This window comes from Gracilinanus agilis, chromosome 4, assembly GCF_016433145.1.
Source record: "Gracilinanus agilis isolate LMUSP501 chromosome 4, AgileGrace, whole genome shotgun sequence".
Lineage (NCBI taxonomy): Eukaryota > Metazoa > Chordata > Mammalia > Didelphimorphia > Didelphidae > Gracilinanus > Gracilinanus agilis.
The window spans coordinates 473,038,109-473,110,197 of NC_058133.1; the positions used below are offsets into that span (position 1 = coordinate 473,038,109).

At 41.8% G+C, this 72,089-nt stretch overlaps 1 protein-coding gene across 2 annotated transcripts; it reads left to right on the forward strand.

The window, feature by feature from the left end:
- Positions 1–5,048: 5,048 nt before the first annotated feature.
- On the forward strand, positions 5,049–60,019 carry CHD1L (chromodomain helicase DNA binding protein 1 like). 2 transcript variants are annotated; one of them, XM_044676056.1, is made up of 22 exons: positions 5,049–5,087; positions 7,665–7,771; positions 8,647–8,761; positions 10,296–10,327; positions 17,698–17,779; positions 22,159–22,321; positions 25,481–25,636; positions 26,807–26,899; positions 28,673–28,769; positions 34,565–34,638; positions 36,676–36,786; positions 39,718–39,832; positions 40,497–40,650; positions 44,093–44,258; positions 48,252–48,397; positions 49,784–49,947; positions 50,720–50,925; positions 52,122–52,220; positions 54,810–54,880; positions 55,941–56,055; positions 57,053–57,161; positions 59,690–60,019. In XM_044676056.1, exons 1-22 carry the CDS (start codon positions 5,064–5,066, stop codon positions 59,766–59,768), a joined length of 2,478 nt encoding a protein of 825 aa, XP_044531991.1. In that variant the 5' UTR covers positions 5,049–5,063; the 3' UTR covers positions 59,769–60,019. The 2 variants fall into 2 exon arrangements, with proteins under 2 accessions (XP_044531991.1, XP_044531992.1); XM_044676057.1 differs by lacking the exon at positions 7,665–7,771 and having other exon boundaries at positions 5,059–5,087.
- The last annotated feature ends 12,070 nt before the right edge of the window (positions 60,020–72,089 follow it).

Genomic DNA, 72,089 nt, shown 5'->3' on the forward strand with positions numbered 1-72,089 from the left:
TTTACAGATGAGGAAATGAGATAGAGTGAAGTGACTTGCCCAGGGTCACACAACTAGTAAGTGTCTGAGGTTGGATTTGAATTCCTGACTCCAGGCTAGATGCTCTATAGATTCTACGACCTAGCTGCCCAAAGCATTAGCTAGCTTCTAGCCAAGCAGCCCTTGCCACATACCAGGGAGGGATACAGGTGGGGATAAAGGTGAGCTCTGCTGCTCTTCAGCCAAGTGACAAGTTTGCGGACTGAGCCCTAATGACCTTTCTTCCTCACTGTCTTAAACTATCTCGTATTTATTCTGCATATATATATATATGTATATATGTTGACTTCTTCAATAGAATATAAACTGAGAGCAGAAACTGTGTTTGTTTTTGTGACCTCAGGTTTAGTCTAAAACCTGTAACCTAATAGACCCTTAATCAAACACTTGTTCTTTTGATTTTTTAAAAAAGTTGATAATGTCTCATCTATCTCATAGTTGTTAATCAAAGCGACCATTAAAAATGTTGTTGATGCATTTTATTTTAATAGATTTTTGTTGATATCTTTTTATATCACCTAGATTTCCCCTGTTCTCACCCTTTCTTCTAACCCAATCCCTTCTAGAGATCCATTCTTACAAGAGAAGTTTTATTTATTTTTAAAGACAAGAGAAAAAACCCCAGCAAATCAGCATGTCCTTCTGTCTGTCTGTCTACCTATGCAAGGAAACAGGTTCTCATTCTCTTTGGACCCAAGCTTATTCTTTGTAACTTTGACAAGTTAATTCCTAATTGTTTTGTTTTCAGTTACTATCATTGTGTATCTTGTCTTCCTTTCCCAGCTTACTTCACTTTCAATGCATGTAAATTCATGCTTCCCTGGATTCATTGTGATCATTGTTTCTTCCTTGCTAATATTCCATTACATTCATGAACCACAGTTTGTTTAGCTAATCTCAGGTTGAGAACATATCTTTGTTTCCAATTCTTTACTACCACCAAAGAATTCTGCTAAAAATATTTTGGGGTAGATAGGGTGTTTTTTTGATTGTTGTTGTTGGTGATCTCTTCTGGATACATATGCCTAGCATTGGCATCTCTATGTCAAAGTATGTGGACATTTAACCATTTCATTTGCATAATTAAAAAATGCTTCCAAAATGGTTGTTCAAATTCATAGCTCTTTCAACAACAGCAGTTTGCCTGTTTTTAGGCAACCTTTCTGACATAGTCTCTGAGCCCCCTTTTTGTCACCTTTGCCAATTTCTTGGGTTTGGGGTGTAAAATTTGTTTTGATTTATATTTCTCTTATTAACGGTTTGGAGTTTTTATATTTTTATTTTTTTTTACCAATTATATATAATAACAAATTTTCACACAAGTTTTCCTAAGTTATGATCAAACTTATTTCCTTCCCCTCCCTCCCTTTCTTTTCCATCCCCCTTTTTGATGCTGACAGACTATTTGATCTGGATTAATCATGTATTATCATGCAAAACATACTTCCATATTGTTCATTTTTATGAAGTGAGTAATCTTATAAAACCTAAACCCCAAAACATAAATCGATTTGAAGTTTAAAAAACAAAAACAAAAACCCTTACCATACATATTAGAACTGTGTATTGGTTCCAAGGCAGAAGAGCAGTCAGAGCTAGGCAATGGGGGTTAAATGACTTGTTCAGAGTCACACAGCTAAGAAGTATCTGAGGTTAGATTTGAACCTGGGACATCCCATCTCCAGGCTTTACTCTTTAGTCATCTTGCTGCCCTCAGATTTGGAGTATCCTTTCATATGGTTGCTAATAGCTTTCATTTCTTTTGAAAGTTGTTTGTTTATATCCTTTGACCAATTATCTATTAGGAAATGGCTTTTGATTATATATTTCTGTTGCCTATATATCTTGGATACAATCTCTTGTCAGAGTTTGATTCAGAGATCCTCCCCCGCCCCCTACTTAACCACTTCCTTTCTTATCTTAGATATATTAATATGATTTGTGCCAAAAACCTTCTAATTTCCTATAATTAAAATGATCTTAAATAGATGATTAATTGCATTGGAGGTGTATAACAAGATATATAAAGCATTACAATGCTTTATCCCCAGTTGTTCCATATTGGTCTGAAACTATAGAAAAAAAACTGAGTCTGCAGTGTTCACAAGGATGATAATACCTGTCTCTCCTACCTCACAGGGTTGCTATTCAGGCTCAGATATGACAATTCCCATAAAATATAAAATCATTATACAAATGTAAGAGTTTAAAAACCAACAAATACAATTCTTATTTTCTTCTAAAAGTAAATCCATCTTAAAAGATCTAGAGAACAAATAAAAAGAAATTCAAGTTTAAATCTACAGGCATCTGTGTGTATATTGTATCCATAGCTAAATCTCTTATTGCTTACACAATGCAAATGTATGTTGTTGATTCAACTATATGTGTCTATATATAAGTACCTGTGGGAAGATGTAGTATCTGAAGCCTGAATAGAATAGGCGCTTAAGTGTTTGTTGATTTAATGTCAGTCAGTAAGCATTTATTAAATGCCTTCTCTGTGCACTAAACACGGAGGGTATAAAAAGATGAAAGTCACTTAAGAAACTCACCAAATAGGGGAGACATTGAGCAAATAGATATGTGCAGACAAGCTGTACATGAGATAAAGAAGAAATAATCAACAGAGGGAAGGTAGTAGAGTTAAGAGGGACTGGGAAAGGCTTTCTGTAGAAGGTGAAAATTTAAATGTAATTTGTTGGTTGTATCTGTTCTGTACCTGTGTTTTAACTTGGAGTTAGGAAACTTGGGTTTGAGTCTTGACTTTACAGGCTTTGTGACATTGGGGAAGGCACAAGAACATATCTGTCTTCTCCTATAATAGGAATAATGATACTCCTCTCTATTCCCCCCACTCAATGTATTTCTTCACAGGCTTGCTTTGAAGATTAATTGAGATACTGGCTGTGAAAATACTTTGTAAACTATATAAAACCACACAAATGTACACTTGTGTGAGGATAGTTACATATGATGGTAATTCTATATACTTCAGTAGATATATTATCTCATTGAAGTAGGGATTCTCTTCACTGATAATTATCATAACACGTCCCTGCATCTGATTCTGTAAGATTCTGTTTTCTACTCTCTTTGTTGGAGATCTTCTCCTAGACCAGTGATGGGCAAACTAGGGCCCGCAGGCCAGATGGGGCCCCCTGAAATGTTCTATTGGGCCCACGACATTATTCCTAATCTGACAATACGACGAGTAGGATACAATGCAATGAAACTTCGACAGAGTTGCCTTAGAAACAGACTGACAGATGAGCATTTCCTTTCCTTTGGCCCCCTCTTTAAAAAGTTTGCCCATCACTAGACTACCTTAAAAACAAAAAAACATTTCATGGGCACCAGGGCAGTCTTTGGGCCATTTACTTCTTTTCCTTTGTTCTTGGGGCATCACCATATATATTAAGATATCATTAGAGTCAGTTACCAAGTTCCCATGTTGGGCAGTGTCACAATGAGGGCATATGAAAAGCCACTAAGGCTTAGTAGTAACCCAAAGAGGTATGGTAAGGTTACAGAGTCAACCTGGGATTCATAGAAGATGAAAAAGCCCCTTGCTTTGGTCTCCTGGAATCTGTCCCTGCTTATTCCTCTATAGCCTGGCTTCACTGCTCCATAGCATTTGCTCTAGTTGAGGGGTGGGGATGGGAGAGAAAGAAAAAGAGAAATTTCAAAACAGCAAATTGGGTTTTCTTTTCTTTTCTTTTTTTTTTTTTTTTTTGCAAGTTACTCCAATAGAAGATATTTTTTATTTTGCTTTTTTTTTTTTTTTAATCAAAAGGAGAATATTGTAAGAACTGCTTCAAATTAGGTTTGGGAAATTGTGGTAGTGCTGGGAATTTGTGGTTTACTTATTTATGTTTTCCCTCTTCCCCATTACCACTGAGAATTGAGTGCAGCCTATACTGTAATTTTTATTTTCATTAAAAACAAATTTTCTAGGAAGATTTTTTTTTTTTGAGAGTTGGCATAGGGTTTTGTTTTGTTTTGTTTTTTTCTCAAGTCAATGGACCAGCTTTCATTAGATGGCTGCTTTATCATGGCCATTGTATTTATGAATTTGTGTTTCTATACCACTTTCTCTCCTAGGAGATTTTGTGAAGGCAAGGATGGAATCTTTTTCTCCCTTTCAAAAACTCTCATTTTTAATATCTTTTCTTTTTATATCATTTTATTTCTGAATGTATCCCTCCCCCATCAGCCACCTAGTGAGTCAACTTTAGAACAAAGACTTGAAAAGAAAGAAAATTCAGCAAAACTAACCAATATTTTAGCTGTATCTGATTGTGTATGCAACTTTGTAATTTTATGGTTCTCTACTTCTGCAGAAAGGAGGAGGTGCATTTCCTTGGTTCTTTTCTAGAAGAAAGTTTGCTTATTATGATCCATAGTATTCAGTTTATTTTATTTATTTTTCCCTTAACATTTTTTTGTGTGAATATTGCTTTAGGGATTATTTTATTTATCTTCCTGGCTCTGAGCTTTGTGAATAGTTGATGTTTAATATGTGGTGGAATGGATCAGTAGGAGTTTGAGAAACAACCTGGGTTCCTTCTTGCCTGTAAATGAGTAATGAAGTACTGACTTACCTTTATTAAGGCTTAGATGGAATGATGAATAAAGTGTTCTTTTAATATCCCAGGATTTAGGGCTAGATGGGACCTTAAAGGTCTTAATTTTAATTACTTTTTAAATTTTTTAATTAATTTAATTAAGAACCTCCTAATTTTATAGATGAGAAAAACTGAGGCACTTTGAAAATTAAAGGCTTGAATAATCATCATTTCCCAGCAAATGATAGAACCCCTTTTTCTGTGGATTGGGAAGCTGGAATTTTTGTCTGGTTTCTGCAATTTTCTTCTGTCACATCATAGGAATATTCAAGAAAACTAGTTGTTCATCTTGTACTTTTATTTATAGGGATTCATTTGCGCTCCTATCAGCTGGCTGGAGTCAACTGGCTGGTGCAACGTTTCCAGCTTCAACATGGCTGCATTCTTGGTGATGAAATGGGCCTGGGTAAGACATGCCAGGTAAGCCTCTGTGGATAAATCACGAGATAGTTCTGTTTTTAAAACTTGAGAATCCAGACTTACAAAGTGACATCAAATCATATGGGTTCTATACTAGCATTAACAACTAATCACATACTAGAGCAGTGGGTGGTAAAAGCCTAGAGTTTTAGAGCTGGAAAGGACCTTTTGGAGTTAGAGGACTGGAGCCAATTAAGTGGTTCAGTGGATAGAGCCAGGAAGTCAGGAAGATTCAAGTTCAAATTCAGCTTCAAACATTTACTAGCTGTGTGATACAATGCAGGTCACTTAACTTCTGTTTGCCTTAGTCCCCTGAGAAGGAAATGGCAAACCATTCCAGTATCTTTGCCAAGAAAACCCCATGGACAATATTGGTGTGCTGTGGTCTGTGGGGTTAGGAAGAGTCAGGCACGACTGAATGATAACAATAACAACAACTGTCTCTGTTACTTAGTGGCCTTGGAAAAGTCATTTAATCTCAATCTCATTCTATCATCTGCACAGTTAAGGAGTTGGAATTGGTGCCTCTGTATATTTGGTTTAAATCTTATGCCTTTGAAAATCTTTACACCTCTAAGGCTCCTTCTTCAACAATTCTATATACAAAGATTTGAGACTAAGGATGCTCTGCCAATTTCCTAGTCACAAGGATGAGTTTCTACTAAGCCATCTCCACTGTCTTATGGCCAGTGGCTCATGGTGTGATTGTGAGCCAGCCTTAGGGTTTCAGCCTGAAGCCCAGGACAGATTTTCTTTATTTTATGAATGAGAAAAACTGAGGTTCTGGCACTTTGAAAATTAAATTCTTAAAATAATAATAATTCCCCAACAAATGATAAAGCTACTTGTTCCTTGGATTGGGAAGCTGGGATTTTTGGCTGGGTTCCGTAATTTTCTGCTGCATTGCCACAGGAATAGTCAGTAAAACGAATTCATCTGCTTGATTATAAATCCTGTCTACAAGGTATCCCTGATCATCTAACCTTCTTAAACACTGTGTTCTAACTGGTGGGCTGGGATAGACCAATAGCTAATTAACAACAAATTGAATTACCAGATCTTTTCCTGAGGATTTCCTGCAAATAGAAGGGGCCATTTCAGAACCCATCTCTGCCTTATTCCCAGAACCTTCTTTCTTTATTTACAAAGTCTTGCTTTCCTTCTGTTCGCCTAACTTCTCAGTCTCAGGGTTTTAAAAGCCTTTCCCTATTGATCTCTCTCTAATGTTGGATGCTGTATTATCTTTCCTTCCATCTACCTTAGTAGTTCTTAACCTAGAATCCCTGTTGTTGCTTTTTAAATTAATTTGATAGTTAAAGTGTTTCAATAGAATGGATTTCCTTTGCGATCCTATGTATTTTATTTTTAGCAATTAACAACATTATTCTGAGGAGATCCATAGACTTCACCAGACTGCCAAAGGCATCTGTTGCGCAGAAAAAAAATTAGGACACTCTAGTGTGTTCTGTTATTTCTCTGTGAATGGAAGGAATTGACCTTTTATAGCTCAGCAGCATCAACGAATCATTTTCTATTTCCTTATATTATCATTATTAATTATATTCCCTCAGAAAATGTCTTTATGCAACAAAGTTTTTTTGAGGGGAGAATCTATATTCCCAAATATGCTCCTTATGAGCTTTTGCTTTGGCAGCTCTTCCCAAAATACAGGGTATCCCCAGAATCTCATTGCAGCTTATAGAAAGAACACTGCAGATGCCTGGTTTAGGGACCCCAAGACTTTGGGAATACTCCATTTACTGTTTTTTTTTTCTTGGCTTTCCTTTGTGTTTGGACTCTAAACCAGGCATCAGCATCATTTTCACATAACTTTATCATGCTAGGAGACAGAGGAAAAGGATGATATCATGCATTTCCCATAATGCCCCTGCCATTTGAATAGAGGTGGAAGCAGCTACATTGGAGCCTAAAATAACTGGAACAAGCTGAACTTGTCACTTTTGAGTGTCAACGATTGTCTGTTGTTGGATGAGGACCTGGGCAGGTCTTTGCCCTCTGTCAGGCCCTGGGGTGGCTACCCCGATTCTAAAAGCTTCCTGGCTTCTTCAGACAAGGAACATACATTTGTCTTTTTTTTTTTTAATTAAATTTTTTTTTTTTTTTGGAAAAAATTTTCATGGTTACATAATTCATGTTTTTACTTTACTCTACACCCCCCTCAAGCCCCCGCTCCCCCCAATAGCTAACTCGCATTTCCACTGGTTTTAACATGTGTGGTCAGTAAAGACTTATTTCCATATTATTGATAGTTGCATTGGTGTGGTAGTTTCGTGACATCCTCAATCATGTCCTCATCAACCCAAGTGTTCAAGCAGTTGTTTTTCTTCTGTTTCCTCTCCTGTGGTTCTTCCTCTGAATGTGGGTAGCGTTCTTTTCCATAAATCCCCGTACATTTGTCTTTTGACTATACCCAGGGATTTGCTCAGGAAGCTTGATGTGTGGCATTTCTATGAGAGAACATAATCAGGTATTGGTCATGGGAGCCTGGTAGATATTCTGCTTGGAGTGGGAGAGACAGGATAGAGCTGTTTCTTTTTTCTTCCCTCCCCATTCTAGACCATTGCTCTTCTGATTTACTTGACTGGAAGTTTAAAAAAAAAAGGACCATTTCTGATTCTTTGTCCACTCTCTGTCCTGAGCAACTGGAAAGAAGAGATGGAGAGGTAAGTGCTATGGTTTTGCTATGTTGATATTTGACTCAGTTGCAAAAGGAACAGTGACCTTCTGTTGTTTTAAATGTGTTCCCTTAAGACTTTTTCCTGGGTGATAGGAACACACCAAAAATCTGCAGCCAGCAAAAATTATGGTTTAGTGTATAATGATTTTGTGATAGGATGCCAAGGGCTGGGATGGCAATGCAGAGAGAGAAGAGGGGAAAGGAAGAATGGGTGGAGTGTTTTTGGTTTAGGATTAAGAAATGGACATTAGTTTTTTCATTTGACTAATCTGGTCGTTTTGCTGAAACCAAAGAATAGCCAGTGGGATGGGAATGGGGGTGGGGGTCACTGGCAAAGGGAGGGAGCTGTCAGTGTCTGGCCTCTGAACCTCCTAGATATGTGATTCAGCCTCTTAGGTATTCACGGACTTGCCCTGATGGTAAACTATATTCTTAATCTCAGTTTCTTTTCTTTAAAATGGCAGCAACTGGGACTCAGTGGATTGAAAGCCAGGCCTAGAGAAGGGAGGTCCTAGGTTTAAATCTGGCTTCAGAAATTTCCTAGCTGTGTGACCCTGGACAAGTCACTTAACCTCCATTGCCTAGCTCTTACCACTCTTCTTACTTGGAATAGTATCAATTTTAAGACAGAAGGTAAGGGCCTTAAAAAAAAAAAAAAAAGATGGCAGTAACCATGCCCCATATCTGTATTATCTTAAAAGAGCCAGAGCAGCCTGAAGCCCTTCTGTTATCTTAGGGCTTGAACACCAAGAAGTACCACTGGCTTTGGATGCCTCTGAGCAGGGATGCTCTCTCCTCCAGCACAGCCCTCCTGTGGCACCTAAATCTTGGACTCTTGCTTTGTCCCTTTCTTGGATTTAGATTTGCTCCGGGCCTTTCCTGCAAAGTATACACAGGCGACAAGGAGGAGAGAGCTCACCTCCAGCAAGATCTGAAAATGGATGCTTCTTTTCATGTGCTCCTGAGCACCTATGAGGTACCATCTGTTCTCTGCACTAAGCTGACCTTCCTTCTCCCCAGGGGACACAGGGATCCAGTGAGGAGGGACAGGCTCTTAGGCTAGCCAGTCTCCTCTGGACTGGTCCTTTCTAATTAGCGGAGAACCTTTCCAGCATCCCTTCCTCAGACATGGCGTTCTCCCCAAAGCCAGAATGAAAGGAATGGCCCGTGAGGCTGAAAGGAGGAGAGAACCCGAGATCTCCCAGTGTTCTTTGTGTCTCACCATGATGCTATTTCCCCCCTTCACACCCAGGGGTAACTGGTTGGTGACCTCAGTAGCTGCAGGGTGGCCTCAGTGTGTCCCACGTGGGCACAGATTTAGAGCTGGGAGCTCCCAGTGTCATCCAGTCCAATCCCCTCTCATTTCATAGCTGAGCAAACATTGGCTCACAAGGGGAGAGTGCCTGGGGCCGGATTAGAACCTGGGTTTTCTGACTGTCTCCCTACCCTACCATGCTTTATAATAATTGGAGCAGAAGAAGAGACAGCTCTTATCAAGCTTTCTCACAGACCAGGCAGAAGCAAGCTGGCAGTACTATGATAGGATTATCACAATTCCGAAAGTACATGCAGTAAATGACTCACACCGTGTAGTTCAGCCTTGTGGCAAAGGAGTGGAAGGAGCCTTTGGTGTATTGTGTGCAGGCAAAATAAATGCCTTAGGAGCATTGGTGGTGAGGTCTGGCTTGGATGACAAGGTTGTCCCTCTCTTCACTGGGCTGTCACACTAGCAGGATCACAGAAACCAGTCATCCTGGGAGCTGGGTTAGTCCTTGGTTGTCTCCATGGGGTGCTAAAGATTATACTGATTGAGGGGAGCAGCTGGGTGGTTCAGTGTATCAAGAGCCAGGCCTGGAATTAGGAGGTCTTGGGTTCAAATTTTACCTCAGATGCTTCCTAGCTATGTGACCCTGGACAAATCACTTAACCCACATAGCTTAGCCCTTACCTTTCTTTTGTCTTGGAACCACTTCATAGTATTGATTCTAAGATGGAAGAAAAAAGGAAAAAAAAGATTATGCTGATTGATTTAGTGGAAGTAGACATTAAATCTTGCCCTCATTTGCCAGGTAACTTTGTGTAGGTCTCTGCCCTGATGTTGCTCAGTTTTAAAGTGATCCTCATTAAAGGTCTCTGGTTGGAAATCTTTATTACTATCTCCCTGGCCAGAACTTTTCTGTAACCACTCAATGAATTAATCAGTACATTATTCAGGGTGTCAAACAGAAACAAACTACATTTATACTTAGAAAACCACAAATTAACATTATCTTTGTTATGTTGTATGTTTCATTTTGTTAATTATTTCCCAATTATATTTTAAACTGGTTTCCTCTGGGGCGTTTTGCAGAGCAGGGCTCCAAGTTTGACCCCTCTGCTATACTTTATTAGAAAAGTTTCCTGAAACCCTGAGGTAAAGACAAGTATAGAGGAAGAGACCATCATGGTCTCATTCCCAAGAACCCTTTCTGTATGGACTTTAAATAACAATCTTTTATTTAATTTTTCAGATTTTCCTGAAAGATGCAGCATTTCTAAAAACGTGAGTAAATGGCAATACTTCCAAAGTCTACATTAGATGATAGATTAGCGATATGTCCTTTAATACCACTCCTCCATTTTTTAAAGCATTTTGCCCCATATAATTGTAGTTGGCATCCTTTTTCCCAGAAACAGGTCTTGACCTTAGATAATAAAAATCTCTTGGAATGGATACTTTTCCAGGCTGAGTACCTGAGGAACAATAAGGAAAATCCGTTACAAGGATTCAAAAAGAATTTGGAACTAGTTCATGAATTGTACCCTCACTACCAGAATTTTGATCTCTTTTTAGAAGATAAGGACTAAGTTAAAATAACTTACATTCAGGCCTATCAGCCTCAAGTGCAGTGAAAAGAGGGTTAAATGACTTCCTATGTTCTATCCAATAAGCCACATTATTCTTGAAAGGCAGTGTTGCATATTGGTTAGAACACGGGAAATCATTTCACCTCTCTGAGCCTCAGGTTCATAATGTGTCAAATGGGGATAACTGCATGATCTATTTCTTTGGTTATTATCGTTACAAACCTTAAGACACTGTGTAAGTGTGACTTGTTATTTTAGTTTTTGACATATCGTTAATGTTTGCTGATCATAACTTGCCAAACTTCAATCCTGAATTACTCCCATCACCTTCTTATCGACTTGATGTAGAAAATCAGGAAACCATGCTGACCGAGTATGCCGCATAATAGTAATATTAATAAAACTCCTTGAGAGAGCCAAATAAGAGCAAAAACAACAACCGTAATCATAGCTAGCATTTAAAGAGTGCTTTAAGGTTTGTAAAACCCTTTACAGATAGATATCATTTTGTCCTCATGGCAACCTTGGAGTTAAGTACAATTGTTATCTCCATTTTGCAGATGAGAAAACGTGAGGCAGACAAATGAATTGCTCAGGGCTAATAATTATCTGTGGCTAGTTTTGAACTCAGAACTTATTGATTCCGGGACCAGCCCTCTCACCTTCTGTGTCACCTCGCTGCTTCCACTTCCTCTCCTTTTATACCCTCCGCAGTCTTGGCTTCTGACCTTTGAAACTGCTCTGTCCAACCAGCTGTCAGATCTAATAGCCTTTTCTCTATCCTTCACCTTCTTGACCTTCTCCAGCCTTGGATATTGAATATTTCCTTTTTACCTCTCCATGACATTGTTCTCTCCTGGTTTTCCTTCTACCTTCTCCTGGATGTCCCATTGCGATCTCAAACTCAGCGTGTCCAAAATAGAACTCATTCTTATTCTCCACAAATTCTGCTCTACTCGGAACTTCATTCCTTTGGTGTTCATGGCTTGTAGCCTTGGAACCATCAACAGTTCTTCATTCATACTCCACATTCCAAATCTGGCCAAATCTTGCTCTTTCTGCCTCGTGACATCGCTTCCCCTCCACTCACATAGCCAGCACCTTGTTCCAGGCGCTTATCTCCACTTGCCTGGACTATTGCGATCTCTCTCTAATTGGGCTCTTTGCCTCAATTCTAATCCGACCTCCAAAGGCATTTTCCCAAACTACATGACTCGGCATGTTATAGTATATTCCCCTACTGGCTCCCTATTACTCCAGAATCAAGTGTAAAGCCCTTCACAACATAGCCTAATCTCTTTCCAGCCTTTTTACCTTTCATTGCTCCCTTTTTTTTTAAACCCTTACCTTCTCTCTTAGAATTGATACCAAGGCAAAACAGTGGTAAGGGCTGGGCAGTGGGAGGTCAAGTGACTTGATCAGGGTCACCCAGCTAGGAAGTGTCTAAGGCCAGATTTGAACCCAGGACCTCCTGTCTCTAGACCTGGCTTTCTGTTCACCTAAACTGCTAGCCCTTCATTGCCTTCTATGTACTTTTCAATCCAGCTTTAGTGTCTTAACTTGCTGCCTCTCATATCTGACACCCCATCAAAGGCCTTTTCTGGCTTCCCTTTCCCCCATCCCTCCCTGCTTTCGTCTTATCTTTATATATCTTTAATGTGTGGGTTGTTTATGTGGTGCCTCCCCCAGTAGAACAGGAGCTCCCCGAAGGCAGAGACCACACTTGTCTCTTTATATCCTGCTTGCCTTTCCAGTATCCACTGGCCTGGAGCACAGTAACACTTAATAAATGCTCGTTGGTTGATTGACATGATTGCCTTGTCTTGTTCTCATGTATGTTGTCAGGCCTTACTACTGGTAACGGCGTCTGTCTTGGGTCTTCCTTTAGGGAGCCAGGACAAAGAGATCTGTTGCCGTCGTTTCCTTTGCTGCCATGTCTTGATTGTTCATACAAGAGAAGTTTTCATTTGGGAAGCCCTTTTCAGGATATTATCCCCTCACAGAAATCTGGCCTTTTCCAGAAATCACCTCATCATTGGCCCCCTTCTCCGACATTTTCTTTGCTAGCTAGGACCCTTCTGGACCCCACTCCTACCTGTGGCCCTCGGCGTCCTCTCCTCCTTTGACGTCCACACTGTCCACCTGTGACATTTGGTTTGAATCTTCTTCCCAAGGAACTGTTGGCCTCTGGAGGATTCTCCCTTCTTTCATCAGGTGTCCAGGGCACAGCTTTCTTCAACCCTGTCTCTGTGATCAGGAATTTAGGTGTTCACATGAGTGCCCCCCAGACACGTTGGAACCTTTCTACTTCCATCACTCACCAACTCCCAGGACTTTTGACTTCACCTTTACTCCGGCTGCTGCCAGGGATGGCTGTTCCTTAGCTCTCACCATCATCTCTAACTCTGCTTCTCCTATGATTCTGACTTTCCCTTCTGAGCAGTCTCTTGTTCTCCCTAACCCCCAGCCTCATGCCCCCCCCTCCAAACTATTCTCAATTCTCTGTAGTTTCTGGTCCCTCCCGTTTGCCCCTGTTCTCCCATTCATCACCCTTATGGCCTCATTTTCATCTTTTCAGTCTTGATGCCACAGTTCATGATTTTTGCTTTTGCTTTCATGTCCTAGTGCCAGCCCACTAGGTTGAGGGTTGTCAAAGGGCCATAGACCCATCAGTGAGTTCGTGGTGTGCCCCAAACATGTGACGACTTCCCTGTTGGAATGGACAGGTGAGAATGGTTGGTTCCAGTGGCCAGGAAGGCAGCTGAAGCAAATCATCATCCTGAAGCGTCACCAGTTCTGACTTTTGTTTTGTCACTGGATTTTGATGACCCTGGAAGAGTGAGGCTGATGACTCTTTGCAGTCCTGCCTCATTTCATTCCCCCTGCCCAGTTCATGCATAAGTCAAGATATCACCCTGTGATGTCATCGGTCCTCTTTGAAAATGAAGGACAAATGACAGTAGTCATGCCCTAACAAAACCGGACCCTTTTCTTCCTTTTGACTCTGCTGAACAAAGACATGAGACTGTGGCTACTACAGCTCTACATGATGCCAGTTACTGTGGCCTGGCAGGACTTTTGTTCTTCTATAATTCTTTCATAATAAAAAAATTTTAAAGCCCATCCCACTTCCATTAGTAGCTGTTCCAGACCTTTTCTTTGCTCCTCAAACCTCCAGTGCTTTCTCCATCATGCTCCCCCTTAGTATATACTCTCCCTTATTGGGAAAATTAAGACCATCTGCTCCACGATCCCTTTTCTTGACATCTCACCTCATCATCATCCATGGCCTACTGCTCTCCTCTGAGTCTGAGGAAGAGGAAGTTCCTTTGACTTGCATCTTGAATTTCATCCTCTTCTGTCACTTCAGTCATTTCCTCTTTCTCAACTTCAGTCTCTCATTATGTAGTGGTTTTTCCTCTGCTCCTACAAACATGCTTTGGACTATTCTTTCCTTTAAAAAAAAAGACAAAAAAACTTCACTAGATGCTTTCATTGCCTCAAGCTACCATCCAATATTGCTCTCTTTTCTTTCATGGCCTAATTCCTAGAAAAAATTGTGAATTTGCTCCCACTGCTTCTTTGCCCCCTCACTCACTTCTTAATCTCTTGCATTTGAGTTTCTGTGCCAGTCTCTCAGCTTGAGTTGTTCATTCTGATACTACAAGTAATCTCTCCTGATTGCTAGATCCAGTGGGCTTTTCTCTATGTTCATCCATTTGATCTCTCTAACTTTTAATATTATTGACCAGACTCTCCATCTAGGGCCCTGTCCTGTCCCATTTTCTCTCTCTTTAGACCCAGTCTTTTGGATAATTCACCAGCTCCCAACAGACTTCCAAATTATATACTATCCCTAATCTGTCTTCTGATTTCCAGTCATGTACTATCATCTCCTCCTGGGTGCATCATCTTCTCTCAAACTCATTATGTCCATTATTCTCCCCCTTTTAGTTCACTCCTCCTCCAAAGTTTATTTTTGTTGAAGATGCTGCTTCTGGTCACTCATGCTCATGACCTTGGAATTATCCCTGTCCCTTATTGCCTGGATTGCTGCATTAGATACCCATTTGATCTTTTTGCATCAATAAGTCTCTCCTACATACAAACACACACATATATACTTTGTGTGTGTATGTATACATATTTATATACATACAATATGTATATATTTATATGCACACACTGTATGCATACATATGTGCAAACACAAAACTATGCATTCAGAAACATGTACACACGTATGTATATGACCAAGGCACTCCCCAATTCCCATTTTATTGTCACACTCTGTGGACCAGCCAGACTGCCTTTCTTGCCATCACTTACATGCAGTGCCTTATCTCCCACCTTGTCCGTCGGGTGGGCCTGGAAGGCTCTCCCTCCCTCCTCTCCTTCACTCCTCAGAATCCCCTAGCAGAGCTCAGTGTGAGGCCTTTTCCTGATCACACTGGCTACATCTAGGATCCCCCAATTACCTTGTATTTATTTTGTACATACTTAAATGTACGCAATAGAATATAAGCCCTTTGAAGCCAGGGTTTCTTACGTTTTTGCCATTGTATCCTCAGCATTTTGTGCCGGAAAGTCAGTTCTAGTTGGTTAGTTGATTGATATCCAGTCACTTACCAAGTCTTGATTATACTTCTGACATCACTTGTATCTTCCCTCATTTTTCCAACCACATATTGGCTAGCCTGTGTTGGGCCTTTGGGACCTCTTGTCTGGATGATTGCAGTGGCCTCCTAATTCATCGCTCTGCTTCCAGTCTTTCCCTTCTCTAATCCAACCTCTTCCCAGCTGTCAAAATAAACTTGCTAAAGGACAGGTCCGAGCATGACTCCCTTGTTCAATATCTCCACTGGCTGTTCAGGACCTTCCAAGATAAACTATAAAATCATTAGTTCAGTATTTAAGGGCGCCCTTAATCTGCCTCCCAGCCACCTGTACAATTGTATTTCACTCTTCATTTGGCTAAATCTACATTCTAGACACTGTGGATTACTGCCTGTTCCCCAAAGCTGACTGTCTCTCACTTCTGTGTTTGTACCCAGCATTCTCCATGCTTGAAGTGACAGCTTCTCATTCTCACCTCCCAGAATTCTTGCTTCATCTTTAAGGCTCTACTCATGTGTTTTGGAATTTCTTTGTAAAACCTTCTCTGACTCTTCTTCCCTCCCCCCAGTCCTCAGTCATACACACACACACACACACACACACACACACACACACACACACACACGTGTTTCCTTTACATCTTTGATTTTCCCTGTCTGCTACTATGCTTCTTTATATATGTTGTATCCTCCTAGAAAAAGTTGAGCTCCTTGAGGGCAGGCTCATATCCCTAAGCCCACCTCCTACCATGCACATAATTGTTGAATGGACTTTACCTGGTCCCAGCCCTGACTTATTACCATCATAGATTCTTCCTGGCATATCTTTGTAATGCAATGAATGCTGCTCTTCCTGACTATCAGATTGTATCGTCCTTCCTCTTCTTCCTACTGAGCCATTGATTCCTCTTTGGCTCTCTGTCCCTTTCTCATAGAGCAAGCAGGTCTTGGATCCGCTTGGCCTTAAGCTATAATGTACATCCAGCTCTTCTACCTTCCCTGTCATCTTGCTTCTCTGTGTTTTCTGCTTATCAGTGACTCCCTATGCTGCTCTCCTGCCTCATTCCCCCATCTCTGTCGGGTCCAGTGCCTATCCCAGCACTCCCCAACGAAGTGCTTCCTAGACCCTGAAGTAGACTATATATTGATCTGTTGATTGCCGGGGCCAGTTTTATGAATCTGGTGTGTTAAGTGTGGTCAAGTGATAATGAGCATCCCTACATTTTGTCCTCCTGAGAGTGATGAGTCAGGTTTTTAGTCCTGGATGAGACCTGTGAGGTCCCAGGGAGTGTCATAATGTCTTATAAAGACCAATAAAAGTTTTTGAGGAAAATATTTAATATAACAAATAATTTATCCAAAAGATTTTTGGATAGAACTTTTAAAAATGTATATTCTATCCTAGGAAGCATTTCATAAATCTCTTGTGGCCCTTTCTAATAATCTGTGAATCGACCAGGGTCTAGGACATTCTTAACAATAAGAAGACCTAGGTTCAAGTTGTGGTTGCCACATGTATTTTACTCTGTAATTACCTTGATGACCCTCTCTATTCCCCCTGCTATAAAATGAGGTTGCTTTGAAAAACTTAAAGCACTTTACACATGTGAGTAATTATGATGATGATTTGTTAGAGAAAGTCTAAAAAGTAAGTATATTCCCTCTCATCTTCCCCCATTGCTTGAAGAAGGATGAAAGCCTCAAAACCTGGTCCTCCACAAATTTGTCCTATCTGTCCAATTTCAGCTTAGCTGTCAAGGCTGCTCTTCAGTTCTTCTGTTTGGATCATGTTGATTCATTAGTATATTTCCAGCAGTGGGGAGTCCTACTAGACTTCTCTTTCCTTAAACCCTCTTTCTTCCATCACTCAACTATCACTCTCAGCTGATGACTTCAGCTTCCACTTAATTAGGAGAAGAGAACTCCCTTTTATTCTCTTCTTTTTTGGTCCTAGACACAACTTACCTTTGTCTTAAAGGAAAAGACTTCTCATAGGACTGTTTTTGATAACAGATTGTTGAATTAACCATAAAATCTTAAGTCATTGTGGCAACTCCTCAGTCTGTTTTCCTAAAATGGTGTTGAAAACACCCCATTTTAGGCTTAAACACATACTGTTCTGCTTTGTTCCTTTACCAGTTCGTGTGTCTGCCTTATTTCCTCTACTAGAATGTAAGTTTTTGGAAGGCAAGGATGACTTCTTACCCATCTTCTCTTTGAGGTCTCCTACTTTCCAACAAATGGAGGCACCAAGAAGTCCTTGTTGAATGAAGGAATGAATGAATGAAGTCATCGATCTGCTTTTGGTCCATTTATGTTAGAACTGGCCCATTGTTAGTCCTTCAGCTGCATTTCTGTGGCTGAGATATAAGTTAATTAGCACAAACACACCAGATGGTGATCTGTATTTGGATTAAACAGAGATGTAACATTAATTTTCCTCTCACAGTTTCTCTTGGAGCGTTCTGGTTGTGGATGAAGCCCACAGATTGAAAAACCAGAGCTCACTGCTGCACAAAACACTCTCAGAGGTAAACACAGGATGGTCTTTCTTAGTTCTTCCAGCTTTTGCTTCCTTCCATTTTAGTTTACGTTCACATGGGTGGGGTATGTCAAAAAAGGGACCAGATCATTTGGTTTATCTAATTTCTACAGGAGCAAATCAATAATTGTCCAGTGACAGGATAAGTCTTTATGTATGATATGGCTTATCTTTGCTCCTTGGAAGAAAAAACAAAGTTTAGTGAACTTAGTGTGCTTAGAGTGCTTAGTCTTTCAAGTGGCTGAGGACCTCAAGTCTGCCCCAAAGGAAATGGACTAGACTCCCAATCGGGAATAAGATGGAGGATTGATTTCCCAAAGGCTCCAAAGCTGCATGATTTATATAAAGAAATTCTAGAGTTGAGCCTCAGGAGCTACTGATGTTTGAAACTTTGGCTATATCTTTCTCCCAAGAGGAGTATGTTTTGGTGCCTAGTTCAGAAGTCCCTTGACCAGAAAAATTTCATTGAAGTGGTTTTGCTGGGTGGGAATTCATTTCTCCTGAGTTTTTGGATCTCTAACCTAGGTCAGATTTCATGATGGGGAGGGAGATTCCCCATTTCCCAGTGACACCCCCCACTCCCTTTTTGCTCCATTACCATCGTGGTAATGATGATTGTCCTTCCTCATACCCTTGCTGGTTCATACCTAGAGTTATCTCCAAATGGAATTGAATTCCTTGGGAAATGGTGGGTTCAGTGGATTCTCCCTCACTGGAGACCTTCAAACAGAGCCTGGATGTGCTGTAGGAGGCTCACTTCTTCAGACATGGGTTTGATTAGCTGGCCTCAGCGGTCTCTTCCAATTTGGAGAGTCTTTGCTTTGATGTCATTTAACATAATTTAAAATTCTGTTATATAACCTATCAGCCATTTTGCTCCTGCACTACAAATTTATATTTTTGCAAATACTCTGTATATAACTTGCTTTCTAGGAAGGGTGTCGTTTTCTCTGGTCTGGGGCAAGTGAAACATTAAGTATTAAAATCAGGCAGTAATTTTATTGACTCCCTGCAGACCTTCCAAGGCATGATCAGTGCTTCCAGATAATGTAGTTCATGTAGTCTTCTGTTGGGTCTCAGGAGCTTTATTTGGGGGCAGATAGAGTACCCCCTGAATGTTCCCTTCCAGGTCCACATGGCCTCTCATTCCTACCCATCAGGGGCAGCACCCACCTACCACTTCATGCCAGCCATGCTGTGTATTCTGTGGCTTTATTCCAGTCTGCCCTTTCCTGTTTTTGTTTGTTTTTGCCGATTTCACAGCTTATGTGAAAGAAGAGATTTTTATGGCTTATATTGTTCTGCATAACTTGTGTTCTGTTTCTCATAACTTTACCATATTCATTATCTCTTTTCTCTCCTTGGATATCCTACAACTTCTCTGGACATGGTCAGATTTCCTCCTGCCCCAGACCCACCTTGTAATGACCCTGGATGAATCCTCACCTCCTAGGCACCCTATGGTGGAGCTGATTTGGGGACACTGACTTTATTCTCATAATCCATCACTATCACTGTCAGTGCTATGGTGTCAGGGTATCCAACCGAGTGCCTACTTTATGCAGCTACATTCAGTTGTTTTTCAGTCATGTCTGATGCTTTGTGACCCCCATTTAGAGTTTTCTTAGCAAAGGTACCAAAGTGGTTTGCCATTTTCTTCTCCAGTTTATTTTAAAAATGAGGAACTGAGGCAAATGGGGTAAAGTGACTTGCCCAGGGTCACACAGCTAGTAAGTGTCTGAGACTGGATTTGAGCTGAAGATAAGCCTTCCTAATTCCAAGCCCAATGTCTATCCACTGTGCTGCCTGTAGCATCCAGTGCTTTCTGATCTTTGCCCTGGAGAATTTATGAGGATTACCTGAAGCACCAAGTCTGGATTAATGAAAAGTGATTGACCGGTGATAACTGAAGAACTAATGCTTGTTTTTTAATTATGTGATCATCTGAACTGCTAACCGTGTCTTAACTTGAGATCCTCCTGAGCTGACTTTAAGGAACAGGATAAGACTTTGTAATTAACTTTAAGGATAAGACTTTGTAATTAACAGCCCGCAGTTTCTTGCAAACAACTTAAATGCCAGTCATTAAAGGCAGTGTGTCGTTTAGCAGGTTAAACATAGCCTCTATAATTTTGTTCACTCAGTTGTAATATAGCATGACTAAATGGCTTTTTGTTTAGCCTAGCCTTGTGGGCACCTTATTATGATCATCTCTGCTCCAGAGTCTGCTCCTTAGCTTTCAGGTCTAAAAGTTCAATGTGGTTATTTCAACCAAGGGTGATAAATGATGTCAGTAAATTGAGATATACCAAGTAGACAAACAAGAAACCAATTTGTGAACTCTAGTACCTATTTATTGATTTATAGTAAGAGAGATTTAGGGACTGTCCTTCTGCATAAGGATACTCCTTGACCTTCCCACTGAGTAGATCTGTGCAAAAGACCAAATTATAGAACAGAAATTTCTTTGGTAAATGTCGAGTCAGAATAAAATGAGTTAATGTCCTCGAAAGCTTTTTTTCCCCCAAGTTATGTTAGTCTAATGAATTGTCCTTCTTTACTTCAGGGATATTACTGTCTGAATAACTAGGAACGATTGTTAAGAAGTAGAATACATTCTTTTCCTGACAGTATTCCACAGCTACTGGCAAACTCTACTTACCAGCTTTATTTCTAGACTCTGGAAAGATCACCTCCTTTCTGTTGGAGTTAGAGTTTTGACTCAAGGAAAATCACTTGATTTCTATGTGCTTCAGCTTTTTAGAGGTGAAGGGGATGGTGGGGGGACATTGGGAAAGAATAAAACCCTGGGGTTTTTTGTTGTTTTTTTTAATTAAGAAAATTTTTTTCTTTAAACCCTAACCCTCTGTCTTTTAATCAATACTGAACATTGGTTCCAAGGCAGAAGAGTGGTAAGAGCTAGACAATTGGGGTTAAGTGACTTGCCCACAGTAATATAGTTAGGAAGTGTCTGAGGGCACATTTGAACCTAGGATTTCCCATCTCTATGTCTTGCTCACAGTCCACTGAGCCATCCATCTGACCTTGTTGTATCACCTCCCCACCCTTTCCCCAGCCCCATCCCACCCTTGCCTCTTCAGTAAATTCTAGCGGCTTCCTATTATCTCTAGGATCAAATATAAAATTCTTTTTGGCGTTTATAACCCTTTGCAGCCTGGCCCATTCTTGTCTTTCCAGCCTTTTAATATTTAGCCCATCTCCACAAACTCCAGCCCTGAATTCCTTATTGAGGACTCTCCATCTCTGATTTCTCTGTCTTTGAACTTGGCTGTTTTCTATGCCTGAGACACCTCCTCCCCTCTGCCTTGTGGCTTCAATAGCTTCCCTCAAGACTCAGCTCAGATCCCATGTTCTTTAGGAGGCCTTTCCTGGAACCCCAGTTGCTGATTCCTTTTCTCTGAGATTACCGCCTGTCTGCTCTGTGTCTGTCTTGTATTACTGGTTCTTTGTCTCTTACTATTTATTTCTTCCATTAGAATGGGAACTCCTTGAAGGCAGGGACTATCCTAGTCTTTCCTTGTGTCTCCATTGTTTAGCACAGTGCTTGGTACATAGTAATTACCTAGTGTATGACTTGGGGAAAGTCATTTAACTTCAGTGTTCTCATCTGTCAAATGGGGATGATAATACTCAGCCATAACAGTTTGATAGAAGGAAAAAATTTTATAAAACCTTAGAATACCCTGGAAGTGCGAGTTGTTATTCCATCAGTAGTCATCATAATATTCCCCCATTTTTGGTATACTTTCTTTATGTGGTGTGATTTTAAAGTTTACCACTTACTTTGTTGTTTAGTTATTTTTTAGTGGTGTCTGACCCTTTGTGACCCTTTTTGCAGTTTTCTTGCAAAGATACTGAAGTGGTTTGCCATTTCTTTATTAGCTCATTTTACAGATGAAGAAACTGAGACAAACTGGGTTAAGTGGTTTGTCCAGGGCCACACAGCTAGGAAGTGTCTAAGGCCAGATTTGAACTCAGATTGTCTTGTCTTCAGGTCTCATATCCTATCCACTGTGCCATCAGATGGATGACTCTTGGGTTACAGCAGTGAATACCCCTTAATCTCATCAGAATTGCTGCCAAATCATCCTAAACATAGCAGGCTGTCTTGTCTCGGAGAGAGTTTTGAAGACAGAATTTGATTATCTATGTAGTGTAGATTATTGTGAGCACCAATCACAAACGGTGCCACTTAGCCCGCCATTTCTCCTAGCTCTTGCCTCTGCCGTCACATCATGGAGCTTCCATTTTTAAACTCTGCTTTGCTTGAAGCCTGCTCATGCTATCTGGCGTAGGCAGCTTAATTTCAGACTTTGTTGGATAATTTTTTTTCTTCTCCTTGCTTAGATCTCTGTCAACTTCAGCCTCTTGTTGACTGGCACCCCTATTCAAAACAGCCTCCAGGAGCTCTACTCCCTCCTGAGTTTTGTGGAATCGAGTCTCTTCCCAAAGGACCAGCTAGAAGATTTCATTCAGTGCTTCCAGGATGTTGAGAAAGAAACTGATTCAGGCAAGTTTCCTCTCTTTATCCCCTCTGAAACCACCTCCAAAAGGCATGAAGTGCCTTAGCAATTTAGGTATTCTTTACTAATCATCACCTGGGGTGTGTGAACTTATTTTGTGTGTGTTTATTTTGATAACTGTATTTCACTAGAATTGGTTTCCTTGGCAATCCTATATATTTTTTATTTTCTACATATAACAATATGATTCTGAGAAGGTATCCCTAACCTTTACCAGATTGCCAAAGGGGTCCATGACTCAAAAAAAGGTTAGGAACTCTGACTTCAAGAGTTCAGAGCAGTAGCTACAGGCAAGCCAAACTACCCTTGCCACCTTTGGGGCAGAGGGAATGCAAGTGGCAAGAATGGTGAGCCCTGCTGCTCATTAATCTCCTAGAGACACTCTTTTCTCCCTCATCTTGTATTCATTCTCTTGTCACTTCCGTGTGTTCACATTGTCTTCCCTGCTAGGACTGGAGCTCCTTGAGGGCAGCAGTTGTTTCATTCCTGTCTCTGGGCCCCCAGTGCCTTGCACAGAGCCTGGCTCTTAGTAGGCACTAAATAATTGATGGTTAATTGATTGATTGGAGGAGAAGAGAATTGTTAACCAAGAGAAACTTTCTCCAGGGTGATCTGGAGAGCCTAAGTGTCATAACAACATCTGCCTTGCCTATCACAGCACTATTCTGAAGGCAAAATGAAAATACTAACAAATATAATTTTTTTTACCTCCATAAAGTCTTTATAAGATGATCAGTGTATTATCAAGGGCATTTTTGATGAAAATATGAGACGGGAACAGGCAGACTTTCACAAGGAATTTTCTGCAATAGAATACATCTTTGCAGATCCACAATTGACTGCTATTTAGAAGTCTGAAGGGTCCTGCAGAAATAAGTATATGACTCTGGACTAGTTACTTAACTATCTCACTTTGCTCATGTAAAATGAGGATAGTAATCACATCTCTTCCCAGAACTGGAAAAGAGAACCTGAGATACCATCTAGTCTGACCCCTTCAACTTATAGATGAGGAAACTGAGGCCCATAGAGGGGAAGACTAAAATGAAATAATATATATATAAAGTGCTTCATCAACCTTTGAACTCATAGGAAAGCTGCCCTGTAAAAGTGAGGTCAACCCTACCCACTTGACCCTGGAGGGAACAATTAGAGTTGGTTGGTGGATATCATCAGGGCACAGTTTTTAGTTCAATATTAGGAAGAACTTCTTAATGATTCACAGAATCTCAGAGTTGGAAGGGACCACAGGGGGCCGGCCATCTAGTCCAGCCCATACCCGAATAAGAATTCATGCTTCAATGTAGTGAACAAGTCACTTGCATAATAATTCTGGATGGATAAAATGTCAATCAAAGATAAAAATACACACAGGGATAGGAGAAGTTGAGATTGAAACAGGCCTGTGGCACTTCTTTTGGTCTCAGACAGTCTATTTTTCATCTGGAGAGGTCCCTCCAATTCAGAGAACCTGGGGAATAAAAACAGCAGTGGACTGAGATGGGCAGACGTGGGCAGTGGGACAGGCAGAGTGATGAGACAGAGAGATGGACAGAGACAGCCAGAGGGACAGACACAAAGGGCAGTGGGGCAGAAGTGATTGCTGAACACAAGCAGTAGAATAGTGCTAAATCAGAGATCCTTAATCATCTTTGTGATCCTCGTAAGCATTCTGGTGACTCCCCTGGATCCCCTTCTCTGAATGGTGTTTTTAAATGCATAAAATAAAATACATGGGATTGAAGGGAAACCAGTTATAGTGAAACAGTCATCAGATTAAAAATTTTTAAGCCCCAGGAAGAAGCCCAGGCCATTGATCCTGTCAGAGCAGCATTTCCAGCTCAGATGTAACATTTTAGAGCATCTTTCTGCCTGTTTTTCATGTATTGAGCACCAGAGGGCGTGCCTAGCATTGTACACGAGAGACCTGGCATTAGCTACTCTTCCTGTGAGTTGGAAAGAGAACAGTTGATGAGTGCCTGATGGCATCACCACTCAGGGCTTTGAGTCTCATAGCCTGGCTCTCTTCCCCTTGATTCTATTGCTGTTTCTCTGTGACCCTGGACAAATGACTCCTTGTCCCCATTTGTTTGCTCAGCAGTCTAATAATTAGGCAGCCCAGGGGCAGCTAAGGGGCTCAGTAGATGGAGAGCCAGGAGGTCCTGGGTTCCAATCTGGCCTTAGACATTGTCTTAGCTGGGTTATGGTGACCCTGGACAAGTCACTTAGCCCCCATTGCCTAGCCCTTACCACTCTTCTGCCTTGGAATCAATACACAGCTTTAATTATAAGATAGAAGGTAAGAGTTTAAAAAATAAAAAGTTAGGCAGCCTCCTTAGGAAATACCAGGACATCCTGGTCTATCAATTAAGGATGGATCAAATGTAAATTAAAGCCAAAACTCCCTTTGGGTGATGGGGTAGATTGAGATCCAGGCAGGCCTGGGGCACTTATTCTGATCTCTGGGAGTTGATTTTTTATCTGGATTGGCCCCTAAAATTCAGAGAACTTGGGGAATAACTATCCCACTCTGGGTGGTGGGGATAAGCATTTTACAACAAAGTGCCAGGCAAATGTAAAAGGGTTTTGTTATTTCTGATAATAGGCTTATTTGTCATGCCTTCAGAGGTGCCCAGTGGTCAGCTAATGATTTTTCTCTGTAAAATCCAAACTTAGCCTGAGGGATTTTAAAAGGAATTACCACCTCAGACTGTCAGTTATTCTCTAAGTATCAGTCAGCCTTTGGTAACAAAAATAGCTAGTCTATATAAATTTTTTTCCCTGCCTGGGATCCCCCAAGGAGAAAGGCTGGGAGAGGAATGTAGGAAGTTGGCCAGCCTTTCTCATTGTCTGGGATGAATTCTTACTTGGCCAGGGCTGGCCTTAGATAATAACAGGGGTCCTTCACAGAAGTCTGAGTGGGGGGCATTACCAGGAGGGCTATAGAAAGGTCTCTAAGAAGTTGAGAGGAGGAGCTCAAAGGAGGGGGAGACCCACCAGACTGGCAAATGGTGGTCATCAGATGGTGGCTGGCAGCCCTGAGTGTCTGGAGGAGTGGGCACAGAGCTTGCCTAGTAAATGGCTCTGTTGGCATTGCACTTTTCAGCAGACTCATGGGGTGCCATGTTTGAACTTTCCTCCCGCAGCAGCGGAACTGCATAAACTCCTGAAGCCCTTTCTGCTCAGGCGGGTTAAGGCTGAAGTGGCCACAGAGCTCCCCAAGAAGTCAGAGGTGGTCCTCTACCATGGCATGTCGGCTCTGCAGAAGAAGTACTACAAGGCCATTCTGATGAAGGACCTAGGTAACCAGAGGATATAGCTTTGCCTGGAAGAGAAGCTAGAATCTAGGTTTGGGGGAAGAAATTATATTGCGTTGACACTATTAATCGTAACTGCTATCATTTATAAAATAATTTAAAACTGCTTAACAAATGTTATCTCATTTTGTCCCCACAACCACCACCAACACAACAGTAATGATATGTTCACATATTATATGATAATTATAATACATATCATTATCATCTAACATATAATTAATAATAATAATGCTAGCTAACAGCTAGCACTTACATAGCACCTACTATGCATGTGAGGTGCAGGTCAAGTGCTTTTACATGTTTGTTAAATGCTTTAAAAATATATCTCATTTTATTCTCATGACAACCTTAGGAGGTAAATGCTATTGTTATCCTCATTTTTAGATTATTTATTTGAGGATTATCATCTTTAGTTGAGGAAAGTGAGGTAAGCAAAAATTAAGTGACTTGTCCAGGGTCACACAACTAAGTATCTGAAGTTGGATTTCAGCTCTGGTCATTCTAACCCTAGGCCAAGCACTCTTATCTACTATGTCTCTGCAGTGCCTTTAAGAAGAACAGGCATGAAATGAAGTGCTTAGAATTCAGATTAACTTTCAAGTACTACATTTGGTGTAGTTGAGGTTTTCTTCACTACCATCATTGTCATTATCATCATCATTCTTGGTGGAGTTTTTCTTTCACCTAATTTTATCATCTCCTTCTGGCCCCATAATGGTAATACTAGGATGGAAGTCACAACTTTTAATATGCTCTCTTTTATCTAAACTTTTTGACCTGTTGTGGCCTATCAGAAGTTTTACAGACTACAAGAATTCTTGTCTCATTGGGTTCACTATTTAGTAGACTAATTAGAGTGGGGGCTTTTTCTCAACTTAATTATTCAGCTTACATTCATTTGACTCATTGTTCTACCATCGTTTGACAGGAGTTTACCGATTTTGATTGAATTTGGAACAGTGTAAGAGGGTGTCAAAAGACAACTTAAGATCAAGTGAAGGTTTAGTCTGCCATCTTGAAACTAAATGGTTGAAAACAAAACTTGCCAAATGGGCAATTTTTCCTGTAGTTCATTTAACATAGAGACATTCTATATAGATGTATGATACTATAATAAACAAGGCCTCCAGCTCACTAGTCTCTTTATTTCAGATGCATTTGAAAATGAAACAGCCAAGAAAGTGAAGCTTCAGAATATCTTATCACAGCTCAGGAAGTGTGTGGGCCACCCTTATCTGTTTGATGGTAAGAGAATGCCTCTGTTTCTCTTAAAATTTTTACCGGTCAACAGTTAGCAGGTTTGTGTTGAGAGGGGTCCTACCAACTTATGTGGACCTCCTCTTTGACTCCTCAGAACCACAGATCCAACCTTGATTCCAGAGTTGAGAGGGGTTATTTCTTTGTCCAACTTATTTGCAAAGTTGTGGTTAGAATCAAGATGAGCTACCCTTGTAACTTGGCAGCCAAAAGAGCTGATATAATTTTAAGTTTCCTTAAAAGCAGTGTAAAGAGTGAGACCACATGTGAGTGGATTGTGTTCAGTTCTGGGCACTAGAGTTTAGGAAGGTCTCTTGGCATGGAGCATGGGGCTGGAGCTTCATTTTCTTAAGTCCTATTTTCTGAGGAAACATCTGGTAGGAGAATAAGAGTCAAGATCAGTCCTTATTAGGACTTAACATTTTCTTTGTTTCCTTACCACACTCTTGCATCTACAGTCTTCCTAACTTTTGTCTTGCCATTGGACTTAGATGACTGGAAGAGTGAGTGAGGCTGATGACTCTGTACAACTGCGTCACTTAAATCCAATTCATGTTTGAGTCAAGACATCACCCATGATGTCATTGTTCCTATTTGAACAACACTTTCATACTACCCTTTTGGCCACCTAATCCCTCCCTCCACCTCCTCATGATGTCCTGTCATAGTCATCCATGTTCTATAATTATCTTCACGTACTCAAGCTAATAATATATATTTTGGATGCAAGAAAGCCTCTATTTCAAACCAAGAAAAGAATACAAAAAATTTAAAGACTTTATAGTTGCCTGTTAACAATCAGAAAACTACTTCCCTCTCTGGAGTTCTTCAGATCCACATTCCCTTCAGAGACTTCAGTAGTCTTCTAGAGTTTTATGGCCAACCTGGGCTTTGGATTCCCTCTTTTTATCTCAGGAGCTCCAATAGAATGTAAGCGTATTCTTTTTATATTTATATCCTCTGTGCCCAGCACACTGCATTGTACATTGTTGGCCCCAAATAAATGCTTGTTAATTACTTCCCTGTCCACATCCTGTGGTTCCTTCAGCAAATCTGGACCACCAAGAAGAAAAGAATTCTGAATTAATTCACATTGAAGTGTGTATGACTGATGAGATCCTTTTAATCCTTAGAGAGATATTTGCTTATTAAAAGAGACCGCTTGGTAATCCAGATAAATCCCCAAATGAAAGGCTGTTTGTCAATGGGATGTTTGTGAGTGGTATTTTGAGAGGAGAGGTTTAGCCATCTGGGTTCCTATAGAGCCAGAGATTATTAATTTTTTGTTGGATATGCGATACCTATGGGCCCCCTCTCAGAATGATGCTTGTGTTTACATTTAGAGGTGGAGGAAATGCTAAATTTCAGTTAAAAATGAGCAAAAATCAAGATTTTTTTTCCATTGAAGTTCACAAATTCCATAAAAATACTTAGATTCATTCAAGGAGACCCGGGCCCCAGGTGAAGAACCCTGCAGTGTGGGTTATGGTAATCTAAGAATACTCAAACACAGAAAACTTTGCATACTATCCTATAGGGTCCTTACGTAGAATCTAACCTCCATCTTTGCCAGGAAAGACTTCATTTCTCTCTTTAGAAGTGTAGCTGGTAACAGCACAAAGAGTTCATTCAGACTGGCACTAGTTTGGCACTCAGGACGATCTTTAGTTCACCTCATGGAAAGGATGCAGGACCACAACCAGGACGACGTATACCCACTTTGGGGTCACGACTTCCATCTCAGCTACTTTTCTGTTCCAGGTGTTGAGCCAGAGCCTTTTGAGATTGGAGACCACCTGATTGAAGCCAGTGGGAAACTTCACCTGCTGGATAAACTGTTGTCATTCTTGTATACCAGGTATCCATCCTCTGCCATGAAACCTTTCCTAGCCCAGCCATCCTTCAGTGGTCTTTCCCTTCCCTAATACACTGTTTGCCTTTGGACCCTGGGGTCCTCTGATCTCTGATGGAGACACCCCATGGTGCCTAGATGCCCTGGGCTTGGGAAATCTCTCCCTTGCACCCCTCTCTTTTCTGATACTGTTTCACTTTTTAAAAAAAACATTTCTTTCTGTCTTAGGATTCATACTAAGTATCATTTCTAAGGCAGAAGTGCAGTAGGGGGGTAGGCACTTGGGATTAAGTGACTTGCCCAGGGACATCCAGCTAGGAAGTGTCTAAGGCCCAGGACCTTCAGGTCTGATACTGTTTCCCTTTCATACCAGTCATCTTTTTCCTAGCTCATTGAGCTCTGCCACTTATTCCCCAAGGTTTATGGCATTCCCAGACCTCCAGGCTTCAGTTGTCTTCTGAAGTTGGAGAAGGCAGCTAAGGATGCCTAATGGATAGTGTACTTGGGCTTGAAGTCAGGAAGATCTGAATTCAAATTTGACCTCAGACACTTGCTTTGTGACTCTGGGAAAATCACTTAACCTCTGTCTGCCTCAGGTTCCTCATTAGTAAAATGGAGATAATGGTAGCAACTACCGTGCAGGGTGAGGATCAAATGAGATAACAATTGTAAAGTACTTAGAGCAGTCCCTGGCACATAGTAGGCTCTATGTAAATGTTAGCCATTATTATTATTCTATAACCCTGCTCCCCAGTAATAGCAAACTAACATTTTAGGCATATACATTTTCAAAGTACTGGTTTCTATCTCTCTCCCCTTTCCAAAGTCTCCTTCCTGCATGGGGAATTTAACCCTTTGTCATTGTCTTTGTTTTGCTTTATTGAGACCTTTTGGGTTTTTATGTCATCCCCGATATCCTCCTGCTTCAGATCCTTCCTTTTAATAATTAAAAGCAGCTAAGCAAAACCAAACAACAAAGCAACTTTTTGAAAGTACATACAAGGTTCTCATCCCCCTACCTGCCCCAAGGGGAAGGAAATGGACTTTATAGTCTGTTTTCCAAGGCCTTTAGTGTAATCATTTTATATATTAGTTTCCTGTTTCTATTTTCTTTCCTCTTCATCAATTCACATATCTAATTATGTTTTGCCAAATTCTTACTTTTCATTTTTTACATAATAATAGCCTATAGGGCTATGAGGTAGCACAATGGATGGAGTGCTGGGCCTGCAGTCAAAACTGAGTTCCAATCTGGCTCAGACACTTACTAGCTGTGTGACCCTACTGTTTGCCTTCGTTTCTTCATCTGTAAAATGAACTAAAGAAGGAAATGGTAAACCACTCCAGTATCTTTGCCACAAAAACCCCAAATGGGACCATGAAAAGTCAGATACGACTGAAAATGACTGAACCGCAACAATATTCTTTTACATTTGAATACCATCATTTGTGCAGTTATTTTATAGTTGATGGATTTCTACTTCATTCTAGTTTTTTTTTTTTACTACCATAAAAACCATTGTTAGGAATATTTTGATAGACTTAGGGCCTTTCTCTCCATCTTTGACCTTTTATGATGCTTTTGAAAGAAGATTTATTGCAGCACTCCCTTAGGGGAACATCCAGTTGGATAGGAATTTGGTGGTTTATATCATTAATCAAGAAATCATCAATAAACTTTGACTCTGTCCTGGGCACTGTGCCAGGTGCTGAAGATCAAAAGACAGAGATGAAAAGGGTAATCATGACATAAGAGGCAAAGATTCTTAGTTTACTCCTAGTCTGCAATACCAATTACAGGTTAATCAGTCGTTATTCTTGCCCAACTTCTGAACAGGCTTGGCTTTGACATTAACTTAGTTTTAATTCTGTTGTTGTGGATGTGGTGGGTCAAGGCTTGCCATTTCTCAAATCTTCTAAGTCAGTTTCTTCAGTCTTCAGTCATGGGCTATGGGAGCCTCCTACCTCTGGGAGGAATTGATTCCGGGTGTGGAAAAGATGGGAATTACCCCTGGGATGCTGTTTTTATTGTAGATATATGTGAAAGGGAGCTGGGAGAATGGGGTGCCTTATATACCCCCAGGTCTTTGGAAAAGTGAGTTTACAGGAGTTCAGAGGAAGGAGAAGTAGATTTCCATGGGCTGAGATTAGACAAAAGTAGTCAGCTCCGTGGGATGAGGGACTGTGAAGACTAAGACCCTAACTCTGTAGTGAGGAAGAAGCAGTCAAGATGTCTAGAGAAACTGATGGGGGCCACACAGGGAGCACTCTGACAAACTCAGAACCTAAAAAGAGTCTAAAAATGGAAGCAAGAGAACATGTACAAGTGAATACAAAAATGTGGCAAAGAAGAAGCAAGGCAGTTCAGTGGATGGAGAGCTAGGCCCAGAGAAGGGAGGTCCTGGGTTCAAATGTGATCCCGCTGTGTGACCCTGGACAAGTCACTTAACCCCCATTGCCTAGCCCTTACCTATCTTCTGCCTTGGAACCAATGCACAGTATTAATTCTTAGACAGGAAGGTAACGGTTTAAACAATTTTTTTTAAATTAAAAAATAAAAGAGTGGCAGGGTCCTAGAGTACGAGAGAAACTCATTCATCCAGAATGAATAGAATTTTCCCCCTAATGTTCAGGATGACAAGAAGACTGTAAACGAGTGAAGGTAGGGAGAGAAGCAGGGGAGGGGAAAAGGTTTCTCCTTGACTGGGATGAGATGATGATAATGGAGCAGGAGAGATGGCTCCACACTCAGTTTGCTGAGGCGAAAGGACAATAATCATTTATCAACATATATTTATTATGTACCTGCCATGTGCCAGGCAGCATTCTGGGGGTGGAGGACAAGTATAAGAAGTGAAACAATCCCTACCTGCAATGAGCTTTAAAGGAGATTTTGTGTGTGTGTGTGTGTGAGTGTGTGGTGTGTAGAGTGTAGACATTTCTGTATGTACATACGTATAGATATAGCATAGAATGTGAACAAAAAAATTGAAATAGAATGTGACATATATACACATACACACACACACACACACACACACACACACACACACACACGCTCTGAATTAAATGCAAGGTGTTTGGTCCCCTGCTATTGGAGAATCAGGACAGGTTAGCCTCCATCATTGTCTTTCTCATGACATCCTTGGGGACAGTGTGGATATGGGACAGGCAGGTAGATATGGAAGAAATGGAACTCCTAAGAGCAGTGATGAATAAAGTGGCGTCATCATGGAGAAAGCTCTGGAAGGTAGCTGGGCCCTTGCTTTTAAACTATTCTCCAGTTTTACCTCTTCCTTGGATGAAAGTATAAATAGCATTCCTATTAAATTTGTGGATTTCACAAACCTGAGCGATAATTAACCTATTAGACAACAGACTTGAAATTCAAATAGATTTTGACAGGTTAGAGCAGGGGTTTTAGCCATTGGCGAAACTAAATAGCAACAAATGCACAGCCCTGCTCTTGGAAAAAAAACAAAATCTATCACATCCCTAGATGGAGGCAACAAAGGGGTTTGGGTAGAGGGGAATCTTGCAAAATCTTAGTTTATTGCAAGCCCCGTGTGACCCATCAAAAAGCCTGCCCCCATTGAAGGCACACCCGCTGAGGCAGAGTGGCCTGGGTCTAGAGCAGCATCCAGAGGCCATTTGTCCTGGTCAGGCCCCCTTTCCATGTCTAAGTGCTAGACTTCGAGAGGTTTCAGGAGGCCAATATAGATAGGAAGCAGACTTTGAAAAAAATGTCATAGGAGGATTTTTAAAGTAATTAGAGATTTTGGAAGCTCAGAGAAGCCAGTGAGCAAAGGATTTGTTTTCTGTTCTTTGCAAGGTTCTCATGGAGAAGGGGAGAAGCTTGACTTTCATTGTTCTACTTGGCCCTCAAGGGCAGCATCAGGATCACAAGGAGAAAGTTATAGGGAAGCAGATTTTGACTCAATGTGAAAAAAAAAAGCCTGCTAGGTTTTAGGATTCTGTTATAGTGGAATATGCTTCCTTGATGTGAATTCTCTGCCTCTGGGGAAGGGAGGAGAAGGGAAGAAGCATTTCTTTGGTATCTGCTGGGAACCCGGCACTGTATTAAGCACTTTACAGATATTATCCCATTGGACCCTCCCAACCACCCCTGGAGTGAGAGAATCTATCTCAGTTTTAGTCAAAGAAACCAAGATAAACATCAGTGGTGGTGGTGTAGGGTCACCCATGAGGAAGTGTCTGAGTCAGGATTTGAACTCAGGCCTTCCTGACTCCAGACCTTGTGCTCTGGGCCACTCAGACTAGAAGTCTTCAAGCAGATGCTGGGGCCTCACCTATCGTTCAACTCTAGAATTCTTTGACTCCATTATCCTTAGCTAGAATATTGTTTCATTTCTTTCTCCTATTTTTAGTTGCTCATTTAATAAACACTTTGGACTATTTTTCTATTTGAAGAGCATCATGCTAGATGCTGAAAGAAATGTAATGTTTAGCTAAGTAGGTGAAGAGACCCAAACCCAAGTAATTATCACAGAAAATATGGAATAAGTATCCCAGAGCAGCACAGAAAAGAAAGCTGCCTCTTGGAGGCAGGATTTGAGTTAGACTTGAAAGGATGGGTTGGAATTCTGTAAGGGAAGAGGAAGAAGGCATATCTCTTGGCAGGGGGAACAGTGTGCACAAAAGCACAAAGGTGGGAAAGTACAGTATGTTGGTGGACAGAGAGTCCGGTTTGGCTGGATTGTAAGGTAGACACTAGAAAAATGGAGGCGTTGGCTCCTGGGTCCAACAATAGGGAGCCTCTGAAGGTTGTGAGTTAGAGAAGTGCAGTTGGTATGTCTTTGTATAAGGGAGGATCCAGGTGAAGGAATCAGAAGAGCAGTGGGAGGGTTTGCAGACAGAGGTCCAGCCACATAATCAGAGCACATCCATGGGGAGGGCATCCATGAGGACTCAAGCATATTTTGGGCTCTGTTATTAAAAGGCTAGCATGGAAGGACATTGCCTACTATTTTACTGTTTCACTATTTTACTGCATGTAAAATTATACCAGACTGCTTGCCCATGTCAGGGAGCTGGGAAGGGGTGGAGGAAGGAGGGCAAGAATTTGGCTCAAATTAAAAAAAAAAAAAAGATTAAAATTTGTTTTTTCATGTAATTAAGGAAAATTAAAAAAAAATTTTTTTAAAGGAAGATTGAAGGAAAGATCTTGGATCGCATGGCTGGGATGTCTTCAGAGTACTTTGAGCCCTTTAAGCCAAGTAGCAGGGACAAACCAGATTTCTTTCTTTCTTTTTTTTTAAACCTCATCCTCTTGGGGCAGCTGGGTTGCTCAGTGGATTGAGAGCCAGGTCTAGAGACTGGAGGTCCTAGGTTCAAATCTGGCCTCAGACACTTCCCAGCTGTGTGACCCTGGGCAAGTCACTTGACCCCCATTGCCTACCCATACCACTCTTCTGCCTTGGAGCCAATACACAGTATTAACTCCAAGACAGAAGGTAAGGGTTTAAAAAAAAACAAAAACAAAAACACCCTCTGCCTGAAAATTGGTATTAGTTCCAGGGCAGAAGAGTGGGCAGGGCCAGGCAATGGGGGGTTAAGGGACTTGCCCAGAGTCATACAGCTAGGAAGTGCCTAGGGCCATTTTCGAACTCAGGACCTCCCATCTCTGGTCCTGGCTCTCGGGCCAGCTCATTGCCCTCAGGACAAACCTGATTTCCTGGACCTGGAGAGAAAAGAGGCACCAGGGTTGGATTTTTTCAGACCTTCTCCAGAGTGCTGCTATGGTGGGAAATGACAGGAAAGCCTTCTCTCTCTTCCCTCAGACACCACCGGGTTTTGCTGTTCTCCCAGATGACCCACATGCTGGACATCCTTCAGGACTACATGGATTACAGAGGTAACTTCCCTCAGCCCCACACTTGCCTTGGAGTCTAGGTGGGCTCCTCATGGGATGAAGGGGGAATAGGTGTAACCTCTGGTGGCTGAGAGAAGGTGCCCCGCCTCCCCCCAGGGCTGCCTGAGCCCTCCTTTCCTGAATTCAATATGGGTCATAATCTCAGGTCCTCTGAGCCCCCGAATTCAGGGTACGTGCAGGGCGTCCTTCACGCCCCAGTATGCCAGTCTCTTTTGCATCGATGTGGATTTACCATGCTTTGTTCAGGAAGTATGAATACAGACTTGCCCTCCTGGGCCATCCCGCTGGGGAGTCAGGATTGGGAGGAGCCCATGCCCGGAAGCGAGGACCCCAATGACAAACTCAAAGGGTTTCAAATGATCTTAGAATTCTTTCTGGACCTCAGTATCAAATCCAGGCCCCCCAGCCTGCCTTCCTGGGTGCTGCCCTTCCTCAGGTTCTTCTGCTCAGATCTAGCCACGTGACGCTGCCTCATTTCTACTTCCGGTGTCATTTCCCTTTCTCCGCTTTCCTGACAGCGTCCTCAGCACTTAGCTGTGGCTTGGGCCAGGACGATCCTCCTGCAGCCCCCTCCCCCACCTCGGCTCAGTCTTCTTCAGGCACTGCAGGGACCTCCTAACCAGGGAATGGGGTTGTGCTTAGCAGGGCGCCTGGCCCCTCCCCCGCTTTACCCGAACTCACTCACCCACCCGCTCCTCGCCCCTCCCCCCAGCCTCCCAAGTGCCCCCTACTGACCAGGTGGGGCTAACACAGGGTCAGAGACGCAGCGGACTAGCGGGCAGTACCTGAGCCCTTGGGTGGGTTCTGAGGATGAGGCTCCTACTGAGCACCAGGGGCATTTCAGCACCGCCCCAGGGCAGGTACTGCAGAGGGAATCCCCACAGACTTCAGTGTGAAATAGTATCATTGGGATGCAGTAAGGCTGCTCCATTAGAATTTTTTTTTTAAACCCTTACCTTCCGTCTTGGAGTCAATACTGTGTATTGGCTCCAAGGCAGAAGATTGGTAAGGGTGGGCAATGGGGGTCAAGTGACTTGTTCAGGGTCACACAGCTGGGAAGTGTCTGAGGCCAGATTTGAACCCAGGACCTCCCGTCTCTAGGCCTGGCTCTCAATCCACTGAGCCACCCAGCTGCCCCCTGCTGCATTAGAATTTACACTCCAATCCTTTTTTGTTGGTGGCAGAAAACCATGGAGTCAGAATTCCTGTGCCAAGAAGGAGAAGGGAAGGACTTTTCCTCATTAGTAACAGTGTTGGGGGAGGGGGGAAGCTAAGTGATAAAGGAACCAGTAGCAAGGTCCTATAGTGTATGGAATGATAGACTTGGAGTCAGGAAGACCTGAGTTCAAATCTTGCCTCAGGTACTTATGAACTGTGTGACTCTGGACAAGTCATTTAACCTCTGTCTGTCTCAGCTTCCTCATCTACTAAATGAGATAATAATTACACCTACCTCCAGGGTCATTGGGAGAATCAAATGAGGTAAGATTTGTAAGATGCTTTGTAAGCCTTTAAGTGCCATATACATGTTAGCTGTCATCATCATCATTATCATCCTTACTGGTCATTTCTTAATTTTCTGAGTTAACAATATAGTTGAAATCATTCATTCATCCTCCAACAAACTTTTCCTCTGGGGAAGGTACTTTTAGCCCTGAGCCTAGCAAATTGCGTCAATCAGAGTAACATCAGACGAACAATGATTATGGTACAGATGGCACTTTTATGCAGTAGTTGTGTTCTTAAAAGTTGTGCATAAATCAGTTTTATTAATTATTTTAAAAACTGGGACAGTTCACCATGCTCAGTCCCTTTGTGAATGAAAGTATCCCTTTACAAAGTGAGTCATGGCCTCTTTTTTTTTTTTAATCCAGATTTTCACATTGGTTTGGATGGGTGTTGGGATGTAGCTGTGTAAATAAGTAAAAGGAGGAAGTTTCAAGACTGCCTTCATTTTTGGCTATTTCTCCAAAGAGTTCTTTAAAAGTTTTTTATTTTTTCTGTTTTCTTTCTGGAAAGGCTACAGCTATGAGCGTTTGGATGGGTCAGTGAGAGGAGAAGAAAGACATCTTGCTATTAAGAACTTTGGACAGCAGCCCATATTTGTTTTTCTCCTGAGCACCAAGGCAGGTAAAGCACACAAGAATTAAAATCCAGTGATTGCCACCTGGCCTCCTTGCTCCTTGGCCACAGACCCCCAGCCAGCTGTCTCACACACAGATGTGTGAATAATTGTGAATAGGTCGGTGCTGATCACTTATTGCTACTGGAAAAACAAGCATTTTTCTACTGATATTGGGTCAACACCGTCATCTTCATGTCAAATAGAATGTAAGTTCTTTGAAGGCAGAGAGACTATTTCCCTTTTGCCTTTGTGTTCCCAGCACCTAGACTCTATATACATATATGTGTATATATAAATATATAGCCCAGTAGATAGTAGATGTTTAGTAAATGTTTATGGATTGATTAATTACAACATTTAATAATCATTACTAATTATTCAATATTAGTTATGTTCATAATGACTGACATTAAATCAGGGCAGAAGGTCTTTCCAATTGCATCCATGCATGATACAGATGAGAATGTAGTTCCAGAGATGGTTAAGACAGAATCCATTGGCCAGAAGCCAAAGCCATTCTGAAGCACTAATTGTACTCCTGCCATCATTTTTTAACCTTAGGATGGCAGTTTTCAGTATTTAAAAGGCTTAAATTCTTTTCTTGAAATGTAGTTATACTATAGCAGTATTGGTAGTCCACATTCCTATTAAAAAAAAAAAAAGAAACTTTATCCTCATGGAGCAAGCTTGTTAAAGGCATTAACTCTCAGGCATATAATTACAAGACAGTGTGCCTATCCTTAAACAAATCTTCTCTTAACTATAGTGTTCCTTCAAGTTATTGTCCCGTATCTTGTCTCCTTTTCACTAGAGACTACCAGAAACTGCTGGACTAACTACAAGAAGAAACAGCTAGAAAAGCTGGCTAACCATTGCTTCCACTTTCTCACTTCTGCTTCTTTTCATCCTCCTGTAATGTGGCCTCCATCCTCACCATTCCACTCTCCCAAGTCACTGATGATCTCTTTAATATTAGATTGAATGGGTTGGGAGCAGCTAAGTAGAGAGAGTCCCAGGCCTGAAGATGGGAGATCCTGGGTTCATCATGGCCTCAGGCACTTCCAAGCTGTATGACCCTAGACGAATCACTTGACCCTCATTGCCTAGCCCGTATTGCTCTTCTGCCTCAGAACTGATACTTCGTATTTGATTTAAAGACAAAAAGTAAAAGTTAAAAAAGTATTCAGTGGTCTGTTCTCAGTCCTCATCCTTCATGACCTCATTGCAGTGTTTGGGCCCTGTTGGCCTTTCTCTTCCTTCTGGTTACTCTCTTTTCTTTGGGTTTTCATGACAGTATTCTATTCTTTTTCCACTCATCTAGCAGACCCCTTTGCAGTGTCCTGAACCCTATTCTCTCTCACTCTCTCGTTCCATCATTTCAATTTATCAATCTCCATGGATTTAGCCATCATCTCTGGGCTGGTGGCTCCCAGATCTACATAGGAAGCACTCTTCTGACTCCTGATATCTAGCAGGAGCTTTATTTGCCTACTACACAGACATTTCTACCTGGATATCATAGGCATCCATGGATGGGAGCATATCCATGTTAGATCTCATCTTTCCTCGCCTCCTCCTTCCCTCTACCCCCTTTCCCTGTTTTTGTTCTGGACCCCACCATCCTTCTAGTCACTCAGGTTTGCAGTCTTTTTGAGTCAACCTTAATTCTTCTTTCCTTCACTGTCTCTTCCAACTACTTAAATCATCCAGTCTTGTTCATTCTACCACTGCACATCTCTCAAATCTACCCTCTGCTCTCCATTCGTTTGGCTGCCACTGTAGCTCAGGCCCATTGCAATGACCTCCTAATTGGTCTTCCTGCATCCAATTTCTCCCTTCTCTAATCCATCTTCCAAACAACTGCCAAATAGATATTCTGGAAATCAGACCGTGTTACTCTGTGCTCAAAAATTTAAGTGATCCTCTATCAAGTATAGACTTCTCTCATTGACATTTAAAGCCCTTCACAGTCTGTCTCTGGTCTCTCTTTCTAGGCTGATCACAGTTTTCCCTTACTCATACACTCTGCTTTCCAGCCAACATGGACTCTGCTGTTTCCTGTACAACACATTTCATTTCCTACTTCAGTTTAGCAGCCTCCCACACTTAAGAATGCCCTCCCTCCTTACCTCTAGCTTTATGTCAATGGTTGTTCCTTGAAGAGGCCTTTCTTGATTTCTTTCCTTCCCCTTTTAATTAATTAATTTAATTAATTTTAGGCCCTTACCTTCCATCTTGGAATCAATATTAACTACTGGTTCCAAGTCAGAAAAGTGGTAAGGGCTAGGCAACGGGGGCTAAATGATTTGCCCAGGGTCACACAACTAAGAAATGTCTAAGGTCATATTTGAACCCAGGACCCCCCACCTCTAAGCCTGGCTCTCAATCCACTGAGCCATGTAGTTTGCCCCCTGATTAATTTTTTTTCAAATCCAGAAAAAAGTAATTTTCTGCTTTTTTCTTAAAGAAGAGGGTAGCATCCTCCCTCCCATCTAGCTGGGAACTACTTATTACTATGTTTAGTGTGAAATTTAAATAAAAGAGTACTTTCCTTAGCTTGTAGTGATACTCTCATTGTTGAATTTCCAGAACTGTTTTCTGAAAGAACTTTTCCCTACCATGGACCACTTTCAACAAAACTTAAATAATTTTTTTTTTTAATGTATATTTCAAGTGGTTTCCTGCCACTGGCCTAGGATAGATCGGACACTTCATTTCTGCTTCTTCCCTCTTTCCCTTCATCTTGGCACAGGGGAGACAGTAGCAGCTCAGTCAGCATTCTGGAGCCTCCCAAGTCCCAGAGTGAGGATGGTAGTGTCAGTGTGAAAGATGGACCGGCTGCTCGCACTGTGTTTTCACTTTATTAACCTGACTCACCGCTGCCTTGTCCCGTTCCTTTCTGTCACTCATCACACTCTTGTGCTTCTTCTTTTCAGGTGGAGTGGGCATGAATCTGACTGCTGCAGACACAGTTATTTTTGTGGACAGTGACTTTAATCCTCAAAATGACTTGCAGGCAATTGCTAGGGCTCACAGGATCGGCCAGAAAAAGTGAGGAATCTGAACGACAGTTGTGACCCTCTGAAGTCCTTTTCCCTTCCCTTGGGTTTGGATTCTCCCGCTGATACCTTGTTTGTTGTTCTCATTAGGGAGGTAGAAGGAGTGAGGATGAGGTGGGCAAAGGCAGGCCTAGAAACAACGACTCAACTTTCCCATGGACTCCCTGAGTGATTTCATTTACCTAGGTTTCTGTGGAAAGAAGAAATCAAATGATAAGACTTATGTCTGTAGGAACCTCCAGAAATATCCATTCCCAGATAAGCTCCATTAAATAAATGATGTTCTATGATAGTATGGATTTTTAAAAATAGTTCACCATTTGGTAAACTCAGATAGTCAGTGGTTTTCCAGAGTCACAGGTGAGAAGAAATTCCAAAATTGAAGAGCCTCTACACACCCCTTGGCCTGCATGAAATAAATGTGCAGGTAAAATAAATTCAAGATGGAAAGAATAGGCCAAATGCGATGGAAAATTTGAGACTATTTCCCAAAAAGAGTTCAAGCCTTAGAAAATGTTGGGTTTTTTTTCCCCAGCAGTAACTATACTCAGAATAGACATTTTCTTATTTCCTTTTAGAAATGTTAGACTTAAATGCTTTTTGCTTTTGCTTATAGTCTTTACGCAAGAAACACTTCTCATCTGTGCTTTACACAGGTCTGTGAAGATTATTCGGCTTATTGGCCGAGATACAGTGGAAGAAATAATCTACAGGAGAGCAGCGTCCAAGCTGCGGCTCACCAATGCTATCATAGAGGGTGGTCACTTGACTCTGGGAACACAGAAAACTCCAGCAGCCTCAGACCTGCAGGTAGTAATCCTTCAGATTAGAAGGTGATGTTAAGTGCCAGTAACCCCTCTGGGTGAGGGTGCAGAAGAAAAGGCCAGGGCACAATCAACCCTCCCTTCCAAACAATGATCACCAAAAGACTCCTTTTAGCGTAAGGATTCTTAACCTGCAATCTCTGAATGTTAGTTTATTTTTAAAGAATTTTTATCAATTCTAAGTACCAGTTCTGAGCAATTGAAGTTAAAAGACTTGTTCAGGGTCACATAGCTAGGAAGTTTCTGAGGCTGATAGCTTGTCTGTCCTTCTGTTGGGGGTGGAGGGAGCATGAGGAGTGAGGATGAGATGGGCAAAGATAGGCCTAGAAACAAAGGCCCAACTTTCCTGTTGGCTCCCTGAATTATTTTATTTTCCCAGGTTTCTTTAATAAGAAGAAATCAAATAGACTTATATCTTTAGGAACCTCCAGAAATACCCATTTGAACCCAGGACCTCCCATCTCCAAGTCTGGCTGTCTATCCATTGAGCCACCTAGGCTCCTCCCTTTTTTCTGAATTTGTTTTAAAATGTATTTTTGATGACTATTTCAATATTCATTGGTTTCCTTTGTAGTCTCATGTACTTTATCTAGTGCATTTAAAAACATTATTCTGCAAAAGATCCATAGACTTCATCAGGCTTTCAGGGAGCTCTGTGACACAAAAAAGTTAACCTCTGCTTTAGCATCTTTAGCCAATATTTTATTTTATCCAATTTAATGGGCTAAAACATGACCTGAGAATTGTTTGGGAGATAAGAACTATTCAAGATACCACATAAGAAATACAGAATCCAAAACAAATTTAGCACTCTTGGAACTGAGAAACAGATGGAGAGTTTTAGGGTGGCTTTCTCTAGAGAGATGGGAAGAGAACAAAGATCATGGTTTAATATTCAGATGAGCAGGTAGAGAAATAGCAGAGTGATGGCACTGAGGGGTAGGCCTTTTTCTGGTCAGGCCAACTTGCTGCATCCTAGAGTTGAGCATTTCATGAGGAAGTATGAATGTTAACATCACATTTTATGGATAAAGAAACTGAAGCCCCAACAATTTCATATGGCAATTCAAGGGCAGAATGACCTGGCAAGTTGGACACAGTATCATGAGATTTAGGACAGGACAAGTAACTGAGCATAGAGCCACCACTCTAGAACCAGGATGTGACGGCTGCTAGGACAACCTGCCAAAGTAATCAGGTTTCCTTCTAAGTAACAGGTTGCCAGTTGTTGGCCTAAATGCTAGAATGTGGGTTCTCTGTTAAACCGTGCTGCCATTTTTGGATCGGAGGCAGTGCCTTTGTTTCTCAATGTGTAAAAGGGCAATTGATTCAGCAAATCCATTGTAGTCACATAATGTCCAAGCATTGTATAGGTTACAGAAGTGTGTCAGGCATGGTTTTTACTGTCAGAGATTTCAATCTTGGGGGAGATTGAACAGTATCGTTTCTACCATATCACACATTGTTCCTTTACCAGTTTTTTTCATTATCTCTTTATAAGCAACTTCACTCTTCTGGTGCTTAGTTTTCTCCTTTTTAAAATAAGGGGGCTGGAACTCTGGGACTAGTGTTTTCTTGCTAACATTTTTATATGACATGTATAGTGTAAGGATGGGATTTGTGCAAGGGGGATGGGACAAAAGGAGCCAGAGAAGGAGTTGCTGACAGTTGAGACCAGAGAGAATTCTGGGAAAGGAACTCAGAAGAAGGAGGGAGAGGAGAAGCGTTGGGAGGAGAGAGGAGGAGGACATCCCAGCTTGGAGCCAGTCCTGAGGGCTTCCTGAGGATCTTTCTTTGGAAATTGAAACCCTGATTCCCTGATCAAAGCCATTCCATCACATCTCACCCATCAAGACTTCAACCATCAAGTTAGCTAAGTTTTTGGACTCCATTTTGGGAGTGATCTCTTAGTCTCCTTCTCCCGTTACCCAACCTTGCTAAAAGACCCCCTTTGACCCCCTTTGAGCCCAAACTTACAATTACAAAAAAGGATAGAAATAGAAAAACAGAAGGAGAAGGATTGAGGGGAGAAGCTTGGGTGGGGAACCACTAGGGGAACCCACCCAAGTGATGGACCCCATAGCAATAGCGAAGAGGGCACCCCAAAATCCCTCTGCCCTTCATCCCTTTCCCTAATCCCTGAATTGCGAATAATAAAAGCCATTCATCAGTCCGATAGAGTTCCAGTGTGCCTGAGAGACAACAAGGGAGAGGGGAACCACCACTTGGTCTGGCTGCCTCCATCTTGAAGCCAGACCACCCGCTGTGAAATTAACTGATCAGGGGGAAGTTTGTGTGAACCCCGTCCTTATTCGGAATCAGATTGGGGTACCACATACCTCTTCTTATAGGGAAGCCTCGCTCCCAACTCCTGTGGGATGGCACGACCATCCAGGTCACCCAGTTTTGGGGTGACATCCCCTTAAAGTCTCCCAGTGTATATTCGGCCCTAGGGGAGAACTGGACTCTCTCTATCTCTCCTTTCTATTAACATTCATTTACAGGCTCTCATTATTGTTATAATAGGCCCATGGCTACTCTGATCTCCCATTTTCACTTCTCTCTCCTTGGGCTCTTGGTCTTCAGCATTTAAGCCAATGAGAACCACCCTGCTGAGGCTATAGTGGGTAAAATAGTTCAGAACAGGACATTTAGATGTTTGATTGGTGTTGGGTATAATTTTAAGTTAAGAATCAATGACCTAAATCAGTGCTATCACACTCAAATAGAAATAGGGCCACAGAACTGTACCTGAGGATCCCATTGGGCCACAGGATTGACATAGAAAACCACATATTCATATTATCTGTTTTATTGTATTTGTATTCATTTGGTTAAATCAGTGATTCCCAAAGTGGGCACCACTGCCCCCTGGTGGGTGCTGCAGCAATCCAGGGGAGCGGTGATGGCCACAGGTGCATTTGGGGGTGGTGAATAACTGTTGTAAGGGGGCATTGATGGTATGTGACAGGGGGCGCTAAGTAATATTTTTTCTGGAAAAGGGGCGGTAGGCGAAAAAAGTTTGGGAACCACTGGATTAAATGTTCCTCAAGTACATTTTAATCTGCCTAGGGCTGCACTTGTAGTATTGTGGGCCATATCTGACATTGGGATGAAGTAGTCTCTATAAGGTCCTTTTAGTTCTTCCATTCCCTGGTTCTTTTATTTTTAGCACCCACAGTCCAAAGTATGAATGGCAAATTGTTATCCCTATTTCACAGATAAGGAAACTGAGGCTCAGACATCCCCAAAGTTTCTGGCTAATTCATGACAAAGCCTAAGGTGTCACCCAGGCATTATGACTTAGTCCAGGCTTGTTTCCACCACATCTCGGCATGGTATGAAGTGGGAAGTGTCAACTGTGCCTTCCTGTGTACCCATTTACAGTGATAACCACTTGGTCTTTTTATTTGCTTTCTCCATAAAAGTTGAGTGAGATCCTCAAGTTTGGCTTGGACAAACTGCTCTCTTCTGAAGGAAGCACCATGGAAGAGATTGACCTGGAGTGCATTCTTGGGGAAAGCAAGGATGGCAAGTGGATTGCAGATGCCTTACTTGCTTCTGAAGAAGAAAGCAAAGAAGAAGAGGCCGAGAGTAAGTCTTAGGGTGAAATGGGAGCAGATTGTATAGCTCTGAACCCAGGAGCACAAGCCTAGGCCTCAGGGTTACACGGGAAAGTGACATGCCTGAGAGGGAGCAGGAGGTGAGATTCTCTGTTGTGACTTAAGTGCAGCTCTGAAACATTTACTCTCCCACAGAAATGACTTAACCTGCTCCTGGCTCTGAATTTTGGTGTATGCTCCTCTCTGGAAAATCTTTTTCTTACAAAACTAGAAAGCACCATCTAGTCCCAACTGCATCCCCAACAAGTGGTCCTCCAGACTTCATGTAAAGGCCCATGATAAGGGGGGAGACTTCTACTTCCTGAGGCAGCCCATTCATGTTGAACAGCGCTGGCTATTGGGCAGTGTTTCCTGTCCATAGTGGACTAGATTGCCTTTAAATAGAGTTCATCATCACTGAATATCTTTAGAGGGAGGCCGAATGGATTTTATATGGGGAAGTCTGTGAGGGACTAGATGACTTCAGAGGTATCTTCCATCTCCTGAGTTCTGAGCCCACGAAAGGTGCCTAGTGACATTCCAGAAATAAACCCTTTCTTGGGCTGTATTAATAGAAAGATGCCCAGAGGAAGTGATAGGTAATAATCCCCATGCATCCTGCTTTGGTTAGCACACATCTGGGATATTGGGCCCAGGCCTAGAAAGCACAAAACAAGGCTGTTCAAAAATCATGTCATGGAAGGGATGGCTAAATGTGATTATCCTCTTAAAAAGATGGAGCCATGATATCTGTCTTCAGATATTTAAAGGGTTGTGGTGTGAAAGAGGGATTGGAATTGTCCTTCGTAGCTCCAGGGGGACATAATGAGTACAAGTGACCGTTGTTTGTTGCTTAATCATTTTCAGTTGGGTCCGGCTCTTTGTGACCCCTTTTGGGATTTTCTTGGCAGAGATGCTGGAATGGTTTGCCATTTCCTTCTCCAGCTCATTTGACTGGTGAGGAAACTGCAGCAAACAGGGTGAAGTGCCTCACCCAAGGTCATACAGCTAGCCAGTGTCTGAGGCCAGGTTTGAGCTCTGGAAGATGAGTCTTCTCAACCCAGTGGCACCACGGAGCTCCTCTTAAGTTACAGAGGGCCAGATTTTGACTCAACATATAAGGAACAATTTCCTAACAATTAAAGCTGTCTGAAAATAGCAGTGTGGGTCTTCTTCAGGGGTAGTGCATCCCCCATGACTTGTGAGTGCTCAAGCACAGGTAGGATTGGCCATTTTGGGGAATATTTTATTACAGACTCATACACTGGGCAAGGTCATTGGAATGGATATCCTTTTGGGTCTCCCCTAACTGTGAGATTTGAGCATAACAGTAAATAGCATATTTTAAAAAATTTCATTGAACCATGTTCCTCTTCTTGTTTATTCAGGTATGCATCACTGAACATTATACCAGCCAAAGGGCTGTTTAATATTTGTATAATCTTATAAATTACAAAAAAAATATCTTTTCCAAGTTCATTCTCTCTTTGAAGGCTGAACAGCCTCTGGTGGCTCTCTTCCAGGATGTTAACAGGTCAGAAATTGGATTTGTTGACGAGTTCTTCCACCAGGACGTATTGGGACCTTCTCTAACTAGGAGGAAGGCTGTAGGGAGTACCTCCTTGGCAGCTGAGGGCCCTGTCCCTGGTCATGTAGTCAGCGTCTGAGACAAGGCTCTGAGCCCAGCTCGAGGCTTCCTCGCTCCCAGGCTCACTATTCCAACCGAATACAACACTGCCACTCGGTTACCCCATAATGTACGGCGAAACCACTGCACATTCACAACAAAAAATGTGGGAACAATATGGTCCTGCCCAGTGTAGGGTGCGTGCCTGTAACCGCTGCTCCAGGAAAAGTCAAGGCTGGTGGATCACTTGAGCTCAGGAGTTCAGAGCTACAGTTGGGCTAAGCTAATTTTTGGGGTGTCTACACCAAGTCAGCTATGTGGCAGAGTAAGAGGACCTGAGTTCAAATCCTGCCTTGGATACTTACTAGCTGGGTGGCCCTGGGTAAGTCATTTAACTGTTTGCCTCAGTTTCCTCATCAGTAAAATGAGCCAGAGAAGGACATGGCAAGCTATTCCAGTATCTCTGCCAAGAAAAATCTCAAATGGGGTCATGAAGAATTGGGCCCGAGTGAAAACAGCTGAACAATAACAACACAAAGTTAGGCACCAGTATAGTGAGTCCTGGGCAATGGGGGACCAGTAAGGCTCCCTGAGGAGGGGGAAACCCACTTAAGTCAGAAATGCAGGTCAAGCCTCCATGCCCCTCGGGTGGGATCGGTCTAGCGAGTAGGCTCTGCACTTCCAGCATGGGCGAGATCGGAGAACCCCGTGTAAAAAAAATAGTTATGATAGAACTAATTACATAAAACAAAAATAATTAAATTTAATAAGATATGTTTCTTTATTTTATCTGGCTTTAGAAGAAACCAATTTGCAAGTTGGGAGAACTGTCTGCCTATGTGAACTCTGTGCAGGCCACGTTCGGCGCTCTCCTGCCCTTCATATTTTCGCTTTTTGACGGGGAGCTTTATTGATAGCTCCTGCGCTGATTTAATTAGAGGGTGCCAATTAGAATTACAGCGCGCCGAGCTTGCTTACAAGTGTGAAGCAGCTCCTCTCTTGGGAATGAAAGTGTTTTGCTTTCTTAGTCCTTGGAGAAAACATACTTAGAGCTGATTTGAGTGGCTGTGGGTTCAATGGAGCATTCATTCACTCGGCAAACGGTGTCATTAAAGCTCGTCTCTTCTAGAATCGTTACTCCTCAGCCTCGGCTCTCCTGTGGAAAGCGCACAGGCCTCTCGGCACACGCAGTTTTTGGGTGACAAGAGAGTGCTGGGGCAGCAGCTAGGTGGTCTGGAGTTAGGAGGACCTGGGTTCAAATGTGGCCTCAGATTCTTAGCTGGCTTAATGACCCTGGCCAAGTCACCTTACCTCTCTCTGCCTCAGTTTCATCCTCTGTAATGAGAGTAATATAGAGCCTATCTTCAAGGTTGTTGGGAAGATCAAATGAGATAATATTTGAAAAGTGCTTTGGAAGTCTTACATCACTCTCTTGTTGTTTGGTTGTTTTTCAGTTGTCTGACTCTTCGTGACCCCCTTTGGGGTTTTCTTGGTAAAGATGCTGGAATGGTTGGCCATTTCCTTCTTTGGCTCATTTGACAGATGAGGAAGCTGGGGCAAACAGGATAAAGTGACTCGCCCAGGGTCACACAGCTAGGACATGTCTGAGGAGAGGAGCCTTCCTGACTCTGGGCCAGCACTCTATCCACTGCACCACCCAGCTGCCCCGAATCGCTCAATAGGTGCTAGTTATTATCTCAAAATCTGCAAAGTACTCTCCAAATAGAAAGCATTATCCTTATCACTTTTAGAAGTATCATCCTTTCCTGGTCTCTCCGCATTCTGACTTTGGAATCTCTCATTTTCTCCCTTTTTTTCCTTTAAAAAAAAACAAAAATAACCCTTCCCTTCCAGCTTAGAATCAATACTATGTATTGCTTTTGAGGCAAAAAGAGTGGTAAGGGCTAGGCAGTGGGGTTAAATGACTTTGCCAGGGTCACACAACTAGGAAGTAGCCCCTGTTTTCTCTTTAAGATTTATCATGGAATCCTCTAATTTTGCCGGAGGAAGACCCCCCCCCCCCTTTTAGAGAGTTCTATTCCAGACCATATAAAAGTAACAGAAGGGCCAATCTTGCTACCTAGTGAACTTTCCAACACAACTGTGTGCTGTCTTGCGGATCTTGATATCCCTGAGATTCGAGCAGTTATTTGTCGAATGAACAGTCCCCGGAGTCTCAGAGGGGCCCAGGAATCCATCCAAAGTTCCATGGCCGGAGAGGAAAACGCTGACCTGAGTCCTGATCCTGCTGCTGCCCCAGCACCTCCCCTTTCTCTGTCCTAGCTCTGCACAGAAATTAAGCTGTTTCTTTTGTTTCTGGCTTTTCTCCATTCATGATTTTTGTTTGCTTTTTACAAGGTCATATGTATTTATACGAAGGTAAAGATTATTCTAAAGAGCCAAGTCAAGAAGACAAAAAATCCTTTGAGCAACTGGTGGATCTTCAGAAAACCCTTCTGGAGGAGAGGCATCAGGAGGGGAGGGCGCTCCGCAATAAAGGAAGCGTGAGTTGCCTCTGCCTCTGAAAGGGTGAAGGCTTTGAAGCCACAGCTTAGAAAGAGGAAGAGAGAATTCTGAACATGGAGAATGGACTAGGCAGACAGGTTTTAGGGCTAACATGTCCACAGGAGAGAAATTAATTCTCTTTATTTCAAGGATTCATACAACAGAACACCTCATTTTCCTGGGAGGTCAGAGTTCCAATGATCCCAGCACCCTAGAACATAGGCAAAAAAACAAAAATGTGCAAAAACCCTTTGAGGCCTGAAGTTGCTGTCATAAAAACTTTTATGCCACCAACCCCCAAACCCTGAACTTTCCTCTGTAAGCTAAGCCTCCAACCCTCCCTCAGAGGCTGTCCACTTTTACTTTACATACAATTCTAAACAAGATTGCTATTAAATTTCCCAGCCCACAACAATTAGAAACAGCAAATTAGAAAGGAATAATGGTTGAAGCAGAACACCAATCACTTTGAAAAGCAGCAGCTTATAGCAAGATAGGAGATATTTAAAAAATAGACACAAAATGAAAGACACCATATTTTGATGCCCTACAGCACAGGAGCTGTTCAACTTCTATTATTATTATTTTAAAAAATCCTTACTTTCTCTCTTAGAATCAATACTGTGTATTGATTCCAAGGTAAAGGGGATCAAATGACTCACCCAAGGTCACACAGCTAGGAAGTTTCTGAGTCCAGATTGGAACCCTGGACCTCCTGTCTTTAGGCCTGACTCTATTCTCTGAGCCACCTCGCTGCCCCCAGTATTCCTTCATTATAACTGATGAACAGAGCCATGCTATTGATTCATCAATAAAAGCTTACTTTCTATTCAGTAACTTTAAGTCAAGGAACAGTATAATATGGAAGAGAAATTTTCCAATAAAAGTAGTTAAAATGAAAAGGTTCAGGGTGTTAAAGGGTAAGCTTCAGTCATTTAGAAAATCCCCTTATATTAAATGCCTCATTACTCAATGATGTGAGATCAATGAGGTATTGCTGCACCATCTTTGCTGGTGTTCTGGCCGAATTTCACATTTTGTATAGTGAGAATCCCCTTGGTCCATCTACTCCCCATTTCTTCCCCTTCAGCCCCCCAGAAACCCCACTACCACAGCCAGGCCTCCCTCCTTTTTGCCATGATTGGGGTACCCGTCTGTCATATGTCTGATAGAGTTAATACCATCTGGGATCTCTGATCCTTCCTTCCCATTGGAAACCAACATGGGCCTGCCGCGCTCTGTAAAACGTTTGCCCTGTTGCTTCTGAGGCAGTCATAGCATTTAGATAAGGGGGCTTCTGAGGGGCTCTGGGGCGTCTGGCAGGGATCGAGGCGGGCTCCCTCCGTGGTAAATACCAAGTAATTTGTTTTTGTCTTCATTTCCAGGTTCTCGTCCCAGGACTTTTGGAAGGGCCTACCAAAAGAAAGCGCATCTTGAGCCAGGAAGAACTAGAGGAAAGGCGGAGGAAAAGACAAGAGGCAGCAGCCAAGAGAGCAAGGTTGAAAGAGGAGAAGAAAAGACAACAAGAAGAGGCAGAGCATAAGAAAAAGTACGCAGGGCTCCCTCGACAGACTCAGGGTCACGTCTGCCAGACTCTGATCTTAGAAGGAAGGAGCGCCGTGATGCTGAAAATGACTTGTAGAGGACAAAACATGCGGAAATTTTAGCTTCTGTCCTACTTGGGGAAGAGAGATTGTATTAAAAGACACGAAAGCAGGAACATCATATTTAGCTCAGGGCTTCCGATGGTAGAAAAATTTGCCAAGGGACCAGATTCTGTTGTATTCACCCAAGAGTAAATGACTGGGCTATTTGTTCCAATTTTAAAGGTGCAGAAACTTCTGTGATGCTTTGGGGCCCCACTGGTAGTAGGAGAAGTGATTTCTTAAAGGTTGAGCCAAAAATAACTCTCAGAATCCAGTCAGCTTCAGCAAAACGGCCTGAGCGCTCGGGGGCTGCTCGGTGCATCCTGCTGAAACAGACAGATTTAAAGATTGTGTTGTAATTTCCTGACAAAAAAAGAAGTGAAGAAATGGATATAAACAGCCTTTTCTTCAGGTATGTTTTTAAAGCCCAATGAGAACCAGAGACAGTAGGTACCATCTAAAGATGAATCATGTGGCCATTAGACATATCAGTATTATTTCTTCTTTTCCTTCCTTACAGGCAGGCAATAAGGCACATCCTTTAAAGGTTTTTAGAATTGTCAGACTGCATTTGTATTTGGCATTTATTATTGGTGAAAGAAGTGTGAAACAGACCCAAAGGGGAAAACATGTCAGGGATTTAATTTACTCTTTTCTTTCATGGATTTGTTTTAGGATGGCTTGGTGGGAGTCAAACAATTACCAGTCATCCTGCCTGCCCTCTGAGGAAAGTGAAACAGATGAATCTGAGGAAGGAAATGATGAGAATGATGGTGACTTCGGTTATGAAGATCAAGACCTGACCTCCATCAAGTATGTTAGTGGGGATGTCACCCACCCCCAGGCAGGAGCAGAGGATGCCATCATTGTTCACTGCATAGGTATGAAAAAATAGGTGTGTGTGTGTGTGTGTGTGTGTGTGTGTGTGTGGTGAGATTAGGGGTACTCCCCCATTTCTTTATCAGACAGAAAACTAGTGAAAGAGAGAGATAAAGTGATTACAGGTAGACTCCTGATCCAAGGGGAAGGATGCCAAAGTCTCTACTTCCAACTGTTGACTCAATATGTCATTTGGAGATTGTATCACACTCCCATTGTTTAGCCTTTGTCCTCTACCAAGTGGGGAGAAAAATGTAAAAAATTACACTTGTTGGGTGAGTGAAGAAATGGAGCCTATTTTGTGAACTTTGGGAATGCCCTGGTTGTCAGGTTGAATTATTACAAGGTCTTTTCCCACATCTGTTTCTACCTACTTGCAGCCCCATAACTGGGAAAGAGGGTGTCTATTTAGGCAATGATTAAATAAGAATATAAGGTTAGATTACCCAAAGCCTAGCCAAATACCTCTTGCTAGTTTGGAATTGACCCAACTTGACTTTCTGAAAAGAAATCATGTATCTCTTCAACAGTCCTTGGTTAACTTTTCTGATTGAAGGCAACTATTGGTGTTTTAACCATGTATTCCTTATTAATTGGTGATTAATTACCATTAATCACCAAGTAGTTAATTACTATTAATGACAGTTAATCATTACAATCACAAAATAATTATCAGTAGTTGATGAGAATTTATTAATTGCTAGTTAATTAATTACTAAGGTGTTAATTAATTCCCCCTTTTTTAAACCCTTACCTTCTGTCTTGGAACAAATTCTAAGTATTGGTTCCAAGGAAGAAGGGTGGTAAGGGCTAGGCAATGGGGGTTAAATGACTTGCCCAGAATCACATAGCTAGAAAGTGTCTGGGGCCAGATTTGAACCCAGGTCCTCCTGACTCCAGGCCTGGTTCTCTATCCGTTGAGCCACATAGCTGCCCCTAATTACCCTTCCTTGTCCAAGGACAGTACAGGGAAATAGAAGCCTTTATAGGATGCTGTCTTAGTCTTTCACAAAGGAATTTTGAAGTGCTGGTTTCCAGCCACATCTAAATGTTGGGTTGGAAACATCCATAGGAGATCATGCCTGTCTTTGGAAGGGACGAGCATTCTTACTTTGAGCCCATTAGAAACAAAGTGATGTTTATGGTGGATTTGACTTCATGCTCCATTAATGACTATTCATTTTCTTTTACCTACCAGATGATTCTGGACGCTGGGGCAGAGGCGGTTTGTTCACAGCCTTAGAAATTCGGTCAGCTGAACCAAGGAAAATATATGAACTTGCAGGGAAGATGAAGGGTAAGGACTAAAGAAAAAGGATGAGGAACACAGCAAAGCAGAAGGGGACCCACAGGAGACAGCTTTCTTCTTACTCACTGTGGAATCTTGGACCTGTGCATCACTGTGTCCTCAGCTGTAAAATGGGGGTGATCATGCCTGTTCTACTTATTTTCACAAGGCTCTCATGAAATTTTGAATCAGGATAGATTTGAAAATGCTCCAAAAAGTATAAAGAACTATATAAATGAAGTAGTATGAGGTAGAGCATTTTTTTCTTGTTTTTTTTTTTTTTAAATTTAGATTATTTTCCCATGGTTACATGATTCAAGTTCTTTCCCTCTCCCCCAAACTCCCCTTCACCTCTCCCCCCACCCCAGAGGCGATGTGCAATTCCACTGGGTTTTACATGTATCATTGATTAAGACCTATTTCCATATTATTGATAGTTGCACTAGGGTGATTGTTTAGCATCTACATCCCCCAAAATATCCCCATCAGCCCATGTGTTCAAGCAATTGTTTTTTTTTCTGTGTTTCTGGTCCCACAGTTCTTCCTCTGAATGCGGGTAGCATTCTTTTCCATAAATCCCTCAGCATTAGCCTGGGTCATTGCATTGTTGCTAGTAGAGAAGTTTGATTGTACCACAGTGTATTGGTCTCTGTACAATGTTCTTCTGGCTCTGCTTCTTTCACTCTGCATCAGTTCCTGGAGGTCTTTCCAGTTCACACGGAATTCCTCCAGTTCATTGAGGTAGAGCATTAAATTGGGAAGGGTCTTAAATGCCAGGCTAAGGAGTTTGGGCTTTAATCGGTAGGCAATGGTGATTCATTTTGATCAGAAGATTTCTACGGGTGAACCTGTGCATAAGAAAAATTAACTTGGCAGTGATTCAAAGGGTGGATTGGATTGAAACATAAAAGAGACTAGAGTCAGGGAGTCCCAATTAGGATTCTGTTGCATTAGTTTTAGTCAGATCGCTATTGACACTGGCAATTGGATGAATAATTGGGGTGGGGGTAGAGGGGAGAGGGAGAGAGAGAGAGAGAAAGGGAGAAGGAGAGGGAGAAGAATGAGTCAAAGATAACACCAAGGTTTCAGGCATGTGGGATAGGGTGAATGCATGGTGGTCTCAGTGACTGAAATAAGGTAGTCAAAAAGAGAAGCACATTTTGGGGGAAAGAGAACAATTTCAGTTTTGGACAGACCAAGGTTGGGGCACCAGCAAGAAATCCAGGGAGAAGTGCCCTGCCAGTGGTTGAAACTGTGGCTCTGGAGAGTTTATTTTTAGAGACCCAGATTTGGTAGTCATGTATATAGAGATGATCAGTGCCCAGGGGAGATTCTCAGAGATGTAGAGACCTTTGAGAAGGGAAAGAGTCCCCTTAGGATAGGACCTCTAAGAATGTTTTCTGCATGGAAATGTTGGGAAAAGGAGGTAAGACTACCTCTCTGCCAGTACTGTGGGGGATACAGAAAAGCAGAGGGGATGGTCCCTCGGATCCAGGCCAGTTCAAGATCCAAAACATGCAAAAAAAAGGTAAATTACCCCCAAAAGAAGGTTTTCCATTGAGTGCTAGGAGAATGGCTTCCATCATCCTAGGGGAGGAGACATCACTCACTGTAGGCCAGTGGTCAGGAAAGACGACCTTTGGGATGGCCAGAGAGGGCATAAGCCATGGCAGAGAAATGAGAGAATGTGGACAGGAGCAGAGCAGTCAGGCTGGTTCCAAACGAAGCATGCCTGGGGCAGTGGGAGATAACTGGAGGGCTAAGTTTGGCCCAGACTGTGGAGGGCCTTTGATGCTAACTGAGGCATGGGAATTTTGTCCCATCATGAATGAGTGGCCACTGTTATACGCAGAGCAAAGGGCTGACGTGAAAGCAGTCTTTAAGCAGTGGTGTCCAGCTCCAAAAGAAAGGCCTCCTATTGGCTTAGAAAACCATAAATGGGCAACATCTGTGAGAATGTATTTTTACTTATTGTGTTAGACATGTCCCAGTTACATTTTAATGTGGTCGAGGCTGTGCTGGATGTCTTGGGATGAGTCTCATACCTCTGCTTTCAGATATTTATATGGCATGGATTATGGGTGGCGGCATAGTGAAAGGGAGACTACTCAAGAGAGGGTGGCAGCAATGGTAGGAGTGAGGCAGGTGATGAGCGTCTGGACCAGAGGCGGCGGCAAGATAAAGAAGGTGGGGGATGCAGGAGTTTTTTTTTTTTTTTTTAAACCCTTACCTTCCTTCTTGGAGTCAATACTGTGTTTTGGCTCCAAGGCAGAAGAGTGGTAAGAGTAGGCAATGGGGGTCAAGTGACTTGCCCAGGGTCACATGGCTGGGGGAGTGTCTGAGGTCAGATTTGAACCTAGGACCTCCCGTCTCTAGGCCTGGCTCTCAATCCACTGAGCTACCCAACTGCCCCCGATGCAGGAGATTTTGAAAGACGACAACATCACTCGGGCACTTCAAGGCTATGAAGGTGCTAAGATTGAAGGAAGAATTAAATGTTCTGGGACTTTAAGCTTTGTACTGTTTCCTATTCGAATGGGTATTTCTTCATTGAATTTAATGTTCTCTGGTTTATTTCTTACTCTTCCTTCATCACAGATCTGAGGCTGGGAGGAGTCCTTCTATTCCCTATTGATGATAAGGAGTCGAGGAACAAAGGACAGGACTTGGTAAGTAACCCGTCATCTCTAACTTTTTAATTTTGGAGCCTAATATAGAGGACTGGGAGATTTCGAAGACTTAATAAAATACACTGTCAGAGCTTGGGTTGAGTTTAAACTATTAAAATTTAAAATGCTATTGAGAAATGCCAACCTGATTCTCCTCTTTGTCTTAGGGGAGGTGTGAGCTATTCATACTCCCAGGAACAAAAGTGGAAAAGGCTGACCCATTCCATCCCTGCAGCCTTAAATGAACATTTCTCTCTCATTCATTATTTGAGGTCCTCTGATGTATTTTTAATTGTCTGTCTATCTCACTCTAGGACCTTTGAGTATAGTCTCATCTGACTCATTTAAAGAAACTTTAAATGAGTTTTTATTTACTCAGAGCAATCACTTGGTCAGTAAACATTTAACATTTATTAAATACCTACATTGTGCCAAGCACTGTGGTGAGCAGTGATAGGGATGTGACTAAGGGCAAAAATATGGTCCCTTCCCTCAGGGAGCCTACTGGAGAAGGCAATGTGTAAATAAATAGGCATATCCAAGGGAGGTGGAGAACAGATGGAAGGCAATCTCCATTGAATGTGGTGGTTGCCATTAGACACTCAAGAGGACTCAAAACTATTCCTGGGGAAACTAGGTGGCTCAGTGGATTAAGAGCCTAGAGACGGGAGATCCTGGGTTCAAATTTTGCCTCAGACACTTTCTAGCTAGGTGACCCTGGGCAAGTCACTTAACCCTCATTGCCTAGTCCTTACCACTCTTATGCCTTGGAACCAAAACAAAGTAGGATTCTAAGATGGAAGGTAAGGCTTTTATTAAAAAAAACCAAACCCAATTCTTCCTGCTTTTCTGATTCTGCCTTTAGTAGTTATCCTGAAAGAGGGAGGGGGAATCCTGTGATTGAGCTCAAAGCAAGATAATTGAAGAGATGGGGCAGGGGTGGTGTAACTGCTGATGAGGTGGGCAGCGAATGACAGAATTCAGAACATCCAGAGGAGACCAAACCAAGATGGCACCAGGGAGTGTGTCTACGTCCCCTTAGCAGTGCTTTTCTATCTAGTTGGCATTGATTGTGGCTCAGCACCGGGATCGCTCCAATGCCTTGTCTGGCATCAAGATGGCAGCACTGGAGGAGGGTTTAAAAAAGATATCTCTAGCAGCAAAGAAGAAGAAGGGTAAGTGTGTTTATGGTGTTTCTGTGGGTGCTTTAGGAATACCGATATTTCTGTTCTCTGAATAAGGCAGACTCAGAATGAAGGCCTGCTCTTCCTTCGTGGTAGAGTTGATCCCTGGGGCCAGGAAACAAGAGGAAGCAGACCTACCTGGCGTTAATGCCAGAGTGCTTTCCTGCTCGTTATCTCGCAAAAGCCTCACAGCAGCCCTTCCAAATGCTTTTGTCCCTGTATTACAGAGGAGAAGCCTGAGGCTCCCGGGTCGAGTACGTGCCTAAGGTCACATGTAAAATTAGTGGAAAAGCCAGAATTCAAATCCAAAGCTCCTGATTTTACCCTAGGTTTTTTTTCCCCTGGAAGACCCCTGCCTCTTAAAGTAATTTTTCTATGTTCAAACAAATCTAGAAACTTTAAACCACTCTGTCCTCATTTCATGCAATGAGGCGCAATGTTGAGGCAGAGGGATGAGTTTTCTGTAACTCACTTGGAGATCCTGGACCATTAACTTATTTTAGTATTATTTTGACCACTAAAAAAGCATACAATAGAATTACAGTAATGTAGATATTAAGCCTGACAGACAAATCTTTGAAGCAAACTCTTGAACTAATTAAATCTGGCTTCTGTTAGATGTGTCTCTCACAGTTGGTTGAGTTGATTGACTCCTGAGGAAATCACTGTATCTTAGTTAACATCTCCAGCTCTAGTTCCAGTAGTATGTTGGGTTCCCAGGACATCTAGACTTATTTCCAGCTTCCGAGAGGCCACCTTGGAGTCAGCAAAATTGGATGATTTCCTCCGTTAAATTCCCTTCTGGAATGTATCAGGAAGGTCAGTTCATAGGCACGCATGGCGCACACTCACCAGTCACATCAGTGTCTGTCTGCAGGAAGCCAGAAAGTGACTCTGTAGTGTGGCTTTTTATCTCTGGCTTAGATTGCCTGTCCATTAGTCAACTATAGATAAATTGATTTATTCAGATTTATTTGTTCTTTTATAGCAAGTGTCCATCTTCCGCGCATTGGCCATGCTACTAAAGGGTTTAACTGGTATGGTACAGAGCGTCTCATACGGAAACATTTAGCAGCAAAAGGCATCTCGACTTCTGTGTATCCTTTCTTTTACTTTGTCATTATAAATACTTGTTCTTCAGGGACGAAAAAAGCGTCATCCAGTTGACAAACATAATGCAAATTATTTCTATTGAGAGAGATGATATATTATGCATATTTGTTAAAAAGTCAGCGAAAATTATAAATTGTGTCAGTGTCTAAACAATGCCCTACAAATTAAAATTGAATTTTAAATACTTTACAGATTGAGCCATTTGCGGTCCATCTATAGGCCTCATTCCTGCTGAGTCTTTCTGTGATTTCCAGCAGCTGAGCTGGTCACTCAGAGACAGCAGCAGCTTCAAGGTAGAAAATGGTACATGCGAAGATGCTGTGGTTATATCAGAATTTAATCTTGGGCCCAATCTTAGCCTGCCACACAGATCTTCTCCTTATTCTTCAGAGAGGGAAACCAGAAGGCATCTTCTGACTTGGAACTATGTAGGTGGGGTGTAAATACACTCAGGCATGCCTTGGGCATAAACAAACCAAAGGCAGGGCTGGCCTTGGGAAGAGAGATGGAGTTCAGGGGACGAGGACTTAAGCCAGCCATCATCATTTGATCTATCTTGGACTTCGGTGCTTTGGACACATGAATGTTATTTTTACAAAATGTAAAGTAGGCAGGGTAAGTTTTATATTGGAGGGGGAAAACCAACAAAACATTAAGCCGACTGGCTATATTTAAAAGTGTAAGGAATTAAGTCAGTTGATATTCATGTCTGTGATTAAAAACTGGCTCTCTAATGGCCATGGTGAAATTCCTGCTATATATCATTGTGGTGGATAGGCCATAATCCATTTCCTGAGTCCAGTATTATGAAGGAGCAGTGAGTTTTCTCCAACTATTTTTTTAAATTATTATTATTTTTTAAATTATGATCTCTAGGTTTCAGTGGTATTATCTGTGAAATGAGCAAGTTGGATCAGGAGTTCTTAACCTGGACTCTGTGAACTTTTTTTTTTTTAAATTTTTTAGAAAAATTTTTTCCATGGTTCCATGATCCATGTTTTTGTTCTCTCTCCCCTCACCCCATCTCCCCCTAGTAGCTGACGTGCATTTCCACTGGTTTCTTCCTTGTGTCATCGATCAAGACCTCTTTCCATATTGTTGATAATTGTCCTAGGGTGGTCATTAAGAGTCTATATCCAAAACGTGTCTGCATCAACTCATGTGTTCAAGCAGTTGTAGTACAATGTAGTACATGTAGTTCAAGCAGTATAATATGGTACTGGTTAAGAGACTGAAGGGTGGATCAGTGGAATAGACTTGGGGTAAGTGACGTCAGCAAGACAGTGTATGATAAACCCAAAGAGCCCAACTTTTGGGACAAAAATCCACTATTTGACAAAAACTGCTGGGAAAATTGGAAAACAACATGGGAGAGATTAGGTTTAGATCAACAGCTCACACCCTACACCAAGATAAATTCAGAGTGGGTGAATGACTTGAATATAAAGAAGGAAACTATAAGAAAATTAGGCAAACACAGAATAGTATACTTGTCAGATCTCTGGGAAAGGAAAGATTTTAAAACCAAGCAAGAGTTAGAAAAAATTACAAAATGTGAAATAAATAATTTTGATTACATTAAATTAAAAAGGTTTTGTACAAACAAAAACAATGCAACTAAAATCAGAAAGGAAACAACAAACTGGGAAAAAATCTTTATAACAAAAAACTCAGACAAAGGTCTAATTACTCAAATACACAAGGAGTTAAATAAATTGTACAAAAAATCAAGCCATTCTCCAATCGATAAATGGGCAAAGGACATGAATAGGCAATTTTCAAATAAAGTAACAAAACTATCAATAAGCACATGAGAAAGTGTTCTAAATCTCTAATAATTAGTTTCTCCAACTATTATCTAGATAGCAATGAGGTTTTTTCCTAATTATTACATAGATTCAGAGTACACATCCTTTTACTTAAGAAAGTTCAACTGCTAGAAAACTTAGCAAAGAAACCCATGTACTTTTCAGCTCAATTATAACACATTTTAACTCTTAACAAAATGATTTGTGTGAACAGGGTGTCCATATCATGGGACTATGGGTCTGAGTAGTTTTTTCATGCAAGATCACAACTCCTCCATAACTTAGGAAATCATCTCTAAGAGTTGCTATTTCCAAAAAATTTGTCACCCAATGGCCAATCTTGTGATGAATTTTCCCAAACTTTGATTTGTCCTCAGATAATGGACATACATATCCTCAGTGGACCTGTCCTTGAGTCCTTTTCAGTTTGTTAACATTTGCCAAAACTTGGAGTCTTTTGGCAAAGGGTACAAGAACCTGTGGTTATCAGCATGCCACAATAAGTCATCAGAATGCAATTTAATACATAATAGTATTACTGATAAAAAAATGCCAGTAATAATTATAAGTTAAATTAAAAGGAGAACTGAAAAGGAGCTACCATTTTGGAGAGGATTCCAGAATCTTGTACCTAAAATAGTGGTTAGTTTTGTTTATTCTTCTGTTATATTTTGTAGCATTTTTTCCTTGACAACCTTTATCAGATATTATTTTCCTAGGAATAAAGCCCTTTCTACTTATTCACAACCATCTTCATCAACCACAAGACCTATGGCACCATGACACTTGTGAGAGTCCTATGGTCTCTTTCTGAAAAGAACAGTAAGACAAGCCAATGCTTGTCCAGAGCTGCTGAAGAATTTCCAGAAGAAATCAAAATTAGACCATTGAAATATTTTATATGTGAATTCTAAATTCTGATTTTATTTTTGTAAGTTGGAAGTGCACAGCCTATCAGAGGAAGCCATGTTGGCAATTCATCAAGGGCCCAAAGTCAACACTCCAGTTCCATAAACATTTGCACATAATAATAATTTTGCTTCTTTAAAGTCCTTTTTTTCCCTCCCCTTTCTGCCTTTTTTCCTATCACTATAATTTTCTCAGAGAGACAAAAGTAGAGAAAGAAGTTGCAGGGTAATGGAGAGACACACCATTTTATGGCTTCTTTTATTTCCTTGCAAGGCATGGTGCTTAGGTGATGTCAGCACAAACCTTCACCTTTGCAGTTACTTTCAGTTACCAGACATCCTCAAATAATCAAGTATCTAATAACCACCTATGCTCTACCTTCATTTTATGATTTTGTAAAGGGCATGAGAGCCACAGAAGCTAATATGAACTTGAGTTTTACCAAAAGGGGCTGACAGCTCCAGGAGGTGATGGTCCTGCTGTACTCTGCTCTGGTCAGACCACATCTGGAGTCATAGAGAGATTCCTGTTTAGGGTCAGGTTGGACTAAATGGTCTATGGGGTGCTTTGCCAATTTGAGATCTGCCAAGGGAGAAAAAAGATTGTGCCAGGGGTACAACACAAAGAAGAAGGAATTTGAGGTAAGGTTGGCCTGCTCTGCCTTGCACCTTCTATTGCTACTAAGTGCTTCCTTGAGGCAAAGGTCCTGAGAATTTTGTATTGCATTAGCTCACTGCAGTAGAAAGGAATATATTTTCTCCAACCTAAATACTGAGGGATTTCTCTGGGGGAGTTTCAGTAACAGAGATGGTGGTGGAGTGGGATAAGGGAAGGGTCTGGTGGTGAGGGTTGATGAATAAAATGTATGACCTTTGGGGCCTTTGTTCTGTACTGGCCTGGTATAGTTATGGGCCTGACCAACAAAAGATCTGCAAATATATTGATTAGCCCTAGGCATGTTAGCCATATCTCGTAAAAGAGCAGTAAAATGCCCTTTAAGAAGAAACCAGCAGCCAAAGATGGGTCCAGGAGACTAGCAACTCATCTAAGAAGAAAGAGCCTACTAGCAGCTCTGTGGAGGACCAGGAGGCAGAGAGGGGACAACAGTAAGGCGGGAAGATGGAGCCAGGAATAGGGTTCCAGGTAGGATGCAGCCTTTGTAGCAAGAGCTGCTCAAGAAGTGTTCCCTCTCCAGTATGGGAGGGAGACCATAGAGATTATGCTTGATGAGCTCAAGTCCTGTTTGTGTAACTGCACACAAAACACCTCACATTAAACCTAGGATAGGTTGGTATCCACAACTTAGAGCCTGAGCCACATTGTCATGTGAAAGTGGATGACCTACCCCTGATCCCTGTCAGGATGGGGTTTAAGGGCTCCTCCACTCTCCATTTCTGGGAGCTATTGCAGTTCTGTCCTGAGTGACTACTCTCCATCATCACTGAGCCAGGACCAGAGGCAGAGCCTAAGCTAATGAGAATGGCCTCTTAGAGATGGATTTGAGTGTCTTCCCTCCCCATCTGCCCCATTTCTGACCTGCCCTGAAATCTACTGCTACTATGCCCAACAACTGAACCTGAACCTCTCCCATACTTCACCAAACCATGGAAGATGTATAATAATGACTCCACTCTCCATAACCATGAAGTACCCAAGTCCTAGACCTTCCATCACCAGGACTAGAGTCTCTTGTCATTCCTTTTTTGGAATCTAACCTGAATGTAGAGCCTCTAGTACAGACCTGCCATTAAGATTTCATTCAGCGGGAAGCTAAGTGGGGTCAGTGGATAGAAAGCCAAGTCCGGAGATTGGAGGTCCTGGGTTCAAATGTGACCTCAACATTTCCTAGATTTGTGACCCTGGGCAAGTCACAACCCAAATTGCCTGACTTTTCTAACTTAGAATTGATACAGAAGGTTAGGGTTTGAAAAAAAAGATTTCATTTAGGAGTTGGGCCTCTGACATGGAGCCCCCTTCCCCCAACAAAGCATATGATCTGTATTGAGGAAATCTTACTGTGTGTAATTCCCCCATGATCTTGAGATGAGTTCTGTCAAGAGAATAGGGACAAATTGTCTGTTCACATCCATAGAAACTGATGAAAATGGGAACTAATGACATTGCTCCAAAGGGTCCCAGAAAGAGAAGAGTTTACAAAGAGAAGAGAAGAGAGAAGATGAGAAAGCCCAGGTTAGATCCTAGGGACTATTCCTTTCATTCCCCTCGCTCCCAACTCGGGGTCAGGAGAAGGGGTGGGCATTGTCCTCGTTCCCCACCGATGCTCACAGACCATTCTCCTATTCCTATTCCTCAATAAATACTCACTTTTGAAGTCTATCATCCTCTCCCCATCCTCACTGCTGTGGCCTACGGCGCTCCAGTCTGCTCTTCAGTCATTTTCTTCCTTTTTTGCCACATCTCCTAATATTAACCTTGGGGTCTTCAGTATTCATGTAGATTATTTCTAATGTTTTAAACACACAGTGTCTCAAAGCCAATGACCCTTTCCGTCCCCTTTCAGATGTACATCTCTATGGTCATAAAATGGACCACATTGCCTTATAAAATTGCCTAAGCTTCAGGGTCCTTTGAAATTCCATAATGGCCACAATCTCTGATCCTTCCACCTCTTTTCTTTCCTTCAAAAAAACCTGCCTTTTGCTCTCATCATAACCTCTGGTCCCGATTCTTCTGGTCCATCTGTCCTGTTCTGGCTTCACTTGCTCCATTGTCTGCCACTTAAAGGATTCATTAGCCACTCTAAGAATCCCTTATCACTAGGATCATTGTCTATCCCTGGGCTGATCAGCCTACACTCAAGATAACCCTCACCATTGAATTCTTCTGAAAAATCACAAAGTCCTGTTGATTTCACCCAATTAAGAGTTTTTGCTGTATCCCCTCAGCTATGGCCTCTGTGCAGCTTGCTATTCCTCTATTCTTACTGACTCCCTAGCTGGTTTTCCGTAATGACTGTCCCAAACCTTTTTCCTCTCTTCTCAAGTCCCTTGGTATAATGCGTTCTTTTTTCTTTTCTTTTTAAGAAATTCAAATCATACACACTTAGCCATCCTCGTGAGGCTGGGATTTTTCATCTCTTGTTTTACAGATTGCAAAAAACTAGGGTAGGTTACTAGAACTTTGTCCCTGGTCCTGCTGAACCTGGAGAGTACTAAATTTAAAGGGCCAAAAGCCATGCCTTCCCCTGGCAGACAAGGGCAATGGCTTTAAGTCCATACATGTGAGGGTAAAGGTAGGAATGTCAATACTCCCAGTTCCCCTGACAAGTTCATGTGGTTGCTTGCCATAGGCATTACTCCTGGGATTGTGGGCGAGGGTTCCATTGCCCCTTCACTAGGATCTGGAGAAGCTGAAGATGGGCATTTCTTCCCATTTGCTTGTTACTGGTCCAACACCCTTGGCTGCCTTTTATTCAAGATGAAGGTTAGAGAGGACATGGGATAATAATGGTAAGTAGGTAGGTGATCTCCAAACCCTTAAACCTCCACGCTAGGGTGTGTTAGGTATCTGGGTGGAGGGCAGGGGAGGAAGGTAGTAAAGGAAGGAAAGGAGGCAGTAGGGCAGAAAGTACAGAGTTGTACCCCTAACAAGAGGTAAATTCAAGTATGGAGTTTCAGTCATCTGTCATTCCCTTGATGGAAAGTGGACTTGAACTAAGTGTATGTGGGGGGCCCAAATACTGAAGCCTCATGAATCAATGGTACCTTGGGTACCACCTATTCCTGTGTAATGAGTAAAGGAGGGGAAAGTAGAAAAAAGATGTTGGTGCTGTGAGATGATGAGAGAAGAAGAGCTTATGGTGAATAGCCTTGATTTTTTCAGGTAAGTTTGAGACCAGGTTCTCAGCTAAGAGCATTATGTGTAGAGATACCACATAATCACAGTGACGATGATTTCAAATGAGACAAAATATGTAAAGCATTTTGTAAACCTTAATGCACTACATGAATGCCTATCACTATTGTATCTCATTTCCCTGTAAAGCAGAGACAGAATGGATAAAAATCAAGTCGAAGGAAGGCTTGTCCCCCAGGGATAAAGCATACAACTGGGTGCCATGGTGGCTTGACCAAAGACTTTTCAGCAGAACAGGAAGGATATACTTGGCATTAAGGACATGGCCACCCATCCCTTCCAGCCATTTTCATTGCAGTGAAACATACTGGAAGGGCAAGATGAGGAGGTGGATGCCAGAGGCCACATAGGAGTAGACTTACCTACCATCAAAAAAAGAAGGAAAGATAGGTACCAGATTCTCTCCCAATGCCTTTCTCCTTTAAGGCTCTAGACTGGACACTCAGCCTAACTTTAATGCCTCCTAATTAGTAAAGATAGTTATCTGAAATAACAAGCTATCAGATGGTCTGTTGAGTGAGCTCCTCTTTAGCAGAAGCTTAGGTCTGAGTCTTCAGGGTCACTGTCTCTGCACTACTCCCCAAAATACCTTTCCTGCCACCTGTTACATCAAGCACCAAATTCTTGACAATGGCTTTTATAGTCCAGACTGTGTTAGTCCTAGGATCTGAGCCCAGGCCAGCATGGCACTCAGCTGGCATTCCCTTCTGTCTGTGCTTTTCAGGGAAATGGCATATAACAACAACAACAATAATAGTAGACTTTTATCTAGTGCCTTAAGGTTTAGGAGGAGCTTTAATGTATTTTATCTCATTTGATATCTCTCCCACACTTTAATGCTCTCAGTTGAGAATCTGGCATCATATTTCCCTGAAAAAATTAAGGCTGTTCACCATAATCTCTTTCTTCTCCCCTCCTCACATCACCAGGATATCTTTTTCCCATTCTTTTCCTCCTTGGTCCATTACATAAGAAGAGGTAGTCCTCCTTCCTTGGCTAAGCTTTCTACATTCACAAATGATCCCATTCTGTCCCTTCTCCAGCAAACTGCCCTCTGTTATTCCCACTCCCACTTATTTTCAATCTCTATCTAGTGGCTGCTTCCTGACTGCCTGTAGACACAGCCATATCTCCCCCATCCTTAAAAACAGCAAACAACAAAACCACTAGATCTCTCCATCCATTGCCACTAGGTACCATCCCATATCTCTTCTGCCTGTTAGAGCTGATCTAGAGAAGGCTGTCTTATCACTGATGCCTCCAGTTCCTTTCCTCTCACTCCCTTAACTGCAGTCTAGCTTCCAATCTTCCAATCAACTGATTTCCAAAGTTACCAAAGATCTCTCAATCACTGATTCTAATGACCTTTTTTCTGTCCTCATCCTTCCTGATCTCTGTGCATCATTTGACACTATCAATCACCCTGTTCTCCTTGATATTCTCTTCTCTGTTTTTTGTTGCACTCTTCTGCTTTTCCTACCTGTCTGACTGTTCCTTCTCAGTCTCTCTTTAAAACAAACAAAAACCCCTTACCTTCCATCTTGGAATCAATAATTAATATTGGTTCTAAGGCAGAAGAGTTGTAAGGGCTAGACAATGGAGGTTAAGTGACTTGCTCAGGGTCACCCAGCTAAGAAGTATCTGAGGTCAGATTAGAACCTATGACTTCCCATCTGTAGGTTTGACTATCCACTGAACTACCTTGCCGCCCCATTTCTCCCCTAAAGCAAGAGTTTGATCATGTATTACCCCCAACTTCTCAATCCATTGAATCTGTTAACATGAAATTTGGGAACCCTAAGTTTGCCCCTGTCCCTTTGAAAAATGCCTTAAGGGAGGTCCCAGACTGACCTTGTTTCAGGCTGAACAACAGACCTTAAAGTACTTAATGATCCCAGTTTAAGTGGGACAAGTAGACATAATCAAATGTTAAGTACCTTTTTGTCTTAGAAGTTTCTCCCATTGTAGCAAAGTCCTCTCCCAGGTAGCCAATCAACCATACTCCCTGGTCCTTAGTTCCCCCAAAATTATATAAGTCCTCAAGTTCTAGATTGTTCTTTGGAGGATCATCTTGCCCTTGATTCTCTCAGAGATACTGTTCCCCCAGTCCCAGAGCTCTTGGCTCTGTGTGGCAGTGGAATATTGAGCACTATCTCTTTTCTGATTAAAGACTGGATTTTACTGACTACATTGGTGGTTCTGTATTTTTTCCAAGTTGACAAATGCTACTGCTTCCCAATTCCCTTCTGTCATGCCATTGGACTTTAATGTATCTGGAAGAGGGCGTCAACTCTGTTAAACTCTGCCTCACTCAAATCCAACTCATGCTCAAATCAAGATATCACCCTGTGATGTCGCTGGTCCTTTTAGAAAATGAAGGGACAAACAACATTGCTTCTGGGATCAAATGGGAAGTCCTCTATTTTTTGGCTTTTAAAGTCTGGCCTAACATGCCCCCTTCCTACTTTTTTAGGATTTGTACTCATTACACTTCTGCCCTTGAACTCTGCAATCCAGCGACATTAGGCTTTTTGCTATTCCTTGAACAAGATTTCCCATCTCTGGTCTCTGACCATTTTCACTTGCAGTCTCCTATGCTTGGAGCTCTCTCCGTACTCATCTCTGGCTCTTAACTTGTCTCAAGTCTCAGCTAAAAACATCCCTTCTGCAAGAAGCCTTTCCTGGGGGACAGCTAGGTTGGATCAGTGGATTCAAAAGCCAGGGCTAAAGTCCTGGATTCAAATTTGACCTCAGGCTAGTCATTTAACTCCCATTGCTTAACCTTGAAACTTATATACAAGTACTGATTCTAAGACAGAAGGTAAGGGTTTTATATAAATTTTAAAAAAGTCTTCTGATTCCCAAACCTCCTCTCTCCTTTCCCCTAATGTTAGTCTTTTCCCTAGGTGGATTATCTCCAATATAGCTTGTTTGTATATAGTTATCCACATGCTGTTTCTCCCCATTAAGTCTGTGAGCTCCTTGAGAGCAAGATCTGTCTTTTTTATTTTTTAAAACATACTTTCCATCTTAGAATTAATATTGTGTATTGGTTCCAAGACAAAAGAGTGGCTAACAGCTAAACAAGGGGAGTTAAGTGATTTGCCTAGGATCATACAACTAAGAAGTATCTGAAATTAGATTTGAACCCAATACTTCCCATCTCTAACCCTGGCTTGAAAATCTACTGATCCACCTAGCTGCTGCCACAAGGACTGTCTTTTATCTTTCTTCAGATCCCAGCCCTCATGTCTGGGACATTTTCAATCATTTCAATTGCATCCTACTCTTCATGAACCCATTTTAGGTTTTTTTTTGGCAAAGATAGTGGAGTGGTTTGCCATTTCCTTCTCCAGCCCATTTTACAGATGAGGAAACTGAGGAAAATAGGGTAAAGTGACTTCCCTAGACTCACACCACTAGTAAATGTCTGGGGCCAGATTTGAACTGAAAAAGCTGAATCTTCTGGCACTCTATTCTCTAGGGCAGTGATTCCCAAAGTGGGCGCTACCACCCCCTGGTGGGTGCTACAGCGATCCAGGGAAGTGGTGATGGCCATAAGTACATTTATCTTTCCTATTAATTGCTTTTAAAATTAAAAAAAAATTAATTTCCAGGGGGCTAAGTAATATTTTTTTCTGGAAAGGGGGAGGTAGGCCAAAAAAGTTTGGGAACCACTGCTCTATGGCATCACCTCGCTGCCCCCTGGAATGTCACAGGTGCTTAATGAAATCCTTGCTGAGTGATTGACAGGACTAGTCACAGAGTAATGGAAGGCATTGGGATGATTCCTCCTCGTGCCCTTCCATTCTATATCCTGCTCGGGGGTGCCTCTGTGGTAGGCAGCCACTCAAGGGGCAAGCACGTTTGAAAGCACAAGACTTCAAGAGTCAGAAACGCTGCCAAACACGTGTGGATTTTAATAGCCCATTTTCATTAGCCTTGTGTGAAATCACCTGTCTCTATGTTGTTATCCAACTTAATTGTCAATTATGATGATTAAGTGGAGCTTTCACCGTGATCACTGGTAATCATTAGTATTATCTCTGTAGCTGAATGTAGGAAAAATAAATTCCAAACAGGAAAAAAAATGATGCCAAGTCAAATATTATGACAGCAACGAACAATGAGATGTTGTCCTTATATAGAATAGACCAAACACAACTGTTTGCTAGCTCTGACACTCTGGCTCTGGAGTGGGGAGTTGTGGGATGGGCTGAAACAATGGGAGGAGCATGATGTTAAGACTCTGGAGACCCAGGTTCTAGTTCCACCTACTACTCAGAATCTTGAACCTTGAAGTTTTGTGGCATAATACCCTGAGACACTTCCTAGCTGTGTGACCCTGGGCAAGTCACTTAACCCCCATTGCCCAGCCCTTACTGCTCTTCTACTTTGGAGCCAATACACAGTATTGATTTTAAGATCAAAGGTAAGAGATTAAAACAGTTATTCTGACTGACTAGACTCGGAGGACTAGGATTCAAATCCCTTCTCTGATGCTTATTCTCCAGGTCTCAGTTTCTTCATCTGTAAAATGAGGAAGTTGGAATAGAGTAGATAACTTCTGAAGTCCCTTCAGACTCTAAATATATGACCATGGGACAAGCTAATCTCTTTAAACTTCAGTTTTCTTTTCTATAAAATAGAAGCCATAGTAATTGGGTTTGGAGGACCAGCACTGCCCTCAAGAAGAAAGAGTTGGCTTACCCTCTTGATTGGAAGGATCCTGTTGGTGGGACTCACCCTCTTGACTTACAGAAATAAGCCAGCATCCCTAAACAAGTTGTAGAGATTTTCTTCACTTTCTCCCTCTAGACCAAAATGTATGTGTCTAGATTTCAAATAATTTGGTGCAATGTCTGGATCTACTATGACTGACTGACTGATCCTCCTAAGTTTCTAGTTTGTTGCTGTATATTCTGGAAGTTGTCAACAGTAGTTCAGCCTTTCTAATGGTCTGAAACATATCAGTTGTAAAGATTCATGATGCAGAGGAGATAACAGTCAAAAAAATAATCATTTCTAAAACTCACAATCTTAAGAGGTTTATTTAAAAATGCACAAGTCAAAGCAGCACTTATTATCTATGACTGCCCTTCTCCCCACTTCATTATTTTATTTGTCTAGTGTTATATTGAATCTCTGGGAGCTTGAAGTTTACCTTTGATCGACAAATAAGTCAGGTGGATGGAATGTTCCCAGGGAAGTCATGCGAGAGGCAGGAGGAGGGCAGTTGAGAACCCTGAGCAGAAGTTCTGGGTCTTTGACCTGTGCTGAGGCTGGAGATCGGTGGATCCTGGTCTTGGAGTGAGAGGGTGCAAACATCTCTCTGCAAACTCTTCCTGTACTTGAGATACCGTGACAACCTGTACCTGACCACCACCTCGGTGTCTACTGCCCCTAGATATTAGGAGTTTCATCATCTAGATATCTAGGTTTCCCAGGGCCCGGGAGGGATCCGGGAAGTGGGCAGGAGACGAAGAAGAGGGTGGAAAGGGTGGACATAACTCAACTGTAAGGCTGAAGATCTATTGAAGAAGTCAAAATATCCCAGCAGTTTACCTACTCTGGTTTAGTCCTGGCCAGGCTGAACCAGAGGGAAGCTACATTGATTCTTCATCTGCCAGCAGTTGAGATTTCATTAGTAACCATTAGAATAGGGTCTCCTATACCACAGTCCTTTACCCACATCCTTCTTGTTTAATATAAAGTTTAAAGTACCTTCCTAAAGCAGTTTCAAAGCTTGTTTTGGGAAGGGAGAAATCGCAGTCAGAATACAAGGCATTATCCTAGCTAAAGAGCCCAAATCAACATATCAATTAACCCCAGATGGGTCCTGAAGGGATATACCTCTTGGACCTGAAGGATCCTGCCTGGGCAACTGTTCTAAGGAAGAAGGGTCATCTTATTCTCTCTGTACATCAATTTACCATCTCAAATAGATCAAGAGACCTCCAATAATTATAACACTAGTCAACTTGGTTTCCAGGCTCGGTGACATCCTTGATGCTTATCTCCCTCACCCCCATCTTCATATTCCATCCATTTCCAAGTCTTAGAGATGCTAGCTAATTCTACCCTCTCCCCTCTCCAATCCATCCTTCCCATATCTGCTGATTTAATATTCCTAAAACATAAGTTTGACTATGCCACACTTTGGCTCAAAATCTTCCAGGAGATTCCTACTACCTTTAGGACAAAACACAATCTCTGCCTAAAATTTGAAGCCAAGCACAATCTGACTGTAACCTCCTTTCCAGATGTATGCCATGTGATTCCCATTCACACACTCTATGTTCCCATCAAAATGGTCTAATTGCTATTCCTTGGATTTTTTTTAAACTTTTTTTAATTTTTTAAACCCTTAACTTCTGTGTATTGTCTTATAGGTGGAAGATTGGTAAGGGTAGGCAATGGGAGTCAAGTGACTTGCCCAGGGTCACACAGCTAGGAAGTGTCTGAGGCCGGATTTGAACTTAGGACCTCCTGTCTCTAGGCCTGGCTCTCAATCCACTGAGCTACCCAGCTGCCCCCTATTCCTTGGATTTTTGTTGAATATTCTATTTTTCATAATCAGCACCATTGCACAGAAATACCAGAGACCAGTTGGAGGGAAGGAAAAATGAAAGGAGTTCAGGACGGATCAGAAGTATGTCGTGGAGGTATGATATTATAGTTAAAGAGGACTTGACCTATATGGATATCTCTTAAAGTTGCTTTGCCCCCTCCAAAAAATCCAATAAATTAATAAAAACCAAAACAAACAACTTAATGATGTCATTATTCAAAAAGTAGTAATGAGGGAAAGAACATGAAATATGTAACTAGGGGGAAATATTAAAAAAAAATTAAAAAAAAAGTAGTAGTGACAAATTTGGTAGCATAATCTGGACCTGATTCTGAACAAAGAGGAAGTAATTGCTGAAGCAGAAATGATAGGAACCATGAGTGGAATTCACCATTCCATCTTAACATTTGTAAATAGAGGACTAGAAAGTAGACCTTATCTGACATGCACCCTGGAAAGAAATGTGGGATGTACCTTAATAAAATCAATGGTAACCAATGAAGGACAACTGGATGAATAAAAAGGTTAACACTGACGGACTGACCCTCCTTTTCTAGTTTCTAGTTGGTTGCTGAATACTCTGGGAAGTGTCAACAACTCCCTATAGTTCAGCTGTTCTAATGGTCTGAAGCATATCAGCTGAGAAGAGCAGTGATGCAAAGGAGGCAATAGTCAAAAAAATAGGCATTCATAAAACCTACAATCTAAGAGGTTTATTAAAAAATGCACAAACTCAACAGCTGTAGTCCCTCAGGAAGAAGAGAGGCTACAGGGGAATGGGTGATGAGGCAAAAGGAGAGAATGAAAGAGGGAGAGATTTCCATTCATTCCAATGGTGGGAGGTAGTTTCACTTCAGTGGAGGGAGATAGGGCTTCTCTAATGGGAGATGGGACCCTTACATAATCTGTAGGGATTTGATGCTTAGAGAAATCACTACGTCAGTCTTGTTCCTTAATGGATAACATCCTGCTTCAAAAAAAGAGGAATTGGCTCCTGACATTAAGAGGAATGGAGTAGGGATCTGAAGAGATTTCATTGCAAATGGGGGGAAATGCTTATTGGGAATGTAGAAGGTAGTAATGAACTGTACAATTAAGGACACAGGAAAATTTTTACAATGGGGTGATATTGCTTTCTTTTTAAGCCCTTCCAGGAAATAATCTCTCTAAGAGTGAAGCACAATAGGAAAAAAAAGGAAAATAAGGTAAAATCTATAAAACAATAACACAGAAACTGTTTAGAAGAAAGAACTCAGAATATAAACTTTAGACACCTTAATTTCATGAACAATAGAGATGAAAGAATAAATAAGTATCAGGGGGCCAGGAGTCAAAGAATAAAAGTATAGAATCAAAACAAAAGGAAGAAAATAATAAAGAGAATGGAGGAAAAAATATTTTTATTTTTTAGGAAAATGGTACAGAAAATGAAAATTTTGGATCAATGAATAAAACAAGGTGAAATGGAGAAAGGAAGGGGAGATTTAATTATCCATTTAACTGATAGAAAAAAAGAAGTGGAAGAATTTGACAACTAGATAAAAGGAAGGGAAAAAAGAGCTGCTAAGTTAAGCAAAACTGCAAAACTAGAGAAAAGAGTGATAACCTGGAGGAATAGAGCACTTGAGGGACAGGGAAAGAGAGCCTGTGAGAATAGGCTTACCTTAAAAAAGGTTAAAGAAAAAAGTGGAGGTGAAGTACTGTCTTTACAGAGGAAGAGGAAGAGAAAACCCTCTAATTTAAGAAAA

Coding starts and splice junctions, on each gene's coding strand:
- CHD1L (XM_044676056.1), top strand. CDS start 5,064: ATGGGCCTGGGTAAGACATGCCAG. Junction 8,762..10,295: donor TGCTCCTGAGCACCTATGAG/GTACCATCTGTT, acceptor TTAATTTTTCAG/ATTTTCCTGAAAGATGCAGC. Junction 22,322..25,480: donor TGAGAAAGAAACTGATTCAG/GCAAGTTTCCTC, acceptor TTCCTCCCGCAG/CAGCGGAACTGCATAAACTC.